Below are 71163 nucleotides of genomic sequence, written 5' to 3' on the forward strand. Positions count from 1 at the left end.
AAGAGAGGCAGGAAGCCCCTTAACCCCTAGAATTTATTGAAAGAAAATAAAATAATACAAGGGGAGGGGGACAGAAACCAAATCTCCCTAAACCAAAACCAAAACTAGCTACCACAAATGAAATTGCGGCAGACCTAAACGGTCTCTATTACAATGAGCATGAATAAAAGAAGGAGGCATATCCCACCACACCAAGCTAGTAGAAGTTGAACCATAATTGTCAAAGCATCCGTTACCTTGTTACCTTCTCGAAAAATATGTGAAGAACAGAATTGCATTTGAGAAATACGGTGTAAACAGTTAGCCCACTCAATGCAATTCATACAACAAAAACTTGAACAGAACAACGATGTTCAAGTTGAGAACATTCTCTGTGTTCTTCCTTCAGCACATAGTAAATATATCTTGTGCTATGTTCGTTTGGCTACACTCAAGAAAGTAAGCATTTCCTTTGTGAATTTAATAGTGGAAAGACTATAGGCCTAGCCATAGTCAAGTGGTTAACAACTAAAGTTTTTCTTGAACTTAGGTGCCATAGCAATCTGTGAGCACCTGGAGCCGGTCCTGACTTCCTGAGGACAGTTGCATTATTCAAGAGGGACAGCGACTCCATAAGATGATTTTCATCACACATGGCACAGTACATATATACCTACAAGACCAATGGTAAAGGTGGAAAAATTGGTTCCGAGTTTCTTGAGAAAGGGGACTTCTATATATGGTTCAGAAGAGCTTCTCAATTGGGCATCAAAGTTTAGCACTTTAGCTCTTCCAACGACTTACCAATCTCTACCAGAATGGTTAAGCCTGTCACGACAGTCGAAGTTTTTGAGCTGAGTGCGGACGACGTGAAGAGTATAGCCATTAACTACTGGTGGAATTTCACCAAGATCCAAAGGATTTCGACTATTCTGTGTTGGAGAAGTATGCAGTATCTTCCATAGAAAAAGAAATTCGTCGCCGCAGGCAAGCGAAAAAGAAGCGCGCGTACGATAAGTTCTCTCAATAAGTTGGCTACTAGTCAGGGTAGTGCTAGCAATAAGTGGCGACGGCTCATCAGCAAGGTCATGACGGATCAGATACCTTCACCAGTTGGTGCTCTAGATGGCAAGTAACTAGCTAGCTAAGATACACTTTTAAGTATTATTCTAGCCAAGAACCAAAATATGTGTATATATACAGTTCAAGGTCAAGTGTATTTAACAAGTTCCTAATCAGAACAAAGTACCTCGATTTGGAGAGCTTTGATTTTGAGTAGTGCAAAACGGCGAAAAGCAATAACACAAGGTCTCCAACTCTCCATTCTCCGAGTTACGACGGGTATTCTTTGCGGTTTGCACCAGCACCAACCAGGGAGGGGCAATTTGGTCAATTGAAATTCTGACCGAGTCGGGTATCTGAGACTGGATCCGTGGATTTCAAGCAGCCCAGGGTAGTTAATTTCAGAGCCCAGATGTCGAGACAAGCAGCCCCAGTAGCTATTTAACCCATGCACTGAGTGCCCATTCACCTAGGCTCCATGAGTTGCTTACAGTCTCAGCTCCTATGACGGAAGCAAGACGACGACATGATGAGTCTATTACAACTCCTTACGATTAGGGTTTTAATTTACATGACATTATAGGTCAGCAAACACAAAAGTCCAAATTAGCTTGTGTTTATTTTGTATTGATCGACATGAGGCCGGAGAGGAAATTAGAATAAGGTTTTGGGATAAGGTATATGTATGCCTCCAGCTATTATATACCGAAATAAAAATTGTATGACAACTGTTGAGTTCTTGGAGCTCTATTGACTTTAAATCCCAGAAAGAAATTAACAAAGACCAAATGTAATTGTAGTGATATGATTCTTTTTCATTTCATTAATATTTTTCTTTTATCAACACACAATAGGTTATTAAACTATCACAAATTCACAAGTGACCATATTCAAAACATAAAAAATAAAAACGCAAATCTATCACAGGTGACATTAAGTCAACCAAATTCTAAATTAGAGGTTAATTAAATTATTTTCTAAAGGATGAGGTAACGTAATGGGCATATTCATGTATTTCTCATGAAGGGTTTAGGAATAGAGATGGTTAGTAATTAACTAAGAGCAACTCCAAAAAATTCTCCATATTTTGATTTTTCTATACTTTAGGGAAAAATAAGTCTCTTTTGCTCCAACAGATTCCCTATAACTATCCCTATTTTATGGAAAGTGAGGAAAGAGAAAACCAAATTTCCTATATTTACAGCAAACTCTAAAATTTAAGGAAGAATATGGAGATTTTAGAGATTGTTGTAAAATAGGGAATCTGTTGGAGTTGGAGAACAAAAAGTGGCTAAAGCTTTGACTTTTGCTTCCCTATAATACCGAAATTATAGGGAAGATGTTGGAGTTGCTCTAAGGGAGGTGATATTCACGTGCACCTTTTTGTGCGTTAATTATAATTTAAAAAGGAGTGTGATTATTATTATTATTATTATTATTTTGAAATACAAAAAGATGTGTAAATATCATCCCTCTTAACTAATAATAATGCATTAGATGCTTACATCTGCATAATCGAGGCATGTAGATGTCATATAACCGTAATATAGATGTCATATAACCGTAATATATATACTACTACAGTGATCTATCCCCACGAGAAAAATCTTTCCTATAGAACCCTATATATCCTACGCCCTTCATCGAGGGAATGAACAACCAGGTAGATTGGTTGGGCACGAACCGATAATTATTCTATCTATTAGAAAAGACTCTTGACGTGTTCTTTCTTGAGAGATTCTTGCGTGGGGCAGCCGCACCACGTGGCGGTGCGACTGACCAATCAGTGCCCAAACAGGGGAGTATTTTGAGTATTTTACATTTAAAAATCAGAGATAGTTTCAGAATAGGGACAAAAATTTCTGAGATTTGATTGGACATCCGCACTACCACTTGGTGTGGCTGCCCGTACCTAAGAATTTTTTGTTCTTCCTCCATCACCACCAACACAAATTTTAGAAAGCAAAATATTACAAAATATTAGTACCACGCATTCTAATTATTACCCAAGTTGAGTTAAATTATTTTTTAAAGAATTAGGTAACTTATTGTTTCGTGAGATTCCATTATAATTCTTACACTACAAGTCTTTTAATTATGTCATGATACTATTGAGCACTAAGCTAATGATGCGTGCATGTAAGTCTATAAATTTGAATCTCTCAACAATGTTCTCCACGACATTAATTAGTTTCTAGCACCACTAGCAAATTTCAGTAATTTGGTTTCAAATATTGGAATTGCTTCTCCATATATACTTTTTTCAATTTTCCAGGACCATCTTTCAGAAAATTGTCTTATATATCCAAAATATAAGGCATAATGATGCTCAACTCGCAGGAGGAAGACCATGTTGAACTGAGGTTAGTTCCTCTAATTCTAGTTTCTCCATATATGTTTGGGTCTCATTAATTTTAGGGATTTGATTAATTCACCGCATACTATTTTAGAAGCTAGTCACACGTATAGTAATGCTGCAGCACTTTATATGAGTGTACATACTATCGCCAGGCAGTTTTAGACTTTGGTGTGGTCTTCACAAGTTATATGAGAATTTTTAATTATCAATATCTCATGTATTTTCAAATTCTTTTAGACTGAAATTCATTGAGAGAGTATTAGGGAATCAGAGACTTATATCTAAAACTCTGTTCATGATGATGTCTCTAGTTCGTATCTCATTTCCCTAGCCTTTTGATCTGACTCATTTACTTTATCGATCAGCATAAACCCAGATTTCCCGCCAGATTACCACGGTTACCCAAGTTACTCAGGCCCCAAAAATGGCCGAATTGATGAAGGGAAATCGGAACCTTCGAGTATTGAGAGAGCACGCTCAGAATCTTCACCACGACTGGCCGCTATATGGGAAAAGCCGTCGACGGTTAAGGGAATCTTCGCAGATGTTTCAAAGTGGGATAAGATCTTTATAACTTCATGCATAATTGCAGTCTTGTTGGATCCATTGTTCTTTTACATTCCATATATCCATGAAGATAACAAGTGCCTTGGAAAAGACAAGACTTTGGGGATTGCAGCTATTCTTCTGCGCTCACTCACAGATATCACTTTCATAGTGAATATTACATATCAGATTCGTGAGTGGATTAAAACTGGTTCCATTAAAATCCAGAAAGCTGGTCTACCCTCCAAGGATGTAGAAGATCAAAGACCAACCATAGTCTGGGAAGATTCGATTGACAAAGGAGAGTGCACTCAATTTGCTGAGGAAGTCGTAGGGATATTTAGCCGAACAAAAAAGAAAATAGCTGGGGCAAAAAATAAGATAGCTCAGAAGTTGCCGTGGTTGACCCTCCCCGTGTTTATTGACATTCTTGCTGTTCTTCCCCTCCCACAAGTAAGAAAAGTGTAGATTAATTTGATCGATCTTTGGTCCAATACTATTAGTTAGCATTATTAATATTAGTCAGTTGATGAATGAACTTCTAACCCTCTATTTTTTTGTTTTTCTTTTTCCAGGTGTTTATAGTATATGTTTTCTTCGAAATCAGTGGCTCAGGATATTTGGATTATAGACATATGATGAATCTCTTTCTTCTTGGTCAATATGTGCCCAGGATTTTTCGAATTTATTTATCGTCTGCAGAATTTACAAAAACTAGTGGAATATGGGTTAAAGGTGCATTCAATTTTTTTCTCTACATCCTTGCAAGTCATGTAAGTTTCACATCTCAATTACCAATTCATGCATATAGTAATAAGTAAACTAATTCTAAATCCTCAATATTCCTTAACAGTACAAATAATTTAATATCGAAGTCATACTGTACCCATCGACTGCCTAAGCTAGATATTAGGTCCTTATAATAGAGTGGACTTGCGGTGCAGTTTTAAAAAACCTAAGAAATTAATTTGAATGTTTCTCAGGTACTCGGAGCATTTTGGTATTTTTTTTCAATTCAACGAGAGACATCATGTTGGCACCGAGCTTGTCAGAAATATATGCATAATGACAAAGGATGTATGAGTAAGTTTTACTGCAAAGGGAATCAAGCTTCTCCGAATACAACTATCACATCATTCCTAGAAGAGCATTGTCCTCTAAGTGACAATATCACGTCGGAACAGTTTAATTTTGGAATCTTTCTTGATGGCCTAAAAAATAATAACACGCAACACATAAATTTTGCACGAAAGTTCTTCTTCTCCTTTTGGTGGGGCCTAAGAAACCTAAGGTGCGGATATATGCAGTATTTATAGTTAAAAAAATTCAAAACAACAATTCCTTATTTTCTCAATTACCATTTTGTTTATGGGCTAGCTTGTAGATTTCCTAGGTAATAATTATGTTAATTACGTCATTATGATCTGTCTTTGCAGTAATTTTGGCACAAATCTGACAGCAACAAGTACATATGTGTGGGAAAACTTATTCGCCATTCTTATCTCTATCATTGGCTTGCTACTGTTCCAATGCCATTCTTATCTCTATCATTGGCTTGCTACTGTTCCTATATCTCGTTGGAAATGTGCAGGCTGGTCATGAATTTTGAGATCTAAATAATATGGCTGTTTGTTTAAATTTCCTTCCACTTCAGCATCCAAATATCATCATAAGGGCAATGGTTATCTTACGGTTTTTAATAACAATAAGAAATATGTATGTATGTATGTATGTATGGAGACTGTCTAATTATATGATTTTGATTTTATGTCGTGAAACAGACACTAATGCAGTTTGAAACTACAAAATGGGAGGAGATAAGACGGAAGATTGAAATGAAAAGGCTCGATCTAGAAGTGTGGATGCAAAGAAATAAAATCCCGAATGAGCTGAAGAAAAAGATCATTAAGAGCATAAAAAAGAAGTTGGAAGAAGACAAAGATGCCAATCTTGAAAATCTATTCAGTATTCTTCCATGGGATACCAGAAAAGATCTTAAGCGTTTTCTCTGCGTGAATGCGCTAAGAAATGTATGTTTCTCAACCACCTCACCATCCCTATATTATATATATTGTGTATCAATACACAAGTTAATTGAGTTAATAAATAAACCCTATATATGTAGGAGCCGATGCTCAAAGATGCTAATCCAAAAGTGGTGAAAATGATCTGCGACTATCTGAAGCCGGTGATGTATGTGGAGAAAAGCAGTATCTTTCAAGCCGGAGAACCACTCGACATGATGCTTTTCATAACGCAAGGCACTGTTTGGACCTATTCGAGTAGTAGTAGTACAAGTGATGATACTTCTCTAACAGGAAAACAAAAACTGGGTAGTGCTTCTCCATTAATGATCACCAAGTCACTCAAGGAAGGCAATTCTTATGGAGTTGAACAACTTCTACGATGGGTAGCAGTACCCGACTACCATTTCTCCAACCTTCCTTGCCTGAACGAGAATGTGAGATCGATCTCATTCAAAAGTGGAAGGCTTTACACTCATGGCCATGCCAGCGACCTGAGAATAGCAGCCATCAAATGCCTAGGCATTTGGAACTTCATCAATATATGCCCCCAATCCTCAAGAAAGAGAGGAGGTGGCACGTACTACCATAGCCGCAGCAGTCCGTCGTTTCCGAAATCAGTTACAAGCACCAAAAAAGTCCGGATCAAAGCCAATGGCGGAGTTAGGATTTTAAAATAAGGTGGGCTAAATTATTTTTTTTTTCTAATAAAAGTTTATTAATGCTTTAAATTCTTTTTTTTTTTTTTTTAACTTTTACAAGTAACATGTTTTATTCCTTCCTTAAATTAAACCTCATCATATATTAAATACATGAGTAGCGCTAGAGACCCCAAAAAATTATACCAAATATGAATCCCAAATGCCGTGGTAGCTGGCACATAATCTCTTTTAACTTAGTAACCTCCAATGTGTAAATAAAAATTAATTTATTTGAGGAACTAATATACTTTTTGAATTAAAATCCTAATATTAGCCTTTTCAAAAAAAAAAAAAAAATCCTAATATTAGCAAAACAGAAGAGGAAATAAACTCTACACACAAACAATCAAATTCCAACAATCCCAAACACCGATTCTTAAAATCACAAGTTATTGTCATCAATTTTTTGATGCAACTCCTCAATTTGGATTCCATTTAATAGAAAGTGATAGCACCAAAAATTTCACTTGATCTAATTCAAGGAATCATCTAAGCTTTTTAATATTTTGAATGGCAACATACACAATTGTAGGAGACAACTCCATTTCAAGTGAAGATTCTTGATCAAAACACTGTTTGTATAATCTTGAGAAACAGTTATCGGAGTTGGTCGGTTGCTAGCACGTTCATATTTTATCATGCGCTCTTGAATAGAACCGAAAATTTTTAATTATTGAATCTGTATCATAATTCTCAACCAACTCTTTTTCTGACCTAATATACCCAAAAAAAGCAAGCTTTTGATGAGAGTATGCCTCTTAAAGCATAATAGAAAAAAAAAAAAAAAGAAAAAAAAAGAAGAAGGAGTTTTTATATACACATCCAATTTGTTTATTACACACCCAAGTTTTTTGTACAATTTTAAATCTCAAATTTACCCTCTTCCTAACTAATACAAAAAATAAAAAATAAAAATAAATAAAAAACATTCTGAGCTCACCAAAAGAGCTCAGCGAGCCCACCAACAAGCAATCCTGCCAAAATTCGTTGGCAAAGAAGAGATTTAAAAATCAAAGTATAGCATCTGATAGAAACTCAAACGGTTTTTCCTAGTTTCCTAGCCTCTATGCAGCAATATCTATCTTGAAGAGTTGTACACGTTGTTGCTTCATTGATCAAGCTCAAACCCTAAAAGCTCTTTATATTACAGTACATACAAGAACAAATAATGTTCAGTAACCAGCCATGTCATTTGGAATAGTGGCAAATAAACAAAAGGCATGCACTAGGAACTTGAGCATTGGAAGAACTTTAGATCAAAGGACCAAAATAATAGTGTTGAATTGGAAGAAATTCAGTAATCAATCATTAATAAAAGAAAAAACATAAAATAGGCTGGGGGTGAAAGAGAAAAAAGAGAGGAAGAGAATCGATTGTTATTGTAGCTACTATATAAATCGGGAAGAAAGATAAGGGATTGTAGTTGGGTATAGAGATAGATGAAGGGGAAGGATAAAAAAGGAAATATAAGAGAAAAAATGACAAAAATATGTCTACGGGTGTATATTAAGAAAAGACGGATGTGTATATATGATTACTCAAAAAAAAAAAAAATACAAAAAAATACTTCCAGCAAAGAGATAATATATATATGACCAAAAAAAAAAATAGCATATGGGCTAAGTTTAGAAATTTGGGGTGGGCTACTTTTTAAGATTTGTAAAAGTAAAATGAGAATTGGAATTGGTCTACCCATTTGATTTCATAGTCTCTTTATATAGGGAGAGAATTACAACGGAAATATCAATTACAATGATGACATTAAATGCTGATTGATCCGTAATTGTGATGATTGATGGTAATCGCTGATTCCTTGATTCCCTCTCCGTCAGTCGCTTTGACGAAGGCACATAATATGTTTTTCCTTTAACACTCCCCTTTGTGCCAAGTCAAAGACGAAATGGTGCATGAGTTGTTGCCTCACTAAAAACCTTGCCAAGTAACAATAAAAACTTTGTGGGACAAAAAATACATCTTGGTCGAAGGAAAAGAGCACAACGCACCTTTTACATTTGAGGATGACATGTGTGTGTTAGACTCCCCCTGACGTCTACACCTCCCCCTGATCCTTACACTAATCAAGGGAGCTTGGAAAGTCTTTGCATTCCTATGCTTTTCACATGTTTCTCAAATGTGGCCTTACGCAATGATTTGGTGAACAAATCTGCCACATTCTCCTCAGACCTTACTTGATTCACTTGAATCTTGAGGAGGGCCTGTTGTTGCTGATTGTAGAAAAACTTTGGCGATATGTGTTTTGTGTTATCACCCTTGATATAACCTAGCTTCATATATTCGATGCAAGCTGCATTATCTTCATAAATGCAAGTAGGCTCTTCAATGGTAGAACTCAAACCACTAGTCCCTCAAATATGTGTAATGATAGCTCTTAACCATATACACTCACCAACCGCCTCATGTAGAGCAATGATCTTTGAGTGGTTCGAGGAGGTAGCCACAAGGGTCTGCTTGGTTGATCTCCAAGATATCGCCGTGTTCCTAATGGTAAATACATAACCAGTTTTGTTGTACCAAAAAAAAAAAAAATACATAACCAGTTTTGGAACGACCTTTATGTGGGTCAGAGAGGTACCCAGCATCAGCAAAACCAACCAAAACGTCATTTGGCGTTTCGGTGTAGTGAGTGGCGCTTTCGCCATCAACATTTCCTTTAGGGATTGCAGTTCCATCTGCGGTCCCTCTTGTCTCTCTGTAGGAAAAGAACAGTCCCAAGTCAATGGTTCCTTTTAGGTATCAGAAAATGTTCTTGATACCATTCCAGTGACGTTGCGTTGGCGCTGAGCTAAATCTAGCTAACAAGTTCACTGAGAATGCAATGTCTGGTCGAGTACATTGGACTAAGTACAATAATGCACCTATTGCACTTAGATAGGGAATTTCAGCTCCCAACACCTCTTCTTCATCTTCCTTTGGACGAAATGGATCTTTCCTTACATCCAAACTTCGACCGATCATGGGAGTGCTAGCAGGATGCGCTTTAAATCGCCTGACTTTTGGACATACGCAGACTGGTGGATTAGTATTCCACAAACTCGGTGTTCTAGTTCAAGGCCTAAACAGAATCGAGTTTTCCCAAGATCCTTCATCTCAAATTCGGATTTCAAGTAGCTCGTGGTTTCTCTTATTTCATCAAGAGTACCTATTATGTTCATATCATCGACATATACAGCTACAATTGCAAATCCGGAACTTGTTTTCTTTATGAATACGCAGGGGCACAATTCATCGTTCTTATATCCCTTCCCAATCAAGTAGTCACTTAGACGGGTATACCACATCTGCTCGGATTGTTTCAATCCGTAAAGTGAGCGTTTCAACCTAATTGCAAACGCACTCCGTGGTTTAGAGTCACTTGACTTGGGAAATGTTAGGCCATCAGGCACTTTCATATATATCTCTGAATCAAGATCCCCATAGAGATATGCAGTAACCACATCCATGAGCTGCATTTCCAGTCCTTCAGAAACTACCAAGCTAACTAAGTAGCGGAACGTTATAACGTCCATTACGGGAGAGTATGTCTCCTCGTAGTCAATTCCAGGGCGTTGCGAGAAACCTTGCACCACAAGGCGAGCCTTGTACCTCAGGACTTCATTCTTCTCATTACGCTTTCTGACAAAGACCCATTTATGTCCTACAGGCTTTACACTTGGTGGGGTTAGCACTACCGGACCAAATACCTGTCTCTTTGCCAGAGAATCTAGTTCTACCTGGATTGCTTCTTTCCATTTAGGCCAATCTGCTCTTTGTTGACATTCTGCAACAGAGCGTGGTTCGATATCATCGTGCTCTATGATTTCTTGAGCAACAGTGTATGCAAATATATCATCAATGTGTATGGAAGATCTTTCTATCAACTCATACGCACTCTCATAATCCTTTGAGATTTCTTTGTTCACTGGAATCATTTCAAACATCGGAGCGTCCTCCAGTATTGATTCATGGACATAACTATAATAAGAGACAATCTCATGAGAGGTGTTTGGCTCCAATTTTGTTGCAGCTGGTCAACAGTCTCTTTTCTTGCGCGGGCGTGCCAGCACCGTTCGGGTGCGGTCGTCGGGGGTGTCCCTTGACCTGACTTCTTTTCAAGCGATTGTAGACGAGGAGAGCACCAACCTCGTCGTGGGGATTCTTTGTGCCTCGTGGTGAGGACTTTGCTGAAGTTTCTTCTTGTTAACACAATCGATACTCAATATTGTAGATCGAGCAGAGCGACATCACCGGGAAATGTTGAGATCTTGCTAAAGCGTGACTTTAGCTTGGCTGGTTCTGTAACCGTTGTGGTCGCGGCACTACCGTCGGCTCCCGAGGAGACTAGGACCGAAGCACGTTGACAGAGGGTTTGGTGGCACTGAAAGTCGGCTTCTAAGAAGACTAGGACTAGGAGTGTGATCACCAGTAAGAGAAAGAGAAAGAGAGGGAGAGGAGTTGCTCTTAGAGAGGTTTGCTCTAGAGAGAACTTAGATCATCTTAGAGATGTTGTTGTTGAATGTGAATGTGTCTTTTTGTCGGTGTTTGGTCGTGGTACTACAATCGGCTCTCGAGGAGACTAGGACCGAAGTACGTTGACAGAGGGTTTAGTGGCACTGAAAGTCGGCTTCTGAGAAGACTAGGACTAGGAGTGTGATCACCGGTAAGAGAAAGAGAAGGAGAGGAGTTGCTCTTAGAGAGGTTTGCTCTAGAGAGTACTTAGATCATCTTAGAGATGTTGTTGTTGTATGTGAATGGGTGTTTTAGAATGAGAGGAGAAGGTGTTTATATAGGGAAGAAAAAGAAGAGTGAAATGATGAGTGGAAGAAAAATAATGAAAGTGGAGTATGAAAGTGATTTGTAAAATATGGAAAAGATAGAGAAATGATGAAATGAAAGCAAAGCATGAAGGTGTAGAAACATGGAAGTGATGATGATCTATTAAAGAGATTGTCTTGAAAAATATATCCAAGGAAAAGAAGAAAAGCATCTAGCTTTCTTCATGTGGGTAGGAAACATGAACATGTGAATATTGAGCTGGTTTTAGGTCAGTTTCTGCCCCTTTATTCCTTCAATTATTTCTCCAACAAACATTCCGATTTTGACTATGACCTCTTCATAACAAATGTTCCATTATGAGTGTAGATCACCCTGGAAAAATTTCAGAATTTTTGGTATAGTGGTTGGGCCGAAAACGCTGTTGGACCTCTTACAGGTCCAGTTTTCCAGTTTTGCTTCTGCAAAAGATTGGACTGATTGTCTGGAATTTGGCTCGTGAGAGGGGTAATCTTACCCCCACTAGGCCAAAAAAGCTAACAGACAACAGACCAAATTCGTTGTGTGATTTGGACAATCTCCGTTGTGTATCGGAGCGTTGTGTGATGAAAAATGGCACAATGGTGGAAACCCGTTGTGTGAAACACAAACAGTCAACACTTATTTGGTTAAAACTGTTGTGCCTTCTCTCGGCAGATGGCAGCCACAGTTGCCGCGCAATCATGCTGCACATGTCATTGACATCATTCACACAACGAAAGTTGTTTCTGAGGCGTTGTATGAAAGGCGAATCAGACAACAGCATTTTATTTTCTCTGTTGTATGAGTTACCCTCACACTTCACTTTTGGAAATTTTATTGTTGTGTGTTAGTTTTAGATAACGTATTCTAGTTATTACAGTTGTGTGATTGTAAATAAGACAACGTATGTTTGTTAGAACCGTTGCATGGTTATATAAAGATTCATTGTGTGAACATCCAAATTGTTACTTCAGACAACATTATTAACATTAAAAATTCTGTTGTGTGATAATCGTCTTTTCTGGGTTTTGAGCATTGATAATAATGCTCAATTTTACCTAGTGAACAGTGACTAATTGTAAAGAAAAGACACTAGAATCTATGAAATGAGTAATCCAACTCATACTATTTGAAGAAAAGCATTCAAACTTTAAAAGGGAGGACTTCCCAATCATCCAAGCCAACATTGAAAGAAGAAAAGCATTCAAATGGATGCCCATCTACTTGGGACAACAAAAGCTGATACAAATACATACTGTTCTAAAACAGGCCTCTTATAAAATCTACATTGATGGTTGGACAATTTCTTGAACAAATTCTTTAGCATCTTAGTTTTCTTGTATTTCGACTACCAAAAGTGACAACCTTTAACTCATTGCAACTTGAAGTTCTGCCCTCCAATGCTATCTGCAAAATATATAAGAAGAGTACTTTTAGTGAGCTAACTCAAACATTAGCATCTGAGCTTCATCTAATATTACTAAATCAGCACATGTCATCTAATATTACCAAATCTGAAAGCACATGTTCTAAAATACAGAGCATAATAATCAAGCCTATAGCAGCAATACTCAAAAAGAGAAGCAGAGCTATAATAAAGACAAACTTATATTGGGGCACATAGGGCCCTCCTCCTATATAATCCAAGTCATGTCCAGTCCATTGACAAGGATTGCTCATCATCTCTGCTTTGAAAAATAGTCGAGAATTAAGAAACAAATTCATTTGGGAAAAGCTTTAAGGAATTCTGCACAAAGCTTTAAGGATTGCTGCAAAGACAAGTTCTCGTTGAATTTCAAGCTATAGTTGCTGAGCATTTGTATGGCACCTCAAAACGGTTTGAGAGTCCATATAGCAGTATTTATCATTATAACTTCGACTTACATGATCAGTAGGAACTAGTACATCATCAAAATTCTGAAAGAAATAGCTTATTGACAAGGATTAAGTCACAATGCCTTACAATAACAAACAGCACCGCAACAAACATACATTTTCTTATAATATCAATGTAAATGGGTCATGTTACATAGGTAACCAAAATAGAAGACATTGATGTTGTACCTCTTTAACAAGTGCAAGCGGGCAAAGATCATCGAACTTGTCAAACTTCAAGTAGTTGGAGTCAAAGTATACGTAGCTAGCATTCTTTAAGTAACTGCAGGAGCTGCTTGCTCATGAAGCATCAAGACTGCAAATTAGGGTACCGAAAATGGAGAAAATGGGAGTAAACTATCCCTTATTCATATATTTTTTGTACACAATTAATATGTTTTGAAGGATGGTGTAAATCAGTCACTGACTATTTCTACATTTTACATCTCTTTCATTATGTCCTACAACATCAGACTATCTAAAACCTTGTTACTTACACTCTCAAGACATTCTCATCTCATTCTAGACTTTATTACTCAAACACAAGACACAAGAAAACACAATTCTACTACTACCAAAAGTGCTCGAAATATTATGCTTACTAGTAAGTGAACACATGATACCAATTTCAAGGAGTGGCATTCAAACACAAACAGTCAAAAACTTTGAAACCCATATCAAAACCACACTCTCAACTCATCCACTTATGGGCTATATATGTTTAACCACCTGTTGCTAAATTCCAATGTAAAAAATTTTCTAGCAAATTCCCAGAAATCAAAACAAAGAACTTAGCAAAGCAAACATGAAAAATGACCTTTACCTAATGTAGAAGGAGAAGGAGGAAGAGGATGCCTAAGTTGGGTTGTTGATGGAAATGCTGAAGATGGAGAAAGAAAATGCCTTACCAAGAAATTTCTCCTTACCAAGATCTGCTGAAGATGGAGAAAGAAAATGCCTTACCAAGAAATTTCTCCTTATCAAAATCTACTGAAGATGGACAAAGAAAATGCCTTACCAAGAAAATGCCTGAGTTGAGTTGGGTTGAAGATGGCAGATTATTAAAGACATTTCTCCTTACCAAGATCTACTTCCAGTGGTTTTGAATTTGGCGATTAGGCTAACAGCAACCTCCCAATTTCAGTAAAACAAAAACCAAAAACAAAATCATTTTGATGCCACCACCAATAGGAAATCCCATTGAAAACAAAAGCATCCATCTTTGACAAAAGCACACGCAAAAATCAAAGCCCAACATAATTATGAATACTCTACTTCATATCATATGAATAATCCTAGAAAATTAAAGAACATATTAAGAGGGTTAAAGGCTTTCTTTATTAGTTAACTAATAACATGAATAGAAACACCATTGATTACTGAACTGTAAGCTTGGTCTTGATCGATCTAGAGTTGTCGGCGAAGAGTTTGAGGTGGTCTTCATAGCTAAATCGATCATCTTGCTACTGAAATTCCCTCTCCCTGTACAAACCAAAAACACATAAGCTCAGTGATATATACCAAAGCAAAGAAACTCTACCCTGAAGACTAACAAAGTTTACATTCAACAATAATGCTGATGTGCAACTAATACCTATGTACAAAAATTTTAAATGTTCTTTGATAACATAAATAGATAGCAGCTTGCGGTTTATAACATATAGCAGGAAAAGAAAATCCTCAAATCTATAGAAACCAAAGTCCAAAGAGTGAAGCAGAATCTGATTCTTTCTCAAAGCACCTCCACTACTGCCCATTTGTAATCTTCAAGAGTCCTGCTATTTTATTCTAACCAAATAACCCCACCACCAACAGCGAGTTACAATCAACCCCATAGAGGTTTAGCTTTCTTTTCCTTACCCAGATCCTTACGCTGTACTGATTAAGGAAAAAAAAAAAACATCTTTCTATACAACCCAGATTGCATTAGGGACTTTACCCACAATCCTAGGCTAAGCTCTCAATGAAATGGGGAAGTAACATAAACAAGCGTTCACATAGTTTAGTACCAAAGTTTTCAACTTTCATGACCATAAACAAGTTTTAATTTATTTTTGTTTGTAGACAATCTCACTCACATACTGAGAGTTATGCAATTGCCAACTATATATATAGTGGGAAACCAAATTCACAAACTATGCAAATCAAGAACAATTGACTATTCCAAATCCAAATATGCAACTCCACTAAGTAGTAAACAAACTGAGAGCACCCAACTCAATTCTATCTCTGTTTTAAACGTAAGAAACAATGATCATCAACAAACACATTCACAAGTTTTGAGCAGCCAAACGCAGTCAGTAAAGCTACTAAATATAACCATAAAATACACAAACACACACTCATGATTTCTTATAATGTTGAAAACAAAAAGGTATGAAGCATTGACCATACCCAAATCACTGATATTTGATGTTTACCGGTGACAGCTCCCCAATTATGGGCATCTAGCCCCTATAAGGAAATTATAGGAAACCTAACCTATAATCATGAATCACAATTAAATTAAACACTATACGATTCTTAAAAACACTAAACAATTAAATCACAATTATAGGAACCCACTTTTAATTCAGTTTGCAGAGTTATAGAATTACACTTTGAAAAAACTAAAAACAGGGAGCAGGAACCCACTTCTCTAACAGAATTACACTTTGAAAAAAAAAAATTAAAAACAGGGAGCAGGTAGAACAGATACTTCAGAAATCTTTAGCCAATAATTTGGCACAAAGCACATGTTCCAAAACTCAATCAACTCAACCAAATATTAGCAGTATCTAAACCCAGAAATTTAATAGTTATCTGTCCACTTCCTCACATTTCTCAGCAACCAATGACACCATAATCACCATTGTTCACCCCTCACAAAACCAATTAAGCATCACACAACTCAAAGCAACTATCGAAAAACTAAGCCAATAATCTGGCTCAAAGCAACTATCACACAATTCAATTAACTAAGCCAAACACTAACAGTACCTAAAACCCACTAACTTTACAGTAACTCATCCACTTCCTCACATTTCTCATCAACCAATGCCAAACCAGATCTCTCATAGCCAAACACTAGCAAGTGAAGTAGCATGCTGATAAGAGATTTTTAATCGAAGAAGGAAAATATGCATGAACCAAATTAAATGATAGTTAAGAAAACTCATGCTTTGATTGTAGAATAAAGAGTGTATAGAGGCAAAGAAGGAAAGTGAGCTGCATTAGAACTAATATTGACAATTGCCCCTCTCTTCTTTCTATCACTTCCTAGATGCCATTGATGCCTACATATAGTAAAATGTCACATTAACATTGCTTCGGCTTCATGAAGGCCAAAAGCCCAGAAATCAAAGTAGAAAAGCAACCAAAACAGTTCAACAAGCATATGAACACATCACATCATGAATAACATACCAGATAACAACTCAAATGTAAACTAAACCAAGTTAGATTTCACCTATTCCACTTGATCATCTCAGCAACATAAACAATATCATTCTACCTCAATAATTCAAAGGGCAAAGTCATCTTCTTTACCTCTCTTTAATGAGTCTCAAACAGCAGCAAGAAAAAGACCAACAAGAGAGGCATAAATAAACCATACCTGCATACCTTGTACTTGCATCTGCTGAATAAACTCAATTAGTAAAGACCCCTGAAATGCAAAACAAAACCTTGAGACCCCCTCAAACTTCAAATCTTAGTGATAAATATCCAAATCAATTTGAAACCCAAATTCGCAATTTGAAAATCCATTAATTCAACACAGAGACAAAATCCCTAGATTCTAGATCCCCAAATTCCCAAAACCCAAATTTCTCACACTGAATCCACAAACAACACTCCAATTGAGGAAGTATTATTTAAGAAAATTAAGAAAAATCAAAACTCACCACAGCAGCTAGGTATTGACGGATGGCAGAGAGATACACCGGAGCTCCGACGCCGACACGCTCCGCATACTAGCCGGACTTAAGATTTCAGACCTGGGGCTAAGATCCACCATCTTGGAAACTGAAAAGTTCTAGCAAGATTCAAGCCCTTGCAATACTCATAAAACTCAGCAAGATGCCCAGCCTGCAAAACAACAAAGCATAGAGGAATTAGCTCAACACCAGTGACCGTGCCGTTCAATCGAGTTCCCAAAAAAAAAAAAAAATCACTGATCCAAGTCAATCCAGTGGCCACCAAATTCTTCGAATCGCAGTTTGGTGGGTGAGATCGAGATCGAAGAGAAAAAGAGAGGGGTTATGGGAGAAAACGAGGGTTTGGGTGAAATAGAGAGATGTAGAGGCAGCGGCCAACTTTCACTAATTTAAAAATACTAGTGAAAGCAAGCCAGAGGAGAGTTATGAACTGGTGCCAACAACTGTTACCCAGAACCAAAAGCATACAGATCTGCCGGAACAAAAAGTGAGAGACAGATCAGGAATGAGAAAGAATTACCTATCTTCGGTGAGTGAATTTGTTTTAACCAGAGCTAAAGAATCTGAATTAAACAAAAAAAACCTAAAAGAAGAAGGCTTGCCAAAGATTATCAGCAATTCGAAGTAGGCTTACCATGAGGAATTGAAATTGATGTGCGTGAACCTAGGAAGGAGCTAGAGCAGCCGAAGTAGGATTTCCATGAACTTCGTCTTATTTTTCGGTGTATATCCTCTAATTGTGGAGACGAGAGTTAGGTCAATGAAATTTGGGTTTTAGATTGAGGGTTCGACCAATAGAGATTTGGTTGATTTTGGGGAATCTGAGATTGGGGGTTTCCCTATTTGGGATTTCAGAATGAAAGAGAGAGGAAGACTATGATTTCTGGGTAAAGAAGAGAGTTGGATGAAGAAAAGAGTGAGAGAAGACTCAGAGTGAGACAGGAGAGGAGCGATCTGGAGAGAGAGAGAGAGTTGAACGTTAGAGTTCAATGACCCCTGCTTTCTTTTCTTTTCTGTTTTTTTTTTTACAAGTGATGGAATGAAGGCACAGCCTTCTAAATGTTCCCGCTTATGTGAAATCAAAGTATCAGTTTTGGCGCTGGGTTAGGCATTACTCATTCATACAACACAAATAAGTCATTTAGTTGTGGGATCATCAATCACCACCAAATATATTTCAATCAAAATTTGTAGGTTTTGGGGGGAATGAGTGCTATTTTGGGAATATAAGCGCGCACATCCAAACATTTCCCTCTTGATCATACAACACAGAGTAAAAAACTGTTGTATGATATTTTGCATGCAACTCTCATACAACAGATATAACTATTCTGTTGTACTATGTGGTACCAATTTTAAGCCAAATTTGAGTCAAGTTAGGAGGCAAATCTGCCGCTATTTGTTTTTTCATTCACACAACAAATTATTCTTGTAAGCGTTGTGTAAAGACCTTCTAGTTAAAAACTTCAGAATTTTAACAACATTATACAACGCAAGTTTTTTAAACGTGTTGTATGATTCACTTTCCCCCATCACACAACAATTTTTTTTTTCGTTGTGCAAAAAGTGTTGTATGTTGAGGTTATTGGCCTAGTGCCCCCAAGTATCTTTGTTGGTTGACGAGGCATGATCTTCAATTGCAATTTGGGAGATGACGATGTCCCAAGATCGGCTTTGTCGCCAACTATCGCCAACTTCTCTTGATCAAAGGGATGATCATGGGTCATATCTTGCCCCCCATGCATCTGATCAGTAGCCACGTATTTGGCTTGACCAGTGGAGAAATCAGATATTTGTTCAGAGACAATTGAATTGTCAGAAGAACAATCTTGTTGATGACCTTTTCCATGCACAACCTCTGTATAAGGCTGTGACTCACCAGTGAGACCCTTATGTTGATTGCCACCTATAGGCAAGTTAGTCTCAGAAACGACCTCTTCGCGAGCAGGTTTTTGACTTTCCAATTCGCCTTGCTGCGAATTAGCCAAGCTGGAACCTTCCTCGTGTAAGGTTGTGAACTCAGATGTGATGTTCGCGGCATGTTGAGTGGTCTGTTTGTCGCTGCTCAAGAAAGGCTTATAGAATTGTTCTCTAGCTTCTCGAGCGTTCTGCTCAATTTGTTGGTCCCAATCGCGAACCCTCTGCTTTGTTTTTGCGATCAAACTGGCCATGTCCCTGGCTCGCTTTTCTTTATGCCTCTCGACGTTGGCCATGATGCTCACCAGCTGTTCCTCAATGCTTGCCCCCTCTGGGATGGGAATAGGCATAAACTCATCATTAATGGCAGTATCGCCAGTGGTGGCAACATTGACCATCTATTTACTTTAGGAATTTCTTTTGGTAAAGATTTTCCTCTGGCATCCCAATGATGGCGAACAAATGCAAAAAGACTCTAGTGTAGTCCCACCGGGTGTGCCAAAATGTTTGTTTTGAAGGCCGGTGGTTGAATGTCTTCAAGAAAAGAAAAAAAATTCTAACCTTGTCCCACTGGGCGTGCCAAAATGTTTGGCTCCAATTTTGCTGCAGCTGGTCAACAGTCTCTTTTCTTGCGCGGGCGTGCCAGCACCGTCGGGTGCGGTCGTCGGGGGTGTCCCTTGACCTGACTTCTGTTGAGCGATTGTAGACGAGGAGAGCACCAACCTCATCGTGGGATTCTTTGTGCCTCGTGGTGAGGACTTTTGCTGAGCTTCTTGAAAATCACAATCGATACTCGATGTTGTAGATCGAGCAGAGCGAGAACCACTGGGAAGTGAGGAGAACTTGCTAAAGCGTGACTTTAGCTTGGCTAGGTTGCTAGGGCGTTACCCTTGCTTGGCTGGTTCTGTAACCGTTGTGGTCGCGGCACTACCGTCGGCTCCCGAGGAGACTAGGACCGAAGTACGTTGACAGAGGGTTTGGTGGCACTGAAAGTCGGCTTCTGAGAAGACTAGGACTAGGAGTGTGATCACCGGTAAGAGAAAGAGAAGGAGAGCAGTTGCTCTTAGAGAGGTTTGCTCTAGAGAGAACTTAGATCATCTTAGAGATGTTTTGATGTTGTGAATGTGAATGTGTGTTTTAGAATGAGAGGAGAAGGTGTTTATATAGGGAAGAAAAAGAAGAGTGAAATGATGAGTGGAAGAAAAATAATGAGAGTGGAGTATGAAAGTGATTTGTAAAATATGGAAAAGATAGAGAAATGATGAAATGAAAGCAAAGCATGAAGGTGTAGAAACATGGAAGTGATGATGATATATTAAAGAGATTGTGTCTTGAAAAATATATCCAAGGAAAAGAAGAAAAGCATCTAGCTTTCTTCATGTGGGTAGGAAACATGAACATGTGAATATTGAGCTGGTTTTAGGTCAGTTTCTGCCCCTTTATTCCTTCAATTATTTCTCCAACAAGCATTCCGATTTTGACTATGACCTCTTCATAAAAAATGTTCCATTATGAGTGTAGATCACCCTGGCAAAATTTCAGAATTTTTGGTATAGTGGTTGGGCCGAAAACGCTGCTGGACCTCTTACAGGTCCAGTTTTCCAGTTTTGCTTCTGCAAAAGATTGGACTGATTGTTTGAAGGCCTTCCACTCAAAAAAATTTGTGGCACTCTTCATAAGAAATGATCCTTGGGATGTCTATATTTGATCTGGACAGTTTTAGCTCATTTCAATTTCATTTGGTTAGTCTGCCGCCCCTCCTTCCTTGTTTAGCTCGGTTTCTCCTAGCCGAAGTAGGAAAATGTGCTAAAGTTAACTTTTCATGCTTCCATGCTTCTATAGTAGGCTTTATTTAGCCTCTAAATATATATTTCGAACTTGTCGACAATATATAGCTTGAGCCACTGACATTGGCTCAATTTCTCCGAGACGTGCCTTGTCAGGCCAAAATACTCATTTTGGGTCCAAACAAGAGGGATTCTCTACATTGATGATTAATTGATCAGTTTATGCCTTACTCCCCCTCTTCTTCCTTGGGTGGGTGTCAATCGAACCAAGTGGCCTCCCTCTCTTCCTTTGGGGAGCCACGGCCTCAACCACACCTCCACTAAGTGTGGTTGCAGTGCCTCTATCTGTGGCACCGTGCCCCTTGTTGGGGACTTCTAACCTTGCAGACACATTTGCAGCTGGTATATGTGATATCGTCACTTTTACGATATCAGTAAACGCATCAGGCATCGAATTTGCTGCGTTCTGAAGATCGATTATTCTTTTCACTTCACTTTTACTTTGTGAGGTGCGGGGATCAAAATGAGACAGAGTGGGGACAAACCACGACAATTCCTGTCGTTCCCTTGGAAAATCCTTTTTCCTATCTCCTCCTAACGACCGGAAGACTGTCTCATCAAAGTGACAATCCGCAAATCTAGCGGTAAAGAGATCGCCTGTCAAGGGTTCCAAGTAGCAGATAATTGTTGGGGATTCGTATCCAACATAAATACTTAATCGTCTCTGAGGACCCATTTTGATGCACTGTGGGGGCGCAATAGGCACATATATTGCGCAACCAAATATGCGTAAGTGTGAAATGTCAGGCTCATATCCAGTTACCAACTGGTACGTAGAAAATGGTTGGCTAGTAGTGGGTCTGAAACGAATAATTAAAGCTGCGTGTAATATTGCATAACCTCATGCAGATATAGGCAGGTTGGTGCGCATAACCAATGCCCTAGCCACCATCTGTAGCCTTTTGATGGTGGATTCTGCGAGACCATTTTGTGTATGCACATGGGGTACAGGATGCTCTACATCGATCCCAATAGACATGCAATATTCATCAAATGCTTTTGATGTAAACTCTCCAGCATTATCAAGCCTTATAGACTTGATAAGATGATCAGGGTGGTGAGTCCTTAAACGTATAATCTGTGCTAGGAGTTTTGCAAATGCAGCATTTCTTGTGGACAATAAAACGACATGTGACCAGTATGTCGAAGCATCCACCAGAACCATAAAGTACTTAAATGGTCCGCATTCTGGATGGATAGGTCCACAGATATCTCCTTGTATCCTTTGTAAGAATGGAATGTCTTGTTTTGTGTCTTTAGCATAGGAAGGTCTCGATCTTGTTTTTGCTAAAGAGCAGGCTTTGTAAAACGAGTTATGTGCCTTTGAAATAGTCAATGAGGCATAATGAGAGGGAGGTAGTGCTTCTGGTGCTTCAGAAGGCAATGGCTGCATTTGAGCAGTACTAGGACCAACACCTTGCAGTGTGGCGGATTTTTCTCCCATTTTATTTTTCACTCAAAAGAAGGGATGTCCATATGAGTTCTTTAAAATACAGATCATCATGTCACGACCGGGGTGCCCTAGGCGGTCATGCCAAAGCCTGTATGAGTCAGTGTCCCACATTTCATTGTTGGTGACAGCATAGGATTCAATGATCCGAATCGTAGTGAGGTACAGTCTACTAGATTGACTCATAAGTTTCTCTAAAATGCGTTTCCTTCCACATTCATTAGAGGTAATATAAAGGTATTCAGTTCCATTCTCACAATGTGTTTCTACATGATAATCGTTGGCACGAATATCTTTGAAAATTAACAAGGTTCGATTAGCTCTTGGTGCATATAGAGCGTCTGTGACATTAAATATATCTCATATTCTTTAGAGTATTTCTATTTTAGGTAGAATGATAATCTTTTCATTTAAATAATTTTTTTTCTTTTGCTAGATGTATTGCTTTACATCTTTATAGTGCTATTTCGAACCATGTAAATATGTGTAGTAAATAAAAGTCGAACGAATTCATTGCTTCAGAATAAGATCCGAAATTTATTAACAAGCCAACGGTACTCAAATCAAGGTTTTGTTCAGAAATCTAATTTATCAACTCTTTCCTGTTTGACTGAAGGGTTCATCGGTGCCCTTTGCACCTTGTTTCCATGACCACTAGGGCCAACACCACCATCTCTGCGACATACATTGGGAGGGCCTCCACGGCCCATACCACGACCCCCACGTCCCTTGCCACGTGGTGCATTGTTGCCACGTGCGTAGGGATCAGCACGTCCAAACCCCTATGCATTGGGGTTCTTTCCACCTTTCATTTTTCCATAATTAGCCTCGGAAATTTTCTTCGTCCCAGTGGGCCTGGCATTGTTGTTCAAGAGAACCTCATTATGCCTCTCAGCCACTTGCAGTAGGTTGATCAGCCTATTGAAGGTTGTGATTCGTATGTTGTCATACTCTAGCCTATACTGGTTCGCTAGTATAAGTGCTGAAGTAGGAAAAGTGGAAAGAGTTTTCTGGATCATATCATCTTCTGTGAGTTCCTTTCCACAGAAATTTAGACGTGCTTTTAGGCGCAACATGTCCTTGTTAAAGTCATTGACCCTTTTGTAGTCCAGCAAGCGGATTTCATTCCACTGAACGGTCAGTTCTTAGAGCAAAGTATCGTGAATGTTCCCAAAATGTCCCTTAAGGGCATCCCACAGTTCTTTGGGTGTCTTTAACTGAAGGTACTCCCAGCGTAGGCTAGGATCAATATGTTGCCTCAGAAACATTAAGGAATTTGCTTTCACCTTATTAGATGGTTCATCATCTTTGGGGTCGGTAATGGTGGCAGTGTAGTCTTTTGCCACAAAGGCAGTTTCCACATCCGAAACCCAACGATGGTACTTAAGTCCTTCTGAGTCCAAGATGTCAAATTCAGGTTGAGTTGGATCAGCCATTTGATTTCGAGAAAATAAAACAATCCTAGCGCAAGCGCGTGTTGATGCAGGCGTGCGTAGCGATGTTTTTGGGCTTGAGAAAAACTGGGCCGCTTCCTCTCTTTTTCAGCAATGGGCCACGGGGCCTTGTTTTTTTTCTTTTCTTTTTTTTTTCGTGGCCTGCTTTTTTCTTATTTTTTTCTTTCTGGGCCTCAGGGCCTGTTTCTCTTTTTTTCTTTGCTTTTTTTTCTGGGCTGCAGGCCTGCTGCTTTTTTTTTTTTAATTGGGCCGGCTCTTTTCTTTGGGCCGGGTCAGCTCTTTTTTGTTTTCTCTTTTTTTTTTTCTCTCTTCTTTTTTTTTTTCTTCTTCTTTTCTTTCTTCTCTCTCATCCGCGTCTTCTTCTTCCTTCTGGGGTTTTTTTTTCGTCGTCTGACTCGCTGACGAGGGGTCTGGCCGCCGGCGTTCAAGTGGCTGGGCTACGGTGGTGGGCAGGCGGGCCGGGTGGGCTGTTGTAGCAGCGATGGATGGGGCGCAGGCTGCTGGCGCTGGGACGCTGTGTGGCTAGGCTGGGGACGCGCACGGCTAGGCTGGGTTTCGCCTCAGTTGTGCAGGCGCTAGGGGCTGGTGATGTGGGCACGGGCTGTGCTGCTATTACTTTGGTGCTGCTGCGCGAGGCCGAGCAGCGAGGGATGGGGGGATGCGCGGCAGGGGAGAGAAGGAATTTTTCACTTTTACCTTTCTTACTATTACTGTTACTGTAAGTAAATATATATATATATATATATATATATATATATATATATATATATATATCTATACAATTATTAAGAGAAGAGGCTTTGTTAGTCAAAATCTAAAATTTTGACAGAATTGACCCTACAAAATTAATAAACTTTGAGAATGAATTAAATCACAAAGATAATTGAGACATTTATAAAATGTATTTTTATTAAAAAAAATTTAAAAAAATACTGTTTGGCTCCAATTTTGCTGCAGCTGGTCAACAGTCTCTTTTCTTGCGCGGGCGTGCCAGCACCGTCGGGTGCGGTCGTCGGGGGTGTCCCTTGACCTGACTTCTATCAAGCGATTGTAGACGAGGAGAGCACCAACCTCGTCGTGGGATTCTTTGTGCCTCGTGGTGAGGACTTTGCTGAAGTTTCTTCTTGTTCACAAGTCGATACTCAATATTGCAGATTGAGCAGAGCGAAATCACCGGGAAGTATTGAGATCTTGCTAAAGCGTGACTTTAGCTTGGCTGGGTTGCTAGGGCGTTACCCTTGCTTGGCTGGTTTTGTAACCGTTGTGGTCGCAGCACTACCGTCGGTTCCCGAGGAGACTAGGACCGAAGCACGTTGACAGAGGGTTTGGTGGCACTGAAAGTCGGCTTCTGAGAAGACTAGGACTAGGAGTGTGATCACCGGTAAGAGAAAGAGAAAGAGAGGAGTTGCTCTTAGAGAGGTTTGCTCTAGAGAGAACTTAGATCATCTTAGAGATGTTTTGATGTTGTGAATGTCTGTTGGTGTCGGTGTTTGGTCGTGGTACTACAATCGGCTCTCGAGGAGACTAGGACCGAAGTACGTTGACAGAGGGTTTGGCGGCACTGAAAGTCGGCTTCTGAGAAGACTAGGACTAGGAGTGTGATCACCGGTAAGAGAAAGAGAAGGAAAGGAGTTGCTCTTAGAGAGGTTGCTCTAGAGAGAACTTAGATCATCTTAGAGATGTTTTGATGAATTGAATGTGTGTTTTAGAATGAGAGGAGAAGGTGTTTATATAGGGAAGAAAAAGAAGAGTGAAATGATGAGTGGAAGAAAAATAATGAGAGTGGAGTATGAAAGTGATTTGTAAAATATGGAAAAGATAGAGAAATGATGAAATGAAAGCAAAGCATGAAGGTGTAGAAACATGGAAGTGATGATGATCTATTAAAGAGATTGTCTTGAAAAATATATCCAAGGAAAAGAAGAAAAGCATCTAGCTTTCTTCATGTGGGTAGGAAACATGAACATGTGAATATTGAGCTGATTTTAGGTCAGTTTCTGCCCCTTTATTCCTTCAATTATTTCTCCAACAAGACTTCAGAATGAGCCTTCGACTTCTTCATAAAAAATGTTCCACTATGAGTGTAGATCAGCCTGACAAATTTTCAGAGCTTTATTCCATGCGGTTGGGCTGGAAATGCTGCTGGACCTCTTACAGGTCCAGTTTTCCAGTTTTGCTTCTGCAAAAGATTGGACTGATTGTTTGAAGGCCTTCCACTCAAAAATATCTCTAGCACTCTTCATAAGAAATGATCCTTGGGCTGTCTAGAATGGATCTGCAGAGTTTCAGCTCATTTCAAGTTCATTTGGTCAGGCGGCCGCCCCTCCTTCCTTGTTTAGCTCGGTTTCTCCTAGCCGAAGTAGGAAAATGTGCAAAAGTTAACTTTTCATGCTTCCATAGTAGGCTTTATTTAGCCTCTAAATATATATTTCGAGCTCGTCGACAATATATAGCTTGCGCCACTGACATTGGCTCAATTTCTCCAACACATGCCTTCTCAGGCCAAAATGTTCATTTTGGGTCCAAACAAATACCCACAACCCCACTTTTTTCTCTCCCATTTTCTTTTCTCTGCAATAACCAACTCTTTTTTTTTTTTTCTGAATAATAATAATAATAATTTGCACATGCAGAGCATGTGTGGATAAATGCTAGTATATCTTATATAATTAAGCCAATTCTTGAGGGAATGGTTAAATTTTTGAACTACCATATATGCCCTCACATAATATAGGTATTAATAAATAAATTATTTCTAGATGAGGATGAGATAGTTAATTGACTATATCATATTTCAAAAAATTGCAATACCTCCCACGAAAAAAAGAGAAATTTCCCTAAATCTTATATAATTAAGCCAATTCTTGAGGGAATGGTTAAATTTTTGAACTACCATATATGCCCTCACATAATATAGGTATTAATAAATAAATTATTTCTAGATGAGGATGAGATAGTTAATTGACTATATCATATTTCAAAAAATTGCAATACCTCCCACGAAAAAAAGAGAAATTTCCCTAAAATCAGGAAAGATAACTTTTTTTTAATTTAAAAAAATTAAAATAAAAGCCAATTGACATGTGCGAAGCACATGTTAAGTGGCTAGTATTAATTAAGCAAATATTGCTTAAGGTTAAATTTTTTAAGACGCTCAAATTGCCCCTCCTAATATATATATAACTCTATGGCAAATGGATTAAATAAAAGAAGGGCAAAATTATACCTATGCAGCGGAAAAGAAGAGGATAAACACGGGTTACTCCCAAGCGTGGTTGAACACCGGAGAAACTGCAATACTATCCACCTCATCTTCCTCCTACAAAACCTAATTATCAGTATCAATTGTTTGGAGCGCAGAGAATATCAAAATCGACTCAAAGATTGCAGATTCACCTAATTGTCATTGGGTAATTTTGAGATTTTGTTTTCCAGTGATTTGGGTGTTTCATGAGGTCTCCTTGATTTATGTAGGTCTCTGTGAAGATATAAGATGGTTGCCATTTGGATGGTCTCTGGACCGGGTCAGTGAAGAAGGAAAACACAGACACAGGTGTGTTTATTGCTTTGAGTCTTAAATGTGTTCAATATTGCGTGTAATTGTGTTTTGGTTGCTTTTCGGGTGAAGGTATTGTATTGTTCTCTTCTTATGTTTATTTCCATTCATTGAAGTGCAGATGCAGCACTTTGGCACATTTTGATGATTCTTGATACAAATGATAATCTATAAGTGGTAACGCCATTTTGTTCAGTTACTTGCTTAGTTTGATGCGCATTAGAAACCTGTGCTTACAAGGCATCTTCTTGGCTTCACCGCAGACTTTGAAGCTTTCCAAGCATACACGTACTGCACTCCATTCCTTCGTCGGTGACGACTATCACCCTCGGCATGCCTTCTATGGATGCCTATGATGACCATCGCCACGGTAGGCTGATCAGTGAATACAAAATAATTAAAAGCTAGGATAAATTAGATAATGTCGATGAAGATGTTAATAATAATAATAATAGAAGAAAATTTTTAAAATCTTAATGAAACGTATCTTCCGTTACAATGTGGGTCGAATTACAGACTCAAAATGTAACCCTATGGGGGGTGTATTCAATCAGGAGTCTATTGGATTGTTTTGTATTTTAAAAGTCTTTTAAAATCCTGTGGTATTCAATTAAGATTTTAAAAAGTCCTTATAAATCTGGTGGTATTCAATTAAGATTTTAAAAAATTCTTCTAAATCTGGTGGTATTCAAAAGACCAACGATTTTGAAGGATTGTATTAATAACTGGATTGTGAAGGATTCTGAAGTGCTTGGTATAAATTCCAAACCCTATTAGAAATCCAGTCTGTATAGGTGAGATTTTGACGTCTTTTTCTCTCTCACTCTAAAGATGAAACCCGAGTAGAAGATGAACCGACAACGACATCCACCTTAGAGCGTCTCCAATTGATTGAAACTGGGAATTGATCATTTGGGTACTCCCATTTTCCTGACACGTAATCACATCAAGGCTCCAATCTCTGTCCGATTTGACGGCCTCTAGGAATTGGTCTCTGGTGATCTGATGCTGAGCGCTTCCTCATGGTGAAAAGAGTTCTCAAGCAAGCTTGTATCTTTACTTATCGAACACCGTGTGCCATAGCCGGGTTCTTCAACAAAAATTCAATTCTATTCAAGTTTTCGAGTTGGGTGGTAATCATGCACCGAGTTGCTCGAGAGTTCTCTATCAATGGAGGAATTGGATATTACAGGTATGGGCTTTTAACTCGAATTCATCATGTCAAAGTGGTATGAGCAAATTGAACGAAATGAAAGCAGAATTATCATTGATCATAAGTTATTCTTTTAATTCTTATATCTGGTGCATTCAACTTCGTTTGAAAAACTAGAACTTGATTACGTCCTCCAGGTTGATCTATTTGTTCCCTTTTTAGCTTTCTCAGATGAGTTGTAAGAGTTCTTTCTGTTCAAAATCCTCTATGTTAAGGGTGGTAATGTGAACTTGAATTATCCAGACTCATGTAATGCCCTAATGTGTGAGAGATTCAAGTTTTTGAGTGGCAGGAAAGGGGCATTGTTTTGGCGAGAGGTGTTGTGCTGGTTGTGTTTTGGGTGGTTAGGATGTAGAGGAACAAACGATACCATCTACCAATATGTATCATTGATTATCGTAATATATATGTTTTGCAGATGTGTTGTGGCTTATGCTTCAGATTTGATATTCTCTGGTGTAAGTTTGAATCCGTAGAAGAGGACATAAAACAAGTCTAAGTTAGTTTGGACCATGCGTAAGTCTTCTTTGTTATCTGTTTTTTATGTTCTTCTTACATTTTGAATAGTAATCACTATGGTCTGTGTTACTATGCCAATCTATTTCTGGTAGTCATCTGATATAAGAAACAAAATATGGCAAATATATCTGATGTCATTAAGATAAAGTATTGGTGGCTGGAGTGGTACCTATAAAAGTCACATACATGATTGTAAAATCACTAGATGCACGTATAACCAAATGAAGACTAGTTGTACAAAATAAATGATCATTAAGCTGGTTAAAACTTATATAGGAAGAAGTTATATGCATTTTAGCATAAAACAATAAAAATATGTTCAATAGAGACACTGTGCACTAGCACTGCTCTGTGCCTTTCAAAGGTTGTTTGTCATGTGTTTCTAACCAAGTCTGTAAACTTTGTTGTAATCTTCTTACAGTTAATATACTGATTTAGCCAATTATTGAGGGATCAGTTTGTTGTTAGTATTCTGCTCAGTGGTATTCCTGTAGCTCATAACTGTAGGCTTGTTATTTCAACTAAGGCTGCACCCTATCTATAGCTATATCTAGTTTCATCAGACAATGAAAGAGTCATATCACATGCATTTACCTTGTGTATATTGCAGCCTATTTCTTTCCATTAATCATTGTGCTTATATTTATAGTCCTCCATAGCATTAATTTGAGACATACTCGAACATATATATAGGTAATGATTCATCACCCTTGAGCTGACTTTGATACTAAACATGGAAACTGTGTTTCCTCCCTCTTGTTCTCCTTTTCTATATTTTGCTCCACCCTAATTTCCCTAGGTATCATATAATCACGAACTATCACTGTGTGTTCAATCTTACTGATTTACTGCATATACAATCACATTATGTATCTTCACAGAAGAAAGAGAAAAGTGTAATTTTTTTGAAACCATGATTTTGCATTGTTCAAACTTCAAATCATCAGTGTTTGGATTTACTGTTCTCCAAAATGTTAACATTAATTGTTTAACCAAGTCTATTATGGATCATTTCTGACCATCGTTTATTCATATTAGGGGGGAAGAATGGAGGAGGATTCACCAAATCCTCCAGTTTCATTGCGTGCCTGGATTTCTGCCCTGAAGACAGTGGCTTAGGAAGAATATAAAAGCAAGCCAATCTCATATTGGATTCTTCTACTTCTAAGCAGTGTGACAATGCTCGTAGCGTTTCCTGCATCAAGCCTTCTATCTCGTATCTATTTTGCCAATGACGGCACTAGCAAGTGGATCATTTCTTAGGTGGCTGTTGCAGAGTGGTCTCTAAGACTCTAACTGCTTTGATCTTACTGCCTACATACTTCTTCTGCAAAAAGTCTCCTACCCGTGTGAATTTAGCACATACATTATCTTATGTTGTGCTTAGGTTTCCTAAGTGCTGCTGAAAATCTTATCTATGCATATTTTGCTTATATTTGTTTGAAAGGCCATAGATTATGCCTGTTTATAATCGTTTTCTACTTCTTCTGATTGATAAGTGTATTAAGTACTTACAATGCCATCTTCAGATATATCAATTAGCTGGTAATCAATACGATTCACATAAGGAGCTTGCAATCAAGATAATAAACAAATAAATAACTACAACATAGCACAAAACAAAACAATCCATGCACTTATTAAAATCCACACAAATCTTTGCTAATACAATACATTAGAATCTGTTCAAATCTATATGGATTTAAAACAATCCGTAGATTCTGCAGAATCCATGAGAATCCACGGATTATAAAAAGTCACACAAAATCATTTAAAATCTAGATTGAATACACCCCCCTAAATCCCTATGAAAATACAAAATCCTAATTGAAATGGCTTTTGATGAAATTGATAGGTCAGGATTTTAAGAGCGGTTCATCATATTCTTGAACTCTTGAAAGTTAACGAAGCCATCTCCATCGGCGTCAAATTTGGTGATCATGGTGGCACATTTCCCGACGGAGCACTTCTGCCCTAAGCCTAAGCGGTTGAGCACCTCATGAAGTTCACTAGCCGAGATCAGGCCGTTCTTGTCAAGATCGAAGACATCGAAGGCGTCACGGATATCATTACGGATATCCTTGCTTGACGCAGATCCATTCATGAGTTTTGTGAACTCCTCCAGGTCGATGTGGCCGTCGCCGTCCTTGTCGAACTCGGACATCACAGCCTGCACTCCCTCCGACTTCACCTCACACCCCAGCTCACACAAAACGTTCTTGAGCTCATCGGAAGAGATGAGTCCGTCACCATTCTCGTCGAACTTGTTGAAGACCTTCTGTACCTCTTCCATGGGTACCACCATGCCGCTGCCACTTCTTGAACTGCTGAAACTCGATGACATCGCTGAGAGAGAGTACAAATTTGATTTGGTTTCTTCTTGCTTGTTAGGAGTGTGTGAGGGTAGATATCCCACTGTTCCTATTTTTATAGGGCTTGATTTCAGTAATTGGTTCTGTTTGGGTTTCCTATAAGGAAAAGGGAACAGTTTCCTAATTCAAAATTAAAAGACTTTCTTGAAGGTAAATACTTTTTCTTGGTCGAAAAGAAAAAGGAAAGACGTTTTTCTTGACCTAAGAAGGCTCTGCAATTTAGGGATTCTCTCTCCAAAAAAGTATTTGATTACAACACAAACCCTTTCGGGATTCAGCATACTTTGTGCCATTGGATTGCGCTGTGATTCTTCCACCCTTCTAAAGCAAAGTGGTAATCTCTATTCAAGATTTTTGACCCTTATTTTACAGATGAATATTACTAGTATGAGCGAGTAGTATCATGGCTGTAGTTCGTGTAAGATTTTTGATGAATCTTATACCTGATTCTTTTTGTTTTATTCTTTCTTTATGTTTTCATTTGGGATTGTCCCTATCGACCACTTGGCTGTCCTCAAAACTAGCTACTTTATTATAAAAGATATCAGGACTGTAATTTTAACCTTACGAGGATACATATTCCAATCTTTTAAGTCCAAACTTTTTGTTGACTTCCCTGTATTTCGTAGTCTTATTTCATCAGATACTTGGATTTACAATGCTCAGGAGCAACCTACTGCATCAGTTTTTCATAGCAAACATTGGAAACTTAACTCAAAAGATTGATGATGCTGAAACAGAACCTATGCTAGATGGTGTGTACGTGGTGTAATAACCGGTTTTTCTTTTAACCAAAACAGTTGGTGGCAAACACCTTTGTTAAAAGGAAGGGTGTTCCTTGATTCAAGGCCGGTGTCTTAATCATCATTCATGATTATGCATAATTGAATAATCATTCAATCATACCAGACAACTCTCTCTCACTCTCTCTGTCTCACGTCCGAAAACCATCCAAGAAACAGAGCAATCTTCATCAACTCATCTCTCCCTCCACCGACCACCAATCAAGACCAGACCAGTTCCTATAGTTCCACCTCGTTCTTGCGCAGCTACCAGTGGCAACCTTGCACCGCAACACGGCCGGCAGTGGCGGCGGAGGACACGGTTCCGTTTTGAGCTCGATTTGGTTCTATCTCGATATCTTGAGCTACAGGCCGCTAATTCTCTTGATTCTTGTCTCATTGGATTCGCCTCAACTTTCTGAACAAGCACCAAGAAGGACCAGACCTGGGTAGAACGATTTCACGTTCATCGGAGCTCGACTGGTTTAGATCGACAAACAACCCTTCGATCCGTGTATCTCGAGTTACAGACCACCTCTTTATGTGATTCTTGGCTTAGTGAGTTCGTCTTGAAGTTCTGAACAACTCTCCAGAAGGAATAGAAGCGTTTCGTTGAAGTTTTTACGTCGAAACTCAAGCTCGCCGGATTCTGGAATTTTTCCGACCACCGAAGCTTTCGATCGGTATATCTCGAGCTACAGACCATATTTTTCTGTGATTCTTGAACCAATGAGTTCACCTTGAGTTTCTTAACAACTCTCTAGAAGGGATCAAAGCCTGAAATTGAAGTTTTGACGTCGAAATCAAGCCTTGCCGGATTCTGCAAATTTCGCCGGATTCTGGAAATTTTCCGGCCACCTCGACTGTTTTAGGTAATTTCAACCACTTCCGGTTATTTTCAGCTTACATGGTAGTTATGAAAGTTGTTAAGCATGATGAGAGGAAGAGGAGCAGCCCGGCCCCGACACCATTGGCGGTGGTCGGCGGCGGCTCTGCCACTAATTCCGGCGGCCCTTTCCGGCCACCTCCGGGGGTCAAAAATATAGTTTCTGTGCATTTTTAGATTCTATATTTCAATACGATCATCTTGATATATTATATGCAATTTTTGGATATCGTATGATTAAGTTATGAATTTTTAAGTTTCGATCGATTTCGATCGTTAGATTTGTGATATGTGAAGTTAGGACCGTCAGATGGACTTGTAGTTTTGATATGATGATCTTATGACTGTCCCAGTGACTTTGTGTGGTCATGGGCGAAGATCCGACCGTTGGATCTTCGTATAAATGCAAAACAGTGATTAGGGAGGCGATTCGTGAGAATCCGTCCGTCGGATTTTCGTATAAAATTGTGAAGATGTTAGTAAGGACGATTCAGGAAGATCAGACCGTTGGATCTTCGTGATGATTTTTGGAGGGTGATCCTAAGGGCGATCCGTGAGGATCCGACCGTTGGATCATCATTTAATTTCGATCCGACCGTTGGATTGTCGTTTGAATATGTTTTTGAGTTATTGGCTAAGTTAAGGTCATGTGTGATTAGGTGATTGACGGTCTCCCTTGGGTGAGCGATTTCGGTGTGTATTGTGTTAAACTGAAGACGCAGCGGGAATATCGAGGTGAGTAAAATCGCACATGGTTCCTTCATGAACCGAAATTTAGTGATTTATATTGAATTATAAAGGTGTGGAAAATTGTTTTAAGAAAATAAAGATTTGTTTTGAAATAATATGAACTTGATCGACTACGGTTCATAAGGCTACTACTCACAGGTAAGGAAAATGAATTTAAGTATAAAAATGAATTTCTTGTTTTTATTGCATGTGAACTACAGATGGTATTAGTAGTCACTCTTGTGTAGGTGATTACGTATATATATATATATATATATTTACGTGAAATATATATTGAAAGTTATGACATTGTGTGATGTATTGAGTTGTTCGTGATAAAGAGTAGTTGAGTAAAGTGCGATAGTTGAAATGTGTAGACGAATTATATGTTAGTGTCAAGTGTTCTCATCGTGTGTCGATGATGGTGTCAAGTATTCTCATCGTGTGTCGATGATTGTGGCAAGTGTTCTCATCGTGTGTCGATGAAAGTGCCCAGTATTTTCATCGTGTGTCGATGATTGTGGCAAGTGTTCTCATCGTGTGTCGATGAAAGTGCCAAGTATTTTCATCGTGTGTCGATGATTGTGGCAAGTGTTTTCATCGTGCGTCGATGATAGTGGCAGGTGTCTTCATCGTGTGTCGATGATTATGACACGTATTATCGTAAGATTGAACCTTGGCCAAGGTGACAGGTTACGATTCAGTTAGAGCTCTAGTCTGTCTGCCATCATACTGTTTGAGGGATAACCTCAAGTTTTTATGTGTCTTTGAGTATGACATGCTGCGTGGAGGGGTTTTTATAACTATCATATACCCTTGAGTATATACTGGAAAGGGAAAGTTTAGTTGTTTGGATGGTCATGGTGAGATGTGAGTTGATTGATGTTTGAAGTGACGTTGTGCACTTCAATTTTTATACTAAGAATCACTTAAATTGATTTGTTCTTTAAAGTCGTGCAATTCCTTGTTTACTCATACGGGCTGTCAAAAGCTTACCGGGTTTGTGTTGTTGCAATCCCGGTACACTATTCAAATTGTGTAGCGGGTAATCCTACAGGTCAAGAGAATCAGGACGGAGATCGAGCTGCGTAGAGTAGCTGCAATTGTGTCAATCTGAATTGCTTTGTGAGCCGGTGAGGTGTGTTATGCTCATTTAGAGCTTTACAATATTTCTTGTGAGAGTGAATTGTAATAATGAACTCGAGGTTTCGAAATTTGAAGTTTGTGTATCGTGTGGTGAGGTTGTTTTGAGAAAAAAATTCAGAACGTTTATTTGATTAAGTGGTTTAATTCATGTTTCGGATTTGAACTTATTATTCAAAATTCGGGGCGTGACAGTTTGGTATCAGAGCGTAAGGTGCATATTCGGTGATGTGTCAATACTTTCCGAGTGATGGCCCGTCTGCAGCGGATCCCCATCGTGTGCTCTTCGGTATTGGCTAAGTCATTGGGTATGCGTGAGTGTTGAGAGTTGTTTAGGCCGCTAGGTCGTTTTAGGAACGTGAATACCTTCCCTGTAGTATCGACTTGGTTAATATGGACTTGTATTGACTTATACTGCGTTTTAAGTGTTATACGTGTATTAGCCAAGCATACTATACTTCATAGGGATGGATATTCGAAAGGGGTAGTACTTAGAACCGTAGAGTTGTCTTCTAAGTTCGTATTAGAATAAGTTTAGTTTCCGCAGGTTGTAATCTTCGAGGAATAGAGACCTCTAGATTTAACTCTGATGAGTCGGTGAGATTTGTTTTATGGAAGTGAGGTCCTTTTGGATGTTGAAGTGTTTGGTTGAAGGCATGATGTTAACCTATGCACGTACCTAGTGTGGATACGAGTATGAATTGTTATAAATTTTGTCTTCTTAAGTTGGACGTACAGATGTTTGGATGGGATGTACGTATCAAGGATTAAATATCTTGTTTTGTAATGAGATGTCCTTGTGGAGTTTGTTAGTAGGGTTGAGGTTAGGGAAGAAATTATTGTGGTTACTTCTTCCTTGTGCTTGTAAGTTGTTAAGCAGGGTTTAAGGTGCGAGACAAGAGTTTTATTTTGTGCTCGATGGTTAGAGATGAGAGACCATTGTTTTGGGTTGTCGTTGAGTACTATAATTCCTTCAGAATCAGGATTGTTGGTAGAATTGGAATTAGTAGTAGTTTTGGTGATTCGGAATTTGAATTGAGTTCGCGAGATGTGTCTTATATACGTGGTTGATGTTGCTTGCATCATTTTGGAACGATACGTTACGATTCACAAGGAAAACTGGATTTGAAGTTTATTCATTTGAACACCATGGGTTGATGACCTGACCGTGACTTGTGAATATAGTTTTGTTCAAGTGAATGAAATTGAATTTTGTGTGCCTTTGGTGATTGATTTTAGGTGATATAGTTAAACGCAATTTCGGATATTGATTTTAGTGACTTTGTTAGGTATCCATAGTGGTTCAAGTGAATTACTATGTGATATGGAGTTTGATTCGATTTCTGAATCGCTAAATGTTAGGGATTGAATTGTGGTGAGTTTTTGTTGAAGCAATTGATAGATGGAATTATCGAGATTCTATAAGAGTAACTCTAAAGACGTGGGTTTTTCCTAGCTAACTCAGGATGTGTTTAGCTTTATAAATCCCTAATCCTATCGATGAAATTGTTTGTGTTTGGTTTGACTCAGAGGATACTAGCTAGACCTCGATGCGACTTAATTGATTGTTGGATTCTTTTTAAGTGATTGTTTTTATTGCATCATTATGAAAGATGTGTGCAGTAGAGTTGTTTATGGTTTTGAAAATAGTATTGGGTGACCAAGGTTCGATCCTTGGTGTTGTTGTTGGTTAAACAAAAAGAAAAGAAAACATGCACACCATCTTATTGATTTAATATTACAAAAAGGAAATTGGAACTACGCTATACTAAGCCTAATCAGTAGCTCCGGATGGGTTGAGGCTGAGCTCAAGAGAAACTGGAGATCCACGGTTGTAACCGCCTGAGCCACCGAAATAGTAATCATATGCGCTACCTTCCTCGGAAGTAGTCTTCGGGTTACCATAGACGTCCTCGCCGTGCACGGGGAACAGAGGAAGAGTTTCAAACTCCTGGCAAACTCCTCCTGGTTGTTCCATGGAAGATTGTCCTCCTGTTGTGCCAAAAGAGTTGTACTGGTATTAGTATTGAAGGGTGAGGAAAATTATGAAACAAAATTTAAGTAAATAAATCCTTCATTACCAGTAGAAGCAGTGGAACCAAAATTGAGATCAATGGATCCACCAGCACCAGTAGAACTAGTGGACCCAAAATTGATGTCAATGGATCCACCAGCTGGCCCAAAATTGATGTCGATGGATCCACCAGCACCAGTAGAACCAGTGGACCCAAAATTGAGATCAATAGATCCACCAGTACCAGGAGAACTAGTTCCCATGGGCACTTGAGTAGCCTGATTGCACCTCTTCATCTGCTTCTCTCGAGCCCTGACATTCTGGAACCAAAAATAAATATTCTTGCCCTCAACCTGTCCATACTGTTGCAGCTGGAGACAGATCTCGTGAATATGCTCTGTAGTTGGGGTCTTAACTCCCTTGTCGTAGTAAAGATCCTTGAGGATTCTTATTTGATCTGGAGTAGGAATCCACCTGGTACGGCTTCGCCAGAAATCCGTGTTGGCACTACTCCCGGCTGCTTGGTTGTTTCCTCCATCCTCGATTTGTTGCTGGGTTTGTAGCTCCATTAGTTGCAGAGTTCGTGGTTCCATGGTGATGAGTTGAGAGGAAGTGAAAATTGAAGAACGATGATGTTGAGAGTGGTGTTGGAGATCTGAACTTCTCAGATGAAAGAAGGGCTGAAGATCTGAGAGAGAAGGATTGAAGATTGGTGAGGGAAGGACTGGAAATTTGAGAAAAGAAAGGCTGAAGAGTTTGAGAGAGAAAGACTAAAACTCTGGAGAAATTTCTTTTCTTTGGTGTGAACAGTTTTTCTCCAGAATGCACCTATTTATAGAACAAGGTGATCAGATCTCCACCGTTGGATGGACGATTCCTGTGATTCATTCTACGCGTTGGATTAAAGTCGCCCTGAAACCCGGAAAAGTTGTTGGCGCGTGGAGAGCGTGTAAGGGGACCGAGGGAATCTCGAGGCGCTGTGGCAGACAGCTGTAGCCGAAAGCAGATTTGACTGCCGTAAATCACGGAAGGGATAAGCCGTGACACAAATGGGCCGTATTTGGGCCTGTCTCGGATCAAGGCATCACTGTAGCTGTGGGTGGAGGCCTGATGGGCCGAGTTTCAGAAACAGTTTTGGACATGATGGGCCGAGTTTCTGAAACAGTTTTGGATGAGTTGGGCCGGATTTCTGTAACAGTTTTGGATACGTTGGGCTGGGTTTCTGCAACAGTCTTGGATGTTTTGGGCCGAATTGTTGAAACAGTTGGTTTAAATAAAAAGATTGGTATGGATAATAACGTGAGCAGCCGTGCTCGAGTGGTTGAGTGTAAAGTTCGTGTACAAGAGGTCTGAGGTTCGAACCTCGCCTCTCGTTTATTTTTATTATGTTCGTTTATGACATAATAAGTATAAAATTTGTACACATTATATTAAGCACAGCTTGTGCTCCAGTGGTTGGGGACAAAGGTTTCGTGCAGCAGGTTGAGGTTTCGAACCTTGCCTCCCCCGTTATTTTATTTATGTCGCTTATGACATAATAAATATAACATGTGAGCATATATTAATGAAGGCAGCTCTTGCTTCAGTGGTTGGGAGCAAAACCTTCGTGTTCGAGGTCGGGAGTTCGAACCTTGCCTCCTACAAATTTTTTTGGATCTCGTATATGCTTGATATACGGACGCATATACGGTATGCACGGTATGCATACATATATACGGTTTGTACGGTATGCATACGTATATACGGTCTATACGGTATGCATACATATATACGGTCTATACGGTATGCATACATATATACGGTATACCTACGGTATGTACAATTTCATACCGTAGTCGAGCTGAAAGTTGGTGGGCCGATTGGTAGGCCCAAATAGTAAGCCCAATTGTTCGGCCTGAATGGTAGGCCCAAATGTTAAACCCAAATTGGTTCGGGCCGGTTCGAAATGTGGATGGTTCGGTTTCTTCGGCCCAATTGGCCAGCCCTAATGCTTAGCCCAAGGATTGAGCAAGCCCAAGTCATCATCACTGGGTGACATGTTTTATTGGCGTGCTTTTGAGAATGATTTGTTTTGAGTGATGCTAATTGAGTAGCGAAACGCTTTGTGGGAGTGTTTACTGTGCTTGTATGCCAGTACAGGATGACGATCTGTGTGAAAACAGCTATATGTGCAATGTCACGTGGTGATTTGAGTGTGGGTTGCTTGAGGCAATTGTTGTGTTGAAAATTTGAGAAATGATGCGGTGAAGGAATGTCATGTTGATGACTTAAGTGGGAATGAGGATTTCATCTGTGAATTCTTGTTGTGTGAGTTTACGTTTGTGATGAAAGGATTTAGTGGCCATAGGAATGTATTTTTATACAAAGGGCTGTGGCTTTGTAGATTACTACAGTTTTGGGAAAGATGGAGATTCGATGGTTAGGTTAACCGTAATCGAGAGCAATTAACTTGCACTTAAATTTCGGGACGAAATTTCTTTAAGGAGGGTAGATTGTAATAACCGGTTTTTCTTTTAACCAAAACAGTTGGTGGCAAACACCTTTGTTAAAAGGAAGGGTGTTCCTTGATTCAAGGCCGGTGTCTTAATCATCATTCATGATTATGCATAATTGAATAATCATTCAATCATACCAGACAACTCTCTCTCACTCTCTCTGTCTCACGTCCGAAAACCATCCAAGAAACAGAGCAATCTTCATCAACTCATCTCTCCCTCCACCGACCACCAATCAAGACCAGACCAGTTCCTATAGTTCCACCTCGTTCTTGCGCAGCTACCAGTGGCAACCTTGCACCGCAACACGGCCGGCAGTGGCGGCGGAGGACACGGTTCCGTTTTGAGCTCGATTTGGTTCTATCTCGATATCTTGAGCTACAGGCCGCTAATTCTCTTGATTCTTGTCTCATTGGATTCGCCTCAACTTTCTGAACAAGCACCAAGAAGGACCAGACCTGGGTAGAACGATTTCACGTTCATCGGAGCTCGACTGGTTTAGATCGACAAACAACCCTTCGATCCGTGTATCTCGAGTTACAGACCACCTCTTTATGTGATTCTTGGCTTAGTGAGTTCGTCTTGAAGTTCTGAACAACTCTCCAGAAGGAATAGAAGCGTTTCGTTGAAGTTTTTACGTCGAAACTCAAGCTCGCCGGATTCTGGAATTTTTCCGACCACCGAAGCTTTCGATCGGTATATCTCGAGCTACAGACCATATTTTTCTGTGATTCTTGAACCAATGAGTTCACCTTGAGTTTCTTAACAACTCTCTAGAAGGGATCAAAGCCTGAAATTGAAGTTTTGACGTCGAAATCAAGCCTTGCCGGATTCTGCAAATTTCGCCGGATTCTGGAAATTTTCCGGCCACCTCGACTGTTTTAGGTAATTTCAACCACTTCCGGTTATTTTCAGCTTACATGGTAGTTATGAAAGTTGTTAAGCATGATGAGAGGAAGAGGAGCAGCCCGGCCCCGACACCATTGGCGGTGGTCGGCGGCGGCTCTGCCACTAATTCCGGCGGCCCTTTCCGGCCACCTCCGGGGGTCAAAAATATAGTTTCTGTGCATTTTTAGATTCTATATTTCAATACGATCATCTTGATATATTATATGCAATTTTTGGATATCGTATGATTAAGTTATGAATTTTTAAGTTTCGATCGATTTCGATCGTTAGATTTGTGATATGTGAAGTTAGGACCGTCAGATGGACTTGTAGTTTTGATATGATGATCTTATGACTGTCCCAGTGACTTTGTGTGGTCATGGGCGAAGATCCGACCGTTGGATCTTCGTATAAATGCAAAACAGTGATTAGGGAGGCGATTCGTGAGAATCCGTCCGTCGGATTTTCGTATAAAATTGTGAAGATGTTAGTAAGGACGATTCAGGAAGATCAGACCGTTGGATCTTCGTGATGATTTTTGGAGGGTGATCCTAAGGGCGATCCGTGAGGATCCGACCGTTGGATCATCATTTAATTTCGATCCGACCGTTGGATTGTCGTTTGAATATGTTTTTGAGTTATTGGCTAAGTTAAGGTCATGTGTGATTAGGTGATTGACGGTCTCCCTTGGGTGAGCGATTTCGGTGTGTATTGTGTTAAACTGAAGACGCAGCGGGAATATCGAGGTGAGTAAAATCGCACATGGTTCCTTCATGAACCGAAATTTAGTGATTTATATTGAATTATAAAGGTGTGGAAAATTGTTTTAAGAAAATAAAGATTTGTTTTGAAATAATATGAACTTGATCGACTACGGTTCATAAGGCTACTACTCACAGGTAAGGAAAATGAATTTAAGTATAAAAATGAATTTCTTGTTTTTATTGCATGTGAACTACAGATGGTATTAGTAGTCACTCTTGTGTAGGTGATTACGTATATATATATATATATATATTTACGTGAAATATATATTGAAAGTTATGACATTGTGTGATGTATTGAGTTGTTCGTGATAAAGAGTAGTTGAGTAAAGTGCGATAGTTGAAATGTGTAGACGAATTATATGTTAGTGTCAAGTGTTCTCATCGTGTGTCGATGATGGTGTCAAGTATTCTCATCGTGTGTCGATGATTGTGGCAAGTGTTCTCATCGTGTGTCGATGAAAGTGCCCAGTATTTTCATCGTGTGTCGATGATTGTGGCAAGTGTTCTCATCGTGTGTCGATGAAAGTGCCAAGTATTTTCATCGTGTGTCGATGATTGTGGCAAGTGTTTTCATCGTGCGTCGATGATAGTGGCAGGTGTCTTCATCGTGTGTCGATGATTATGACACGTATTATCGTAAGATTGAACCTTGGCCAAGGTGACAGGTTACGATTCAGTTAGAGCTCTAGTCTGTCTGCCATCATACTGTTTGAGGGATAACCTCAAGTTTTTATGTGTCTTTGAGTATGACATGCTGCGTGGAGGGGTTTTTATAACTATCATATACCCTTGAGTATATACTGGAAAGGGAAAGTTTAGTTGTTTGGATGGTCATGGTGAGATGTGAGTTGATTGATGTTTGAAGTGACGTTGTGCACTTCAATTTTTATACTAAGAATCACTTAAATTGATTTGTTCTTTAAAGTCGTGCAATTCCTTGTTTACTCATACGGGCTGTCAAAAGCTTACCGGGTTTGTGTTGTTGCAATCCCGGTACACTATTCAAATTGTGTAGCGGGTAATCCTACAGGTCAAGAGAATCAGGACGGAGATCGAGCTGCGTAGAGTAGCTGCAATTGTGTCAATCTGAATTGCTTTGTGAGCCGGTGAGGTGTGTTATGCTCATTTAGAGCTTTACAATATTTCTTGTGAGAGTGAATTGTAATAATGAACTCGAGGTTTCGAAATTTGAAGTTTGTGTATCGTGTGGTGAGGTTGTTTTGAGAAAAAAATTCAGAACGTTTATTTGATTAAGTGGTTTAATTCATGTTTCGGATTTGAACTTATTATTCAAAATTCGGGGCGTGACACGTGGCCTATTTGGAATGTTGCATAGATGAGTTTTTGGGTTGTTTATGGACTTTTCTTCAGGTCGATTGATGAATTTATGTCTAGGATTAGTGTTTTGATAAATGCATGGTCTTCTAGTATTGAATATAGATTCATTATGTAGCCCTAGTTTTGTAGTTGTAGATGCAGCTGTAGTTGTTGACGCTGTGGCCCTAGTTTTGCCAGTAGCTACCATAGACCCTACACTGCTATAGATATATTCCATGGTTCACATGGCCATTAGATTCGTCATGAACTTGTGGAAGTGCTCCGAGGTAAGAAATAGCAGCTGCTTTTTTCTTGTGCCAGAGGTAACAGTAACTTACTGTATAAGTGATTTTGAAAAGAGGGAAATCATTACTGACCTAAAAAAACTTCATTACTTAATGATCTAGCCTTTCTCTCTCTTCTTCTTCTCAGTTTGCTTAATGAAGAAGGGTTTTTTTTTTTTTTTTTTTTCTTCTAAATATCAGTAAGTCGGTTCCGCTTGCTTTGTACGCAATCTCAGTTTCTATAAATCCATCCTCCCAAACCCTAGTCAGTAACATCGTAGGCTAAAGATCTAGCCCCTTTCTCTCTCTTCTTCTTCTCAGTTTGCTTAATGAAGAAGGGTTTTTTTTTTCCTTCTAAATATCAGTAAGTCGGTTCCGCTTGCTTTGTACGCAATCTCAGTTTCTATAAATTCATCCTCCCAAACACTAGTCAGTAACATCGTAGGCTAAAGATCTAGCATTTCTCTCTCTTCTTCTTCTCGCTCTCTCTCTCTCTCTCTCTCTAAGCCCTCTTCTATTCAACGAAGGCTTTCTAGGGTTTGAGGTACTCGCGCTCATCTTCTTCTTCAACGGCTCTGGCAACAAGATCCAGGCTTTAATTGGGTTCCTGCGAGTTAGTCTCTAAATCTCTAAAGTCGGTTCCCCTAGTAAGTTGGTTCTCGGACGCTTAGGGCAAAGCAATTCTTTTACCAGCAAAAGAATTAGGTCTTTTCATTCATGGAGGGTGGTGGTATGCTTCTTCCAGGCCAACGGTTTTGCCCCATGGAAGATGAGCTACTCATGTTCTACCTTAAGCCTAAGGTGAACGGGATGCAAGTGCCCGGCAACGAAGAAGTCATCTGCGAGATGGATCTTTACGGTGACCAAGATCCTTGGAAAATATGGGAAAGATTCGAAGCAAGAAGATCCAACGACTTGAGGAGGAACAAAGATCTCTACTTCTTCACCCAAAAGAAGAAGAAGACTGCAAGAAGCTCACGTGCAAGCAGAACAGTTGGGAGTGGCGGTACTTGGAGAGGCCTAAACGCAGCAAAGGAGATATATCTTCTTGATCAGAATCAGCAGCCAACATCTACTCTTCTTGGTTTCAAGAAAACCTACACCTACAAGAACAAGGGCTCTGTGCATCATGGTTGCTGGATCATGTATGAGTTTGAACTTGATAAGTCACAACTCCTGCACAAGAAACAAGTAGACAAGAATGAATACGTTCTTTGTTTACTTAGGAAGAATGATGCACTACCGGAAAAGAAGAGAAAAAGGCAAGAAAAAGAGGAGATGCTTGAAGATTATGTCGTGGACGACGATGGAGATAACATTGATCCTGAATGGGTTATTGAGGAGCCGAGAGAGAGACGACAACGTCTTCTACCATACACTGATCAAGAAGAGAATATGGGACTCCAACAATTCGAGGCTGATCAAGGAGAATCGCCCTTGGAGTTGGCTGAATTAGAAAAGTGGTTTGATGCAGAATTTTATGCTGAAAATGTTGCCTCGCTAGTTGATGACAATTCAGGACTGCAACAATTGGAATCTGAATCTCAACTAGGAGAAGAAAATCTGGAGCAGCAAATGGGAGCTGAAGCCAATGTGGATGGAGAGAACTTGAGTGACGCTATGCTTGGTGAAAACTGGCCTATGTCTTTTTTGGAAGATCTAATGATTGATGAGCAGCCAAATACCATGGAAGTAGGAGAGTGGAATGCCTGCTTATTCAGATTTTGAGCACTTTGCATTTTAGTTAACAGTTTTTCTCTTTTACATCGATATCTAAGAGAATCGATTCATGTATATTTCATGGGGTTAAGGCATTAAGTCCCCCCCATTGTATCTTCAACTAATAATATGGGTGTGAGGGCCAAACCCCCAGCTAGACTGGGTTCCAGGCCTCGTTAAAAAAATTTCTGTCTCCTTCACATGAAAATACAATATCTGACCAAAACATAGGCTGAGGATAAAACACGATGTGAAATTTGAGAATCTAGACTTTTAGAGCTAGTGAACCATGGATTCATTACCACTGTTCTGCAGTGTAAAATGGAATACAGTGGTAACTATCAATTTCATTTTAGATGCCATTGCTCATTAATTGAAAGCCGAATCGTGTTCCACAAATTTACTTGTTCTTATATCGATCATACAAATTACATATGTCTTAAACATCTTTCAACAGAAATTGGAAAAGCAAAGACATAAGAATGAAAGATTTTTGAGTAGCAAAGACTAAATTGCGGCCAATTCTCCAGACTCCAGAGGAACCACATAGGATGCAGCTGAGTAACTTTAACTTTCAAGCACAAAATAGAGCATGTAACTGATATCTGCTTGAATGCTCACATCAAGTATACTAGTAGAGTCATTTACTCCTTGATATCTCCCTGTATTTAGAAAGAGAATATTACTAAGGCCTGATAGAAGATTCATTTAAAAGCAAATACTGCTACATTTCAGAGTCCATGTTGCATTACATGAAGATAAAGTCAAAATATTGATAAATAAAAATCTGTATCAAACTATCAATACTCTTTCATTAAACACCTATTTTGTTAGCCATCAATATCACTTTAAGAATTCAAAGGCCATGCAAAACCGTCTCTAAATTGCATACGTGAGAGTCGGGAGATCATTGTATTGAGCGTGGAACTGGAGGAACTGTGTGAAGAAGGAAAGAATCTGGTTACTGGTTAGAAATTGGAACTGGAGGAACTTTGTGAAGAAAGGAAGAATCTGGTCAGAATTGCCCGTAGTGTAATTAAGCTGCTGTACTGGCACCAAGCCTCAGGACCAAGTCTACGATTGCTCGACCATTCTTATTGGATCCTCTTCTAGTTTGTGTTTTGGTTTTCGTCCCGACTACAGCAGCAGTAGGAGCACCTTCTGCAGCCTTTCCTTTGGCCGCTGCCTTTGCATCAGTAACTGCTATGTTTTCACTCTCTTTCAAGTTCATAGTAGGATTTTTAAAATGTGACAGATAGTTTGAAGAAAATTGGCAAGGAATGAATTACATTTATATAGGGTATGGCGAGAATACAGTTAATAGGTTAGTTTAATCCCATATATAGTGATGTGTTATACATCATAACATATGTATGTAGAGGAACAAGAGTTGTTGCGAAATGCTTACATTCTCCACTTTGGGAAAAATCATGAACCAAATATGTATGAAGGGTAAATATGATGTAATACACCATGCTTGTCTCATGTATAGATGCGGCACTTACTATGTTAGTACATTGGCTTCATTGACAAAAGCCACCACATGAGTTATGTAACCAGATAGTTAACCAAACCTAGTCGTAGACTTGTAGTAGTGGTACTAGCTACTTGTCACAGGACGTTCCTTTACCTTGGACTTTTAGAGTCATAAATCCATCCCGGTTAACAAGAGGATCAGGTTCATGATCACCACATAACTCATTCGTTACAGGTTTAATTCGATCGATCATATTGCAGACATGAAATTGGCAACTCTAATAGTCGATCGAAGTGTTCCAAGCCAAGCTAATACGATGAGGTGTCATGATCAAGATATCTTGGTCTGCGAAACCGTGGAGAACTCACCCATTAGTCCATTACAATTTACAAAAGTAGATTATAAATCGTAGCGTGCTTACTTTGACTTTAATACTCCACCTAATTACAATTAAGTCCACGCTATGGGACTCAACATAAAAAGCCAACACAATGATTTGGGGACTTGGCTTCTCTGCTATAATTTACTTTGCTATAATTTGCTTGGATTTCATCATAGCCGTCAGATATAGTTTTAAGGGCCAGCTGATGCCACATCAAGAAACATCAAGAAGTTTTAAGGGCCAGATTATGCACTTTTTTTTCTAGCAAATTATAGTTATAGCAGAGAAGCCAAATCCATGATTTGGACGGAAACATTTCATTCCACGTTGATTAGCGTGGAAACGTGAAGAGTCTAGATAATGAAAGACCGCTTCCTTCAAATCTTTGCAAATATTATACTTCCTTTTGAGTATGTCAAGTTCAAATCTTTGCAAATAATATTTGCTCTTTGTAAATCAATTTAACAATTGATGAAGATCGTATATTTAGAGGGGAGAAAAATAGTAAGTGCTTATCGTACATGGAAACTAATATTGTGGGATTGCATGATTAGTGGTACTTTATTTACGAGTTACGACATAGAATTCCTACATTATCAGTTATGGGTAAAGGGTTTTATACAAAAGACCATTTTCTGATATAGGCTTCCAAATGACTATAATGCAAGCCACACTGTTTCAATAATATGTGCACATATTGTAAATTTTTCCTATATATAGTCAAATAAGACAAGATTGAGAGAATGAATTTTCTGATATGTAATTACACCCATTCTGTGGTGTATATAAACAGATTACAATCGTACTACAACGTACTACAACTATTGTGTACTACTGTACTACACAACATATACAAGGTAAGTAGTTACAACAATATCTTCCCTTGTGCTCTATTCCTAATAGGGAACGATGACTCACACTAACACTCCCCCTCAAGTTGGCGCATATACATCAACCATGCCCAACTTGCTTAGTGAGTCATAAAACGCCTTTCTGGAAACTCCTTTGGTAAGTACATCCGCAAGTTGCTCTTCAGTTGGAACAAAAGGAAAGCTAATAATTTTGGCATCTAGCTTCTCCTTTATAAAGTGACGATCAACCTCCACATGTTTAGTACAATCATGCTGTACTGGATTCTGTGATATGTCAATCGCTGCCTTGTTGTCACAATACAACTGCATGGAATTTTTGAGTTTGAAACCCAGATCACGTAACAGATTTCTCAGCCATAACAACTCACACACTCCGTGAGCCATACCTCTATACTCGGCCTCAGCACTAGAACGTGCCACAACTTTCTGTTTCTTACTCTTCCATGTAACCAAATTACCTCCCACAAAGGTAAAGTATCCAGATGTCGACCTCCTGTCTGTGATATTTCCAGCCCAATCTGCATCTGTGAAGCCATAAACCTCAAGAATATTGTTGTGTTTAGAAAACAGTACTCCTCTTCCTGGAGCTGACTTTAAGTATTTCAAAATCCACATAACAGCATCCATGTGACTTTCACTCACTTTATGCATGAACTGACTCACCACACTCACTGCATATGCAACGTCTGGTCTAGTATGAGCCAGATAAATCAAGCGCCCAACTAACCTCTGATAGCGAGCTCGATCAGTAGGTACCTGATCTGGATACTCAGCTAAACAATGATTCTGCTCAATAGGAGTATCAAAAGGTCTGCAATCCAACAAACATGTCTCTGTCAACAAGTCCAGAACGTACTTCCTCTGGCACAGATAGATTCCTTCTCTCCCCCTGGCTACCTCAATCCCTAAGAACTACTTGAGTTCACCCAAGTCCTTCATCTCAAACTCAGAGGCTAGCTGTCTCTGTAGTCTATCCATCTCAACAGTATCATTGCCAGTAATTACCATATCATCCACATAAATAATTAGAGTTGTTACCTTCCCATGTTGATGCTTGAGGAACAAGGTATGGTCTGAGTTGCTCTGTCTGTAACCAACCTTCCGCATGAATTGTGAAAATCTTCCAAACCAAGCACAAGGTGACTGTTTGAGACCATACAGGGATTTTCTCAATCTGCAGACAAAATCACCAGGAGAAGCAACTACATACCCAAGTGGAAGGCTCATGTACACTTCCTCGGCTAACTCTCCATGAAGAAATGCATTCTTGACATCAAACTGTCGGAGTGGCCAGTTTAAACTTGCAGCAAATGAGAGCAGAACCCGAATAGTGTTCATCTTGGCAACAGGGGCAAATGTTTCATCATAGTCTATACCATACGTCTGAGTAAACCCCTTTGTTACAAGGCGTGCTTTGTACCGATTCACTGATCCATCTGCATTATGCTTCACGATAAACACCCAACGACAACCTACAGCCTTCTTGCCTAGTGGTGGAGGCACAAGTTGCCAGGTATTGTTCTTCTGCAACGCCTCCATCTCTTCCTCCATTGCCTTCCTCCACTTTGGATCCCCCAATGCATCCTGCACTTTGTTAGGTACTGATACAGCAGATATTTGATTCACAAATGATTCATATGACTTAGACAACCTCCTAGTGGACATATAATTGGCTACTGGGTATTTTGATTTGGCAGTAAGAGTAGGTTCATATCTTTTGGCTGATTGACCCCGAGTGGTCCTATTTGGTAACACATATGGCTCAACATTAGACTCACTTCTACTAGTACTAGTGGGTGGACATACCTCAAATGAGTGATCTTCAGCACCAGGAAGTTGTGGGTCAGGGGTAGAAGCGATGGCAGGAGGGGCAGTTGTGTCTTCAACTTCATTTTCCTGGATGTTTGGAGCTACTGCTTCAAGAGGTGGCGAGCTGAGGCTCTCAACTGGATCCGTCAAAATATCTCCTGCCTGTGTGACTTCTTCTTCTTCTCCTTCTGATTCCTCCCCTTCTCCATGATACAGTTCTTCAAAATATGAATTCTCCCCCTGAAGAGCTGTATCTGAAGAGGAAAAATAACTCATATCCTCAAAGAAGGTAACATCCATAGTAACATAGTACTTCCTGGTAGGTGGATGATAGCACTTGTACCCCTTCTGATACCCTCCGTAGCCAACAAACACACACTTAAGTGCCCGGGCATCCAACTTAGACCTCTGGTTTTTAGGAACATGGACAAAGGCAACACAACCAAAGACACGAGCTGGAAGATTATGAAATGAAGGCAAGGAGACATGAGATGCAAGAACCTCAAATGGAATTTTTCCCTGAAGGACGCTAGATGGAAGACGATTGATAAGATGGGAGGAAGCATGTACAACATCGCCCCAAAGATACTTAGGCATATGAGCACTAAAGAGAAGGGCACGAGCCATATCAAGTAAATGACGGTTTTTCCTTTCAGACACTCCATTTTGTTCTGGTGTTTGTGGACATGTAGTTTGGTGAACAATCCCATGGGTTGTAAAAAACTCTTGGAAAACATTATTAACATATTCCCCCCCATTGTCAGAACGAAGGACTTTAATGGTGCTATGGTATTATTGTGTTTGAACGAGAGTACGAAAAGTTTGAAAAGCTGGAAAGACTTCATCTTTGGTTTTGAGAAGAGCAACCCATGACAATCTCGTACAATCATCAATAAATAACACGAAATAGCGCATACCCGACACAGTGGGCTCTCTAGATGGCCCCCAAACATCAGAATGAATCAACTCAAAAGGAGCAACACTTTTATTAGAAATACTAGGAGAATAAGTAGAACGATGACTCTTGGCCAAAACACACGTTTCACAATGTAAAGTAGACTCATCCATACCAATAAACAAAGTAGGCATGGTTTTTCTCATAAGACTAAAAGAGGGATGCCCTAAACGGCAATGCCACAACCAGATTTCACTTAGCTTATCATAACTCGAAGTCAAAGCGGCGTGGGACTGTGCTCCTGGTTTCTCTCCTGCGTATGTCTGATCCAGATGGAACTGTCACGCCCCGAATTTTGAATAATAAATTCAAATCCGAAACATGAATAAACAATTAATACAAATAACGTTCTGAATTTTTTTTTTTTCTCAGAAACAAACACACCACTCGCCACTCAACACAAAACTCGAAAAACCTCGAGTTAATTATTACAATTCACTCTTACAAAGTAAAATCGTAAAGCTCTAAATGAGCATAACAAACCTCACAATATAATGTTGTAATTCACATAACACTACTCTAAGCAGCCCGATCACCGTCCTGGTTCTCCTGACCTGTAGGATTACCCGCTACACAATTTGAATAGTGTACCGGGAGTTGCAACAACACAAAACCCGGTAAGCTTTTTACAGCCAGTATGAGTAAACAAGAAAGAACTGTTGATTTTAAATTACAATTCTTATAACTCAACAACACAACCAACAATCTCAACATCCACGACGCAAACGTCAACCAATTCAATATCACCACTTTGGTCCTATCACACAACACTATCACCACTTTGGTCCCATCCCATAACACGTTAGAGCTCTAACTGCCTCGTTACCTCTGACACCTTGGCCTAGGGTCAAGCAACGGCAAAAATACTTCGGTTAACACTATAACCGTCGCGCTTTGGACATCCCCGTCCTCAGCACCATATACTTCGGTTAATAATAAACCGTCGCGCTTTGGACATCCCCGTCCTCAGCACACAACTTCGGTTAATAATAAACCGTCGCACCTTGGACATCCCCGTCCTCAGTACACAAACACTCCGGTTATCCTTAACCGTCGAACTTCGGACACCTCATCCTCAGAACCCTACATTCTCTAACTCTATACATCCTCCAATGTAAATCATGAATATTAACAAGAACTCATCAATCATGTTCATCACATATAAATATGGTAAGTCACATGTCAATTCATAATAATTTAATCATCCCAATTCCACACTCTTCAATGTCACACCATTCACATATAATCACGTAAATATATATATACGTAATTATCCGCTCAGGGATAATCACTAATACCAACTATAGTTCACATGCAATAAAACCGAGAAATTCATTTGTATAGTAAAAATCATTTTACTTACCCATGGACCGTAGTTGATCAAGTCCATATGATTTTAAAACAAATATTTATTTCATCAATATTTTCACGCAATTACGACAAAATAAGGTAATTAAATTTATTCGGTTCGTAATATGAACCACGTGAGGTTTACTCACCTCTAATCCCGCTGCGTCTTCTTAACAGCTCAAAATACGATTCACAATCGTCCGCCAACTCAAACCGTCAATCACCTAATCAAACATGACCTTAACTTAGCCAATAACTCAAAAACATAATCAAACGACAATCCAACGGTCGGATTGAAATTAAATGATGATCCAACGGTCGGATCCTCACGGATCGCCTTCCTAATCACTGTTTTGCATTTATACGAAGATCCAACGGTCGGATCTTCGCCCATGACCACACAAAGCCACTGGGACAGTCATAAGATCATCATATCAAAACTACAAGTCCATCTGACGGTCCTAACTTCACAGATCACAAATCTAACGATCGAAATCGATCTAAACTTAAAAATTCATAACTTAATCATACGATATCCAAAAATTGCGTATAATATATCGAAATGATCGTATTGAAATATAGAATCTGAAAATGTACAGAAACCATATTTTTGATCCCCGGAGGTGGCCGGAAAGGGCCGCCGGAGTTAGTGGCAGAGCCGCCGCCGACCACCACCAATGGTGTCGGGGCCGGGCTGCTCTTCTTCCTCTCATCATGCTTAACAACTTTCATAACTAGCACGAAGTCTGAAAATGACCGGAAGGGGTCGAAAATTACCTTGAACAGTATGAAGGTGGCCGAAATTTTTCCAGAAACCGGCGAGAAACTGCAGAAAACGGCGAGCTCCAATTCGACGTAAAAACGTCAATTTAAGGCTTCGATTCCTTCTGAAGAGTTGTTAAGAAACTCAAGAAGAACTCACTGGTTCAAGAATCACAGAAAAATATGGTCTGTAGCTCGAGATATACCGATCGAAAGCTTCGGTGGTCGGAAAAATTCCAGAATTTTGCAGAATCCGGCAAGGCTCGATTTCGACGTCAAAGATTCAATTTCAGGCCTCGATGCCTTCTAGAGAGTTGTTAACAACATCAAGGGGAACCCACTGGAAAAAGAATCAATCAAAACGATGCACTACAGCTCGCGATATCTTGATCGAAAGTCTTCGTGGTCGGAAATTTTCCAGAATCCGGCGAGCTTGAATTCCGACGTAAAAACTTCAACCTCAGGCCTCGATCCCTTCTTGAGAGTTGTTAATAATCTCAAGGTGAACTCACCAGGCCAAGAATCACAAGAAAAGGTGGTCTATAACTCGAGAAAATCAGATTCGAAGGTGGTTTTCGAATTAAAGCCGGCCGAGCTCCGACGAACGTGAATCCGGTCACTCCAGGTGCGATCCTTCTAGGATGATGATCAGCATGTTGAGGTGAGTTCAGGGAGCTAAGGATCGTGAGTTTTGGTGGCCGGAATTAGGAGAAAACCGGCGTTGACTGTTTTTGGCTCAAACCTTGCAGCTCCGGTTTGCCGGATTTGAGGCCGTTCCGGGGAAAGTGGTCACGTCCAGTAGCTAGACGACGTCGAGGCGAAGCCGTGGACACCTCGAGAGCGGCTTGAGGTGGCCGGACGGTGGCGCTGCTGGCAGAGGAAGAACGCCCAGAAAGAAGAGAAAAAGGTCGGGGGAGAGGAGAGAGAAGAGAGAAAACCGGGGGAGAAAATAGAAAGAATAGGAAATTTTGGGATTTAAGAAAAATTCCAGAAATTCTCCATATTTATAGAAAAAAAATCCCGATTTTCAAATATTCATAACTTATTCATACAAACTCCGAATATTGCGTTCAACATACGCACGAGATCGTATCGACGAGCTCTACAACTTTCATGAAGAAAGTTTTCCCAAATTCTGTACGTATAAGAAGTCACTTTTTAAGACCCCCTAAATAACGTTCGTTTTCGAAATAAAATCGTTCGAACTAATTCCACAACTCCTTCAAGCTTCGTATTCGTGCCCACGCCTACGAAATCATTTCCAAAATGACATCGGACGTTAATTTGAATTTTTCGGGTATTACAATCTACCCTCCTTAAAGAAATTTCGTCCCGAAATTTAAGCGCAAGTCAATTCCTCTCGATTAAGGTTGACCTAACCATAGAATCTCCATCTTTTCCAAATCTGTAGTAATCTACAGAGCCTCAGCTCTTTGTATAAAAATACATTCCTATGGCCACTAAATCCTTTCATCACAAACGTAAACTCACACAACAACTGCTCAACAACACTCCACATCACATACACAAAATCGTCACATGGATCATCTCATAGATCCTCACATAGATCAACACTTTGTACTGGCATACAAGCACAGTAAACACTCCCACAAAGTGTTTCGCTACTCAATTAGCATCACGGTAAGTCTCTATAGTAAAACTCAAGCATGCACCATTCTACACAACAATAGAGATGCATCACTCAAAACAATTCGTCCCCAAAAGCATGCCAATAAAATATGTTACCCAGTGATGATGACTTGGGCTTGCTCAATCCTTGGGCTAAGCATTAGGGCTGGCCAATTGGGCCGAAGAAACCGAACCATCCACATTTCGAACCGGCCCGAACCAATTTGGGTTTAACATTTGGGCCTACCATTCGGGCCGAACAATTGGGCTTAACATTTGGGCTTACCAATCGGGCCGAACAATTGGGCTTACTATTTGGGCTTACTATTTGGGCCTACCAACTTCCAGCTCGGCTACGGTATGAAATTGTACATACCGTATATAAGTATGTATACCGTACAGACCGTATATACGTATGCATACCGTACAGACCGTATATACGTATGTATGCCGTACATACCGTATATACGTCCGTATATCAAGCATATACGAGATCCAAAAATATTTGTAAGAGGTAAGGTTCGAACTCCCGACCTCGAACACGAAGGTTTTGCTCCCAACCACTGAAGCAAGAGCTGCCTTCATTAATATATGCTCACGTGTTATATTTATTATGTCATAAGCGACATAAATAAAATAACGGGAGAGGCAAGGTTCGAACCTCTGACCTCTTGTACAAGAGCTTTGCTCTTCAACCACTAGAGCACCAGCTGCACTCGTTATTCTCCATGCAACTCCTTTTATTTATTCTATCATAAGCGATAGAATAAAAACAAACTGTCGGTACATTCCACGTGCCACGACACGTCGCTTTCGTGATTTACGGAAAGCAGATCCCTTTCGGCGAAAGCTGTCTGCCACAGCGTCTCGAGATTCGCTCGGTCCCCCTACACGCTCTCCACGCGCCCACAACTTTTCCGTGTTTTTGGGCGACTTTAATCCAACGCGTAGTTTGAATCTCTGAGATCGTCCATCCAACGGTGGAGATCTGCTCACCTTGTTCTATAAATAGGTGCATTCGGGGAATGAGACTATTCACACCAAAGAAAAGAAAATTTCCCCAGAGTTTTAGCCATCCTCTCTCAATTCTCTTCTTCCATCCGATAACTCAAATCTCTTCTTCCATTCTCACATTTTCTCAACCCTATCTTGTGCTCTATATAAACCTCCTTTTATCTCCTCCAGATTTTACTCGGTTTTGTCTAAGCGTGCAGTTTCAAATTCCTTCTCCTTCATCATGGTTCGAACCAAGATTACCGCTCGCATGAGCGTCAATCAACGCTGTGTTCTCTCTTTAGAAGAAGAGGGTCGTCAAGCGGCCGCTTGCGCTGGCCTCACTCGTCCTGGAGACCATCGTCCTATACGTGAGCGTAGCCGCAGTCCCCCTCCTCTGCCTCGTCGTTCTCCCAGACTATATCCCAGCGAGTCCTCTTCCTCCCTAGCTGCTCGTGCTCCTCGGCCTGTGGCCACCCTGGAAAGCTTGTCAGACTCAATTGATGCACTGCGTTCCTCCCTCCGTGATGGTATTATGGTGACGGATTGGCGAGTCACATGTATGATCGATTACATCACTGACATGAACCTCTCTTTGATCCGTTGCCACACCGCAATGAACAAGCTTGCTCAGGAGGTCAATAACATGCAGTGTCATCCTCCTGGGTTTCCTTGCAAGGAAGTTGTTGCGTCACTCCACAAGGACCCTCCTCCTGCGGCTGAAACCAGCAAAAGGGCTGCCACTCGTCCGCGCACCGCTCCTCATGTTCCTTGGGAAGATCTTGACTCAACCAGTAGTGACTCGCAGGACAGTGAAGAGGTCGATGATCAAGTCACCAAACTCAGGGAGGAGATTGCTGAGCTTTCCCAATCAAAGGGGAAGAAGTAAAAACAATTCATCTTTTAGTTATTGTATTTCTTTTTCTGCATTTTAACTTTCGTTGTACAATAACTTTATTTTGCTTTTGACTTGTAATAAGACTGAATGTATGTGGTAGTCTTTTCTTTAAAAACAACCAACAACGCCACCAAGAATCGAACCTTGGTCACCCATTGCTCTTTAAAAATTAGCCAGCTCTGCTGCACTCGTACTTCTAGTAATTCCTTGAAGTTTTCTAGATTAGTCTCCAACCTTACGTAAGACATATCTTGATTCACCAATCAATACTGGTAAAGCACCTAATATCTCACCCTAACTATACCCCCGTTCAAAATCCTATTCTCACAACATCTGTTCCAATGCATTGATAATACAACACTAGCACCCCTAGGGTTGCAAAACAACATTATCACCTCAGCTCATATGTCGACACAATGTCTCTTCACAATCAACCCTATCACAAGGTCGTATAAATTTTTCCATATGTCAAACCATACACAAAATCTATCATAGAGATATATCCCCAATAATCACTCTCAAAACGCAACTGTAAATCAAGTCACACAAAGGTCTAGCTAAAATCAAGGAATAATAAAGCTAAACACTTCCCAAGCTTTGCATACAACTTTTCTTTTCTTAGAATCTCCAGCACACACCATAGATGCTATTGCTACAGGTACCATACTTTTCCTCACATCGATAATAAACTCTACTACCCTCCTTATAGGTAACCTAAGTATCTCCCAAATTACATCACTACACTCAAAAATCAATATAGTCTTGAGAATTCTACCCCATAATCTCTCACACTCCTATCATCTTGAGTTAGTGAGATCAATTCTCATTCCAACTGCTCATATATTCTCAATTTATACTAATAACTCAATCTCACACAAGATTAGTATAGTTACCTCAAAGCCACTTTAAACACATCACCCATGCCAATTACCAAAACCCCACTAAGACATCTCGTTACAAAACAAGATATCTATTATTTGACATGTACATCTCATCCAAAAACATATGTACGTCCAACTTAAGAAGGCAAACTTTCTATCCATTAATACTCGTATCCACACTAGGTACGTGCATAGGTCCACACCATGCCTTCAACCAAACACTTCAACAATCAAAAGAACCTCATTTCCATAAAACAATTCTCACTGACTCAACAGAGTTAAATCCGAAGGTTTCCATTCCTTAAAGATTATAACTCGCGGCAACTGAACTCATTCTAATACGAACTTCCAAAACAACTTTAAGGTTCAATGTACTACCCCTTTCGAATATCCATCACCTAAGAAGTATAGTATGCTTGGCTAATACACGTATAGCACTTAAAACATGGCATGAGTCAAATACAAGTCCATATTAGCCAAGTCAATACTACAGGGAAGGTATTCACGTTCCTAAAACGACCTAGCGGCCTAAACAACTCCCAACACTCACGCATACCCAATGACTTAGCCAATACCGAAGAGCACACGATGGGGATCCGCTGCAGACGGGCCATCACTCGGAAAGTATTGACACATCACCAAATATGCACCTTACGCTCTGATACCAAACTGTCACGCCCCGAATTTTGAATAATAAATTCAAATCCGAAACATGAATAAACAATTAATACAAATAACGTTCTGAATTTTTTTTTTTTCTCAGAAACAAACACACCACTCGCCACTCAACACAAAACTCGAAAAACCTCGAGTTAATTATTACAATTCACTCTTACAAAGTAAAATCGTAAAGCTCTAAATGAGCATAACAAACCTCACAATATAATGTTGTAATTCACATAACACTACTCTAAGCAGCCCGATCACCGTCCTGGTTCTCCTGACCTGTAGGATTACCCGCTACACAATTTGAATAGTGTACCGGGAGTTGCAACAACACAAAACCCGGTAAGCTTTTTACAGCCAGTATGAGTAAACAAGAAAGAACTGTTGATTTTAAATTACAATTCTTATAACTCAACAACACAACCAACAATCTCAACATCCACGACGCAAACGTCAACCAATTCAATATCACCACTTTGGTCCTATCACACAACACTATCACCACTTTGGTCCCATCCCATAACACGTTAGAGCTCTAACTGCCTCGTTACCTCTGACACCTTGGCCTAGGGTCAAGCAACGGCAAAAATACTTCGGTTAACACTATAACCGTCGCGCTTTGGACATCCCCGTCCTCAGCACCATATACTTCGGTTAATAATAAACCGTCGCGCTTTGGACATCCCCGTCCTCAGCACACAACTTCGGTTAATAATAAACCGTCGCACCTTGGACATCCCCGTCCTCAGTACACAAACACTCCGGTTATCCTTAACCGTCGAACTTCGGACACCTCATCCTCAGAACCCTACATTCTCTAACTCTATACATCCTCCAATGTAAATCATGAATATTAACAAGAACTCATCAATCATGTTCATCACATATAAATATGGTAAGTCACATGTCAATTCATAATAATTTAATCATCCCAATTCCACACTCTTCAATGTCACACCATTCACATATAATCACGTAAATATATATATACGTAATTATCCGCTCAGGGATAATCACTAATACCAACTATAGTTCACATGCAATAAAACCGAGAAATTCATTTGTATAGTAAAAATCATTTTACTTACCCATGGACCGTAGTTGATCAAGTCCATATGATTTTAAAACAAATATTTATTTCATCAATATTTTCACGCAATTACGACAAAATAAGGTAATTAAATTTATTCGGTTCGTAATATGAACCACGTGAGGTTTACTCACCTCTAATCCCGCTGCGTCTTCTTAACAGCTCAAAATACGATTCACAATCGTCCGCCAACTCAAACCGTCAATCACCTAATCAAACATGACCTTAACTTAGCCAATAACTCAAAAACATAATCAAACGACAATCCAACGGTCGGATTGAAATTAAATGATGATCCAACGGTCGGATCCTCACGGATCGCCTTCCTAATCACTGTTTTGCATTTATACGAAGATCCAACGGTCGGATCTTCGCCCATGACCACACAAAGCCACTGGGACAGTCATAAGATCATCATATCAAAACTACAAGTCCATCTGACGGTCCTAACTTCACAGATCACAAATCTAACGATCGAAATCGATCTAAACTTAAAAATTCATAACTTAATCATACGATATCCAAAAATTGCGTATAATATATCGAAATGATCGTATTGAAATATAGAATCTGAAAATGTACAGAAACCATATTTTTGATCCCCGGAGGTGGCCGGAAAGGGCCGCCGGAGTTAGTGGCAGAGCCGCCGCCGACCACCACCAATGGTGTCGGGGCCGGGCTGCTCTTCTTCCTCTCATCATGCTTAACAACTTTCATAACTAGCACGAAGTCTGAAAATGACCGGAAGGGGTCGAAAATTACCTTGAACAGTATGAAGGTGGCCGAAATTTTTCCAGAAACCGGCGAGAAACTGCAGAAAACGGCGAGCTCCAATTCGACGTAAAAACGTCAATTTAAGGCTTCGATTCCTTCTGAAGAGTTGTTAAGAAACTCAAGAAGAACTCACTGGTTCAAGAATCACAGAAAAATATGGTCTGTAGCTCGAGATATACCGATCGAAAGCTTCGGTGGTCGGAAAAATTCCAGAATTTTGCAGAATCCGGCAAGGCTCGATTTCGACGTCAAAGATTCAATTTCAGGCCTCGATGCCTTCTAGAGAGTTGTTAACAACATCAAGGGGAACCCACTGGAAAAAGAATCAATCAAAACGATGCACTACAGCTCGCGATATCTTGATCGAAAGTCTTCGTGGTCGGAAATTTTCCAGAATCCGGCGAGCTTGAATTCCGACGTAAAAACTTCAACCTCAGGCCTCGATCCCTTCTTGAGAGTTGTTAATAATCTCAAGGTGAACTCACCAGGCCAAGAATCACAAGAAAAGGTGGTCTATAACTCGAGAAAATCAGATTCGAAGGTGGTTTTCGAATTAAAGCCGGCCGAGCTCCGACGAACGTGAATCCGGTCACTCCAGGTGCGATCCTTCTAGGATGATGATCAGCATGTTGAGGTGAGTTCAGGGAGCTAAGGATCGTGAGTTTTGGTGGCCGGAATTAGGAGAAAACCGGCGTTGACTGTTTTTGGCTCAAACCTTGCAGCTCCGGTTTGCCGGATTTGAGGCCGTTCCGGGGAAAGTGGTCACGTCCAGTAGCTAGACGACGTCGAGGCGAAGCCGTGGACACCTCGAGAGCGGCTTGAGGTGGCCGGACGGTGGCGCTGCTGGCAGAGGAAGAACGCCCAGAAAGAAGAGAAAAAGGTCGGGGGAGAGGAGAGAGAAGAGAGAAAACCGGGGGAGAAAATAGAAAGAATAGGAAATTTTGGGATTTAAGAAAAATTCCAGAAATTCTCCATATTTATAGAAAAAAAATCCCGATTTTCAAATATTCATAACTTATTCATACAAACTCCGAATATTGCGTTCAACATACGCACGAGATCGTATCGACGAGCTCTACAACTTTCATGAAGAAAGTTTTCCCAAATTCTGTACGTATAAGAAGTCACTTTTTAAGACCCCCTAAATAACGTTCGTTTTCGAAATAAAATCGTTCGAACTAATTCCACAACTCCTTCAAGCTTCGTATTCGTGCCCACGCCTACGAAATCATTTCCAAAATGACATCGGACGTTAATTTGAATTTTTCGGGTATTACAGGAACAACCTGTCCCTCAGATACCCCCGACCAATTAGCTCCCTGGTGAGAAGGTCCTGAAAAATCACATACATAGGATAAAAGGTTACGGAGCATTGAGACTCAGTATTCAACTGGGGAACAGATATCAAATGGTGAGACAAGTCAGGTACATATAACACATTATGAAGTTCTAAGGTGGGAGTAATACGAACTGACCCTGACCCTAACACATGAAAGGCCTCACCATTGGCATTGGTTACATAGGACACTGGTGGGGAAGACAATTCAGTAAAATATGATTTGTCATAAGTCATATGATCGGAGGCACCAGAATCAATAATCCATGTATCAGAACCAACAAAGTTAGAAACCTTTAAAGCCATACCAATTTTACCTCGACCAGCTATAGAGGCTGTAGGAGTAGCTCCACCGGTTGTGTGATGATCTTGGCCAACCACTCCATAGAAATCCGGTTCTTGGACCAATTGAACAGCAGCTGCTCTCGCCTTAGGACGATAACCTTGCTTTTTAGGTTTAAGGTGTGGGTTCAACTTCCAACAAGTCTCCTGAACATGCCCAAGGTCGTTGCAATAAGAACATTGAGGACGAGGGCGGTTGGTGAAGCCTTGTGGGGAACCTTGCTGATGAAGTGGGGCTGAACTCTGCTGTTGAAGGAAAGGTGTCGGTGGCTTGGCCTGAATGGCGAGGCTAGATACTTCAACCTGTGCATGTTTGACACTCTCCTGCTGAGACTCATCCTTGCGAATGTATGTAAAAGTTGTGTTCAAACTAGGAGGGTCAGTCATTCTGAGCAATTCTCCCTTAGCACTGCTATGCTTCTCATCAAGCCCTCTTAGGAAGACATAGACCCTTTCTAGTTCTTTCTCCTTCTGGTACCACACAAGATCTTCCTGATTCTTGATCTTGCAAGGACGCTTCTGATCAATTTCAGCTCATACATTCTTCAGCTTGGTGAAATACACAGCTACTAGTTGCCCATTTTGTTGCATACTAGCAGCTTTACACATCAATTCATGAACCTGTATAAAATCAGACTCGTTGGTATACAAATCCCCCAATGTCTTCCATATTGTTTCAGCAGTCTCACACCCTTCCACCAACTGTAACACATCTTCAGTCATGGCTTTGAACAAGAGGGCCATCACAGATCCATCATCGTCCTCCCATTTAACATAGGCATCCACATCTTCCTCACCAGGAGCTTTGGTTGCTCCATTTACATGCCCCATCTTATGTATGCCACGAAGATGGACAAACATAATCTTCTTCCATGTTCGAAAATTGGTGCCATTGAGTTTTGGACCACCAAAGGAACCACCATCTGAACTTCGAACAGAAACCTCAATCTTTTGGACCTCATTGATCTTAGAACTCTGTCCTTCACTATCAACACCACCCATTGCACTAATACAATAGAAAAACACACAAATCCCAAAGTACGCAGCGGAAATAAGAAGGATAGAAGGCTCCAAAATAACAATAACAGAACCCTTTTTTTTTTTTTAGGGTAAACCTGTTGTTGACCGAGTGAGGCGGGTTGACTCTGACCGAGTTGACCGAGTGAAGCGGGTTGACTCTGACCGAGTGAGGCCGAGTTGACCGTCTGCAGCTAGTCTGACCGAGTGAGGCGAGCAACCGGATGAGCGACGAACTAACGAGATCGCTCTCTGGGGTTGGAGACGAAGGCAGCCTCGACAGTGGGACAGTGGGCTGAGGACGGCGGGGCAACACGAAGACGCCGGAGATGAATCAGGTGACCGACGAACTGAAGGTGGATCGGTGCACTTGGGTGGCCGGATGAACTGCAGAGATCGGTGCCTGGAGACTGAGCAACACGACCCAAAGACGCGGGATCGGGAGGAGCGGGAGCGACGCGACCCGAAGATGAGGACGGCGATCTGGCCGACGATCTGGGTGCTATCCAGCGACGCCGGGAACTGACTGGAGAGATAACGGCGATCTGGAAGGATGAAGCCGTGCTTTTGTGAGAGGCAAACGTCAGCTGACGTCGATTGGAGATGAGACCCTGACAAAAGATGTTTTAAGACAATTTTCCTCTAATTAAGAGAAAAACAAAAGAGACAAAGTCCTTTTTTGGATCTTTGCTCTGATACCAAGTCAAATAAGACAAGATTGAGAGAATGAATTTTCTGATATGTAATTACACCCATTCTGTGGTGTATATAAACAGATTACAATCGTACTACAACGTACTACAACTATTGTGTACTACTGTACTACACAACATATACAAGGTAAGTAGTTACAACAATATCTTCCCTTGTGCTCTATTCCTAATAGGGAACGATGACTCACACTAACATATATAATATATTTTTGACATATTGTTCATCTTTTCCAATGGAGCGATCGAGGTTACTATATATGCTAGATTGCTAGTGAAACATGCAGTAGCAATCGGATGAAACAGGAACGGTGGACATAAATTACAATCACATATACAGTTAGAATTATTTATTTGAACTGAAAACATAGAAACTGAGATAGAATCTAATGACTGTCAACAGTGGCGTATCCAGGATTTGAGTATGGGGTGGGCTGGATTTAAGTGCATAAAAATTTTGCAAGCTCGTAAATTTTTTTTCTTTTGAGGTTTAGAACCCAGTGGGAGGCTCATCCTCATGCCTTTAATATTATCATTCAAAACATAAAACCCCTTAAATTAAAAGTTACAAGCATAAACTTGTTGTAAAATAATAAAAACTAACTGAATCGTACCCTCCGAGGCCCACTCATTTCAAACTCAGCAATCACACGAAATAAATTTTGATGGTTTAGTTTCTCACAATGGTGATGCTGCTGCTGGCTTCATTCGCAACAGATGATAATGGAAACCCAATTATTGATGGATCAAGAAGAATTGGTCATACAAAAATATCCGGCTTCATGTAAGTTACGGCTCTACAGAGAGAGAGGGGGAGCTTTTGTTTCAAACTCAAGGCATCAACTGTAGATGTGAGTGTAAATTTTTTTCTTTTTTCTCAAAAACGTAATACTTGTTTGGAGTAGAAAATTACTTTTGTAATCTTGATCAGGCATCAATAATCTGGATGTTGTTGCAAACTTGCAATGGCATTCACACCAAGCTCGAGATATGTTGAAATCAGAATAAATCGTAGATTGTTTTGCCTCAGCTTTCTCCAGAGATGTGATTAAGGTAGCCTTTCTCTCAGCCTTCTTTGTTCCTCAGTAACTATTGTATCAATTTTCGGGGATGAAAATTCTTCAGTTGAGTTGCTGATACAGTTTTCAATTTGCAAATCGAGGAATTAGTGGAAGTATGAATCAAAGATTGTTCAAGCATATGGATGCCACCCACATGATATACCGTTTTATTTCATATTGTTTAGTAAACCAAGAGAATAAAGACCACGAAATAAGTGCAGAGAAAGTGATAAAACGTTAGTAGAATGCTGTGTTGCTTAGGAGGTGAAACATTTAGCTCCTGGCATTTACAACAAAGCAACAACCATTCCATTTACTCAAGAAAATCATTATCATTGGCATCAGTAAAAGCTCCAATTCATATGACATCACTTTGTCAACTTGGATCATTGACCAATTCATTTTTCCAGTCAATTTGAAAGCACTGTATAAGAATGGTGAAATAATGGACTCTGGTTAGGCACAGAAATGGAATTGACAAATGAAAAGAAAGCAAGGGTGAGAAGCTAAACATAATACAGTGGAAAGCTTAATTTAGTTTTACAGATTAAAGCTGCTGATGATATAAACTAGCCTACATTTTACTTGCTGTATTGATATTCTAGCCATAGACAAATTCATAAACACTAAACCTCACTGCATAGGGGATTTCATCCCACCTTGCATATCAAAACCAAACGCAAGCATGAAAACTGAAAGCACCAGAAGAACCCAAAGACCATAATCATCATTCTGCTGCAGCCTGTCCATTCTCATTGCCCTCTGTTTTCATCTCTGGCGATGTATCTAACTCTGTGCGAACCTCTTTCTTGTCTTCGGAGACGAGGGTATCAGAAGAATCGATGGGGTCATGCTGAACTGCATCCTCCGTCCCATTTCTAGAGTCTGAACTGTTGCCAGTCTTGCCGGATTCACTTGTGCCATTCAACTCTTTGTTCTTGGTGGCCTCTTCATTCTTTATTTCCTCATTCTTGTTGGCATCTTCATTCTTCAATTCTTCATTCTTTGTGGCATCCGTAGACTCCTTTATTGTTGAAGACCTGGAGTCATCCTCCAGTTGAGCTGTGCCATTAGATCTTAAGATCTTTTCGGACACATTACTCTCTACCTTATTGCTAGAAACTGTTGAATTAGAATCTGAGTGATAATTATCAGAAATTGTGTTATTAGTCTGTTCCACAACCAAGGTTTCTCCGGCAATTCCCTCTCTAGTAGTCATACCATCCAATGTACCATTTTGAGAGTGAGCTGACACAGATACAGTTTCTGTTCCATTTGCCTGGTTGACTTCCAGTGAGTTGTTGCTTGATTCTGTACTCACATTTGTCGAGTTATTGTCTGCTTCTGATATATCATCGGACTGTACTTTCATAGTTGCATTTAAAACTGAGCTGTCCACAGGATTGGACAAATTTTCATCAACTTTCTCTTCACTTGCAGCCACACTTACAGTGCCATTTTCGGCCGTACTACCATCCAACAATCTTGAATTGTTTTGGTTTCCATTTACATCCTCAGCGTAATTAGATTTTATCTCCTTTTCCAGAGAGCTGCTTCCAGAGTTCTCATTTCCACTTTCTGAACTTACTTTCTCAGTTTCAGCGCTTATAACTTGGGCATCATGGGTCACTGCACTAGAAGCATCATCCCCCTTGTAATGTTCCTCTCGTGCCTCATGAGCATTCTTATCACCTCCGTTGTTGCCTTGATCGTCTGATGAGTTATCATTTTCTGCTCGACCTTCTCTCTCTTCCCTCTCATTCCGGTCACCATCCTTCTCATCACCATCATCTTCTCTTTCTTTCTCTTCATCTAAAATGTCTTCTTCATGGTCAATTTTTCCTTCTTTTCTCTCTTGCTCATTTTCATCTATCTCATCATCTCCAGCTCCTCCCTCATCTTCTGTATCATCATTCTTGCTTTCCTCCTCCTCTTGCTCTTCTACATCATGCTTCAGATCCTCTTCTTCTTGCTCTTCTACTTCATGTTTTTGATCTTCTTCTTCTCGCCCTTCTACCTCATGCTTCTCTTCTTCGTCTCCTGCAGTTTCTTCTTCCTCCTCTTCCTCTTGTTTCACATTTTTACTGACGTCCTTGTGAGGAAGGTCTTTCCTCCCAAGTTTCAGAAGCTCACCTTCACTCTGGGATCTGATCGAGGCTTTTGCAGCTTTCTCATCCAACACCAATTTCTTATCATGGGAATGCTTAAGCTGATAAAGCAACCAAAAGCAAACCCCAAGGAGCAGGGCAATCTGCAAAATATGCTTCACCTTGATTTGTTTGGTTCTGTGATTCCTACTTGGCGGCTTCTTCAACATGATGTACACTTATCCTAGCAGTACCCTACCCCAAACTTGACTTCTCCCTGCATACATGCGAGTTTGAGAAACCTGCCTATATGATAAGTCTAATACACTCCAGAAGTCTAATAAATCCATATCATAAGAGTATAACTCTGCGATGCAAATCACTATGTTTTTTCTACTTTTAACAACGGTTAAATATCAACAGCATACAATGCAAAAGGATATACCAAATATGGCCATCTAATAAATCTTGAACTGTCACAATGTCTTGATTATCATTATGAAATTGACATTCACATTCCTCTAGAAACCTAATGTTAAAACACATCTAATTTGCCTCAACTTGGATACTGAACACCTTACAATCCTAATCTACACCAATTGGAGATCACAAAAGGGAAAGAGATACAGAACACCTCACAATCTTACATACACTAATTGGAGATCACAAAAGGAAAAGAAAATTACAAAAAGACAAAAGACAAAAGCCCCATTTCCTTCTCATAAGAAAGCTACAATCTTTGTTCAAAAAAGAAAACCCAATCCCAAAAATTTGGTGTGAACCACAAAAAAAAAAAGTGAACTTCAGAATGGCAATCCTAACTGGGCAACAAAGCAAAGCAAACCCCAGAACCCCCTTGAAGCAAACACTACCAGAAATCATCAATCAGAGAGATTGAAAAACCCATTTTACTCATCTATTTGCAAAACCCACCATCCAAAACAGAAAATCATAAGCATCAGAATGCTTTTGCAACAACAGGAGCGGTAGATATTCAAAAAATTAGAGAAATTACTGTACCATAAAAAATGGGAAATTGGGATTGAGTAATTGAACAGAACCCACCCTTGAATGGGGAACAAGAGGAAATGCGATAGATGTAGGAAGAAGAAAGTACCTGAGAAGCAAGCGGTGGGAGTCAAAGCGTTGAGTTGGAAATTTGCACCAGTGTGAGAGAAAAAGACTTTAAGGTAGTGAGAGAGTGAGCGAGCTTCTGTACTTTAGTGGAGACTGACTTCACCAGATCCCACTCCAAACAAGTGTAACCAATAAAATGAGGAAATCTAGTTGTTACTAGTTATTTTCAAAAAAAAAAAAAAAAGGGTTATTTCCTAAAAATTCACAATTTAAAAAGAAAATTAAAATGACAAATAAGAGAATGTTAGTGCTTCTTTTTAGAGCCAAACAAGGCTAGATATATTTTGGATTATGTTATAAGCTTGAGTTGATTACTTGTTCACAAATTTGATCACTTCGTAGTTGAACTGATTAATTGAAAAAGGAATAAAAAGCTGGATAGATAAAATTCTATTTGCTTAATGTGCAAAAACATGAAATTAGGGTTGAAACTCTATAATACCTTTAAACTTTTTGACAATAGAAATTAGGTACCTATAAATTAACAGGCTGGTGCCTTCAAAATATGTCAAAAGTTTCTCGTTGTCAAGTTCAAAAATGTGATTTGAGGATCTAGTGCAGTTTTATAAGTGTGTTCCTTTATTACTTGAGATTTTTTTTTAATTGAATGTGTTAGCCGTCATAAAAATTTCAGCTAGGTATACAAAATAGGAATCACATTCTAAAGTGTGACAGAATGATCACTATCTTTTTTTTTTTTTTTGAGAATAAAAGAAATTTCATTAATCCAAAAGATTACAACGATGGGGATGACACTATAAAATTCTAAGAAAAGGACATACTCATACCCCAAATACAGAACTGACGGTTACAGATACCATGAGCCGATAGGGGCCCAACTCTAACCACAAACATCAACTTATCCCAGGAGTTCCGATACATCCTTACAATCAACCTCAAGAAGAGACTAACCCCTTCCGACACCATATACCAATACCGCCAGTATATGTGTAGGGGCAGCTCCCCATTACATTGACTACAAGAACACAGCAAAATTAGAACAATTAGTCACTGGAGATGACACCATAAAATGGCACACCACTTGTCTAGACCACTAACACCCTCATTCTAAAGTGTGACAGAATGATCACTATCTAAGTACTCTTATATTTCCAACATAAATCTCTAGCAGGAACAAAATAAAATAGAAAATAGCACGTACCAAAACATGAATCACTACCTTATGTAAAGGGCATGTCCATAAATATAATTGCCACTGTTAGAACAATGGATAAATTATTTCTCATAAATGATAACTATATTCATTGTATATGTGTGGAATATAATTACACAGAAATTATATGTAGAACAAGTATATATTGCAGATATAGCAATATCAACATATTCGACACGTATATACTTGTTTACATATTACATAACTGGATGGTTAAAATACGACCAAATTGAGTTAATCAATAGAATTCATTGACTTGTAATCTTTTGAGAGGCTTTTTCAATAATGTTATATTTTTCCCTACACGTTTTGTAGATATCGATATGGGAGTTCATCCGACAGAATATAACTCTTTGTTCCAAGGTGTTGCAGTAATGCCTTGAAATGTCAATCCACGTTTCTCTCAAAAGTTTTAGAATGGAAGTGGAAGAAGAGTTCAAAATTGATGCAAGGATTGGAGCAGCCATTGTAATTAATCCTTAAATAGAGATTCGATGCGTCAGTTTTCTCCTAACAGTAACAACTTTTCAAGCCATCTTCACTTTTGATTTTTCGCTTCAAGCTTTCTTCTTCTTCACAAAAGAGATGGTTAGAGCTCCTACAAGGCTATAACAGTATATGATAATTATGGTTCAAAGGTCAGCTCCATATATAGGCTCCATGATGGGAGCATGTTAGCAGGGCCGGCCCTGTGAGTTTGGAGGCTCAAGGCGAAAAAAAATTTGAGGCCCCAAATTCAACAATTGAATCCCTAAAGATGTGGGATGAAGATGTGGTGATGTGGGTGGTGGACGACGGCGGTTGGCGGTTTTGGAGGAGTGCTGCTAATACGGTGTTTTGGAGAGCAGCAAGCTGAGCTGAAATTTGATTTTGGTTTTGGGTGAGTGTTTCCATGGACAAGTGCAGCTCTTCATTTTGGTTTTGCAGAAATTTCAGGGTGTTGGAATCTAAAGGTCTAAAACTAACTCATGCTTTGTTTTTCCCTTTCATTGCCCATCTTTCTTTTGTCTTTCTCTTTCCTTCGTAGTGGTCACTTTCCGATTCCTCTTCATTGAAAACATCTTGATTGACCCAGAAAAAGCTCAATCCAAAATGCAGATCCCAAAAGTCGAGGGATGAAGAACAAGCCCAGATAAAGATGATATAGTCAACTAAAATTAATCATACAAATCAAGGAGCTCCCTTGAACTGGATATCGCCCAAAACTAATCGTAGAAGCAGCGCCGACGGGTAGATGATCATGTATCAGCGTGAGGCTGTGAGCCATGGAGACTCTGATACCATGCTATCAAACCCAAAAGAAACACAATTCACTCAGCACCCTCAACAATACTCTTAAGTGGGTTTCGACGGGTTTGATGGGAGCTCTTGATTTTCTGAAATTTTCATAGAGTTTTGGGGAAGAAGCAATGGTGATTGTGCTCATTTTGTGATTCCATTTTGATGTTGTGGTAATTGATGTCGTTGATATGGTATGTAATACTCAGATTCATACACAGACTCAGGTCCTCTACTTAAGAAGAGCGCACAGGGACGGGTGATAGAAGCATGAGATTTTGGGTATGGTAATTAAGAAAAGAAGAACAGAAAGAAAGAAAAATAAAGAAAGAGTGGAGTGAGTAGATCAAGCACAGACAGAAGAAACAAGGTTGGGAAAAGACAAAATAAAACTTGAAAATAAGAGAGAAAAATTTGTGAGTTTGTTATAGACGATCTCATAAGAGCCATGTGTCATCACCCTCTTCAAAGCTTAGCATTACAGGTGACCAACACGTGGGGTTGAAGGATAATTGATTGGCTTGAAGGGTGGCCTCTAACTCTCAAGCGTCTTCTGTTTCTTTATCCTTTTGTTTTTTTAATTGCAGGCCAACATAAATATTTTTTTTTGAGGCCCCCTGAAATGTGAGGCCCTAGGCCTGGGCCTGCTTCGCCTAGTCCCAGGGCCGGCCCTGGAAGGGGTTAGGTGTGAGTGTGTATATATATTCGTCGTCACCGAATATGTGCACATATCTTAATGGAGAGACATGATTTGAGTAGAGTTCATCAATAATTGAGTTGTGACATCAATTTTATTAATCACCCAAAATAAATATATAATCTCTATGAACACAAGACTAGTAAACTGACTAGGATATATAATAAGTTACGACACATAATTTAGATTAAATGTTTAGGAGTTGTATATAATTTATATATTATTTTTTTAACAAATTTAGAAGGAACGAGAATAATTTATTAAATGAAAAAATATTAAGAGTATATTAAAACAAACAAGAGAAAGACAACAACCTTATTCCTCAAAGAATTGAAGAGACATGCATGCCTCTTCAAGATTAACTAAAAAAAAACTACGAACTAGCTAAACAGGAAATTATATTTCGCAGACTATTTTAGGGAACGCGCCCCACGCGCGCAGAAGAAATAGGAATCATATTTCGCAGACTATTTTAGGGAACGCGCCCCACGCGCGCAGAAGAGAAGGAAAAACTCGGTGTTGTTCGGTTCTCTCCCGGCCGAGCGCTACCGGCGATCCTGCCGTTGCGTTCCGGCCCGGGAGGGGATGGCGTTGCTAGTTAGGGGTGGGTCTTCAGGGCAGAGACGCGGTCCAGGGGAGGAGGGTGGGTTCTTGACCTCGGGTTGGGTAGATCTCTCGATCTGTCCCTCTCGGATCAGGGACGATGGCGGTTGTGGGGATGCAGTAAATTGCTTCTGGCCGGTGGTGGGTGATGGCGTCATCAAAGGAGCGATCTGGGTTATGGTGGATGCGGGCAACTCGCGGCAGAAGGGATCTCGGCTGGGATTTGTTTCTGTCGTGATTCTGGATCTAGTTGCGGTGTCAATTGGATGTAGAATTTGTCTGCATATTGGCAAGGTGGAGAGGAGGTATCAGGATGCGGCGAGGGCATGGGGTGGCGTTGACGGTGCTTGCCGGCGGCGGGATTGGTTTTCTGCATTGGTTGATTACTGCTCGGGGAAGTGGGTGTTGGGCCGGGGCTCTGTTTTTGGGCCTTGTTGGTGTGGCTTGGTTTCCGTTTGTTTTGGTTTTAGTTGTGTTTTAATTAGGGTTTTCTGTTTGGTTTGGTTAGGTTTAATAAGTCCCTACTCTTCTGAGCTAGGGTGGGTCTCCTACTCTGTTGAGATAGGAGTTGGTCTAG

The 71163-nt window shown here is 39.8% G+C and overlaps 5 protein-coding genes and 4 long non-coding RNA genes across 24 annotated transcripts; 5 read left to right on the plus strand and 4 right to left on the minus strand.

The window, feature by feature from the left end:
* The first annotated feature begins 3237 nt into the window (after positions 1 to 3237).
* Positions 3238 to 6650, plus strand: LOC133716380 (cyclic nucleotide-gated ion channel 1-like). Its single transcript, XM_062143091.1, has 8 exons — positions 3238 to 3404; positions 3766 to 4399; positions 4522 to 4719; positions 4930 to 5237; positions 5383 to 5436; positions 5477 to 5537; positions 5728 to 5976; positions 6072 to 6650. Exons 1-8 carry the CDS (start codon positions 3364 to 3366, stop codon positions 6648 to 6650), a joined length of 2124 nt encoding a protein of 707 aa, XP_061999075.1. The 5' UTR covers positions 3238 to 3363.
* Positions 6651 to 12562: 5912 nt separating this feature from the next.
* LOC133717621 (uncharacterized) lies at positions 12563 to 18275 on the minus strand. 15 transcript variants are annotated; one of them, XR_009849831.1, is made up of 7 exons: positions 17889 to 18275; positions 17222 to 17405; positions 16933 to 16983; positions 14723 to 14819; positions 14161 to 14269; positions 13527 to 13629; positions 12563 to 12869 (listed from the first exon to the last, which is right to left on the minus strand). XR_009849831.1 is itself a non-coding variant. In XM_062144332.1 (4 exons), exons 1-4 carry the CDS (start codon positions 15092 to 15094, stop codon positions 12783 to 12785), a joined length of 450 nt encoding a protein of 149 aa, XP_062000316.1. In that variant the 5' UTR covers positions 15095 to 15718; the 3' UTR covers positions 12563 to 12782. The 15 variants fall into 15 exon arrangements, 1 of the variants encoding a protein (XP_062000316.1); XR_009849832.1 differs by lacking the exon at positions 14161 to 14269 and adding an exon at positions 15732 to 15818; XR_009849834.1 differs by lacking the exon at positions 14161 to 14269 and adding an exon at positions 15732 to 15818 and having other exon boundaries at positions 13527 to 13653.
* Positions 18276 to 28365: 10090 nt separating this feature from the next.
* Positions 28366 to 30585, plus strand: LOC133713613 (uncharacterized). Its single transcript, XR_009848152.1, has 3 exons — positions 28366 to 28670; positions 29110 to 29207; positions 30249 to 30585. It is a non-coding gene; the product is annotated as an uncharacterized LOC133713613 (long non-coding RNA).
* A 489-nt stretch (positions 30586 to 31074) lies between these two features.
* Positions 31075 to 31554, minus strand: LOC133714573 (probable calcium-binding protein CML23). The gene has a single exon (XM_062140710.1). The coding sequence runs from the start codon at positions 31552 to 31554 to the stop codon at positions 31075 to 31077; it is 480 nt and encodes a 159-aa protein (XP_061996694.1).
* A 1195-nt stretch (positions 31555 to 32749) lies between these two features.
* Positions 32750 to 35485, plus strand: LOC133718561 (uncharacterized). Its single transcript, XR_009850366.1, has 3 exons — positions 32750 to 33236; positions 33910 to 33985; positions 35022 to 35485. It is a non-coding gene; the product is annotated as an uncharacterized LOC133718561 (long non-coding RNA).
* Positions 35486 to 40029: 4544 nt separating this feature from the next.
* On the plus strand, positions 40030 to 42552 carry LOC133718620 (uncharacterized). Its single transcript, XR_009850419.1, has 3 exons — positions 40030 to 40516; positions 41190 to 41265; positions 42302 to 42552. It is a non-coding gene; the product is annotated as an uncharacterized LOC133718620 (long non-coding RNA).
* A 1052-nt stretch (positions 42553 to 43604) lies between these two features.
* On the plus strand, positions 43605 to 44615 carry LOC133716381 (NAC domain containing protein 52-like). The gene has a single exon (XM_062143092.1). The coding sequence runs from the start codon at positions 43605 to 43607 to the stop codon at positions 44613 to 44615; it is 1011 nt and encodes a 336-aa protein (XP_061999076.1).
* Positions 44616 to 50495: 5880 nt separating this feature from the next.
* Positions 50496 to 59011, minus strand: LOC133715805 (uncharacterized). Its single transcript, XR_009849215.1, has 3 exons — positions 58505 to 59011; positions 51601 to 51675; positions 50496 to 50670 (listed from the first exon to the last, which is right to left on the minus strand). It is a non-coding gene; the product is annotated as an uncharacterized LOC133715805 (long non-coding RNA).
* A 5087-nt stretch (positions 59012 to 64098) lies between these two features.
* LOC133717568 (uncharacterized) lies at positions 64099 to 66953 on the minus strand. Of its 2 annotated transcripts, none has more exons than XM_062144292.1 (2): positions 66815 to 66953; positions 64099 to 65974 (listed from the first exon to the last, which is right to left on the minus strand). In XM_062144292.1, the coding sequence occupies exon 2, from the start codon at positions 65925 to 65927 to the stop codon at positions 64338 to 64340; it is 1590 nt and encodes a 529-aa protein (XP_062000276.1). In that variant the 5' UTR covers positions 65928 to 65974; positions 66815 to 66953; the 3' UTR covers positions 64099 to 64337. The 2 variants fall into 2 exon arrangements, with proteins under 2 accessions (XP_062000276.1, XP_062000277.1); XM_062144293.1 differs by lacking the exon at positions 66815 to 66953 and adding an exon at positions 66718 to 66736.
* Positions 66954 to 71163: the final 4210 nt, after the last annotated feature.

The sequence above is a fragment of the Rosa rugosa genome, chromosome 6, assembly GCF_958449725.1.
Source record: "Rosa rugosa chromosome 6, drRosRugo1.1, whole genome shotgun sequence".
NCBI classification, from domain to species: domain Eukaryota; kingdom Viridiplantae; phylum Streptophyta; class Magnoliopsida; order Rosales; family Rosaceae; genus Rosa; species Rosa rugosa.

What these genes read in the sequence shown, in the direction of transcription:
- LOC133717621 (XM_062144332.1), bottom strand. Translation starts at nt 15,094, where the DNA reads ATGGGCAGTAGTGGAGGTGCTTTGAGAAAGAATCAGATTCTGCTTCAC. An exon ending in TTTAAAATTTTTGTACATAG is followed by an intron (nt 14,820 to 14,931) that starts GTATTAGTTGCA and finishes TGGTTTGTACAG; the next exon opens with GGAGAGGGAATTTCAGTAGC. An exon ending in CGATCAAGACCAAGCTTACA is followed by an intron (nt 13,630 to 14,722) that starts GTTCAGTAATCA and finishes ATGAGCAAGCAG; the next exon opens with CTCCTGCAGTTACTTAAAGA.
- LOC133717568 (XM_062144292.1), bottom strand. Translation starts at nt 65,927, where the DNA reads ATGTTGAAGAAGCCGCCAAGTAGGAATCACAGAACCAAACAAATCAAG.
- LOC133714573 (XM_062140710.1), bottom strand. Translation starts at nt 31,554, where the DNA reads ATGTCATCGAGTTTCAGCAGTTCAAGAAGTGGCAGCGGCATGGTGGTA.
- LOC133716380 (XM_062143091.1), top strand. Translation starts at nt 3,364, where the DNA reads ATGATGCTCAACTCGCAGGAGGAAGACCATGTTGAACTGAG. An exon ending in GAAGACCATGTTGAACTGAG is followed by an intron (nt 3,405 to 3,765) that starts GTTAGTTCCTCT and finishes TTTATCGATCAG; the next exon opens with CATAAACCCAGATTTCCCGC. An exon ending in TATGTGTGGGAAAACTTATT is followed by an intron (nt 5,437 to 5,476) that starts CGCCATTCTTAT and finishes CTACTGTTCCAA; the next exon opens with TGCCATTCTTATCTCTATCA.
- LOC133716381 (XM_062143092.1), top strand. Translation starts at nt 43,605, where the DNA reads ATGGAGGGTGGTGGTATGCTTCTTCCAGGCCAACGGTTTTGCCCCATG.